Raw genomic sequence first — 72,089 nt, 5'->3', positions numbered from 1 at the left:
AAGCATGAAAAACAAACCAAATATGCTCAACACACACTCAAGCATAGGCTTCCTTAAGGGGCCAAAATATGCCCTTTTCAAGGACAACAAGGAGAGGGGGTGGCCCTCTCCTTCTTGGGACTTCAAAGGGTCATCTTCACCACTGAAATCCCCCAAGATTTCAGTGGTGAAGAGACCTCAACACCAAAATCCCGGAGCTAGCACAAAATGGCTCAAAATGAGGCCTTTTGAGGCCTAAGGGTGGTCAACACCCCTCAAACAACAAAACACTCTTAATAAACAATAAAGAGGGCTTAAAAATAGAACTTTTTTATGTTATACAATAATCACAAAAATAGTTCTAAGATAGGTATAAAATCAATGCAAAAAAAGGGGAAAAAAAAAGACTAGTTTCTCACCCTTGATGCCTTCTTCAACAAAGATGCTCCAATGGCCTCCTTGAGCTTGAATCCAAGACCAAAACTTCAAAACACACTCTTTAGAACCTCAGCTCCTAGAGGAAGGTGAAACACTAGGTGTTTGTGTGCAATAGTGAGACACAAAACACCTAGTGTGCAAAATGAGAGGGAAAGAGAGATAGGTGAGTGTATCTAACCCTAACCCTAGAAAACCAGAGCTCTCCTCTGTATTTTCCTCTCTCAAAAATGTCTAAAGCCTCTCCCTTTGCCTTAGAGAGAGTTCCTCTCTATATGCCTCTTGTAAAGCTTACAAGACAAGCTTTGCAAGAGGGAGATCCCTCCATACACGTGTATGGAGGGGAGCAAAATCAATACAGCTGTCCTAAAATATCTACAAAAGCAGATGAACAGCAATCGGCCGGCAAAAAATGCCATCTTGGCCAAACAAAGTGCCGACCGGCACAAAAAAGTGCTGACCGGCAACAAATAGTGCCGACCGGCAAACTAAATTGCCGGTGGCAGCAAAAACCAGCCGGTGGCATCTAGCCACTGCCGGTGATGGGTGGGGATGGTCTACAAGCCCCAACCTGCCTCTCAAAGGCAAGATGCAAGTGTTTGGTGCAAAACCAGACACTAAACGGTCGAGTTCGGGGATCCTGAGGCGGGGCGCGCGAGCCGAGACCTCCGGGAATTCCAAACGAACACAAACATGGATAATCACCGAGTGTTCAAACGGTGACGTCCAAGTCTTGAGGACGGTCAAAAATGGGGTGTCTACAGTATAACATTCCCAAATCTAGCATTCAACTCACATAAACTGAGGATCAACACTGCAACATCATCAAGAAAACGTTGACATTCCCATTTTTGAACTTCTGTTTGGTTCGCAATGAAGGGAGAAGGAAAAAAAGAGTGCTGCTATTAGCACCTACCAAAATTCTTTAGACCCCCAATTTCTTTGGACCCCAACCCTAAACCCTAAATTTTAATAATATTTTTTTGGACACCCCACTTATTACCAAATCTACCCATATTCATAATATTTTCACAATGAAATGCACACCCACCTAATTTTTCATCCTTCTCCTTCCCTGACTCACTCAATCTTCAGAGTTTGGAGCTTTGGTCCAGTATAGAATTCTTGGACCCCAACCCTCCATTACTCTCGTCGTCGTCTCGGCCGTCAACGGAGCATTCCGACGACTCTCATCTTCTTTGAATGCTCTCCGTATCGTCGAATCAGTAACCTCTCTCATTCTCTCATCATCATCTTTTTCGTTGCTTTTTGTATCTTCGTCATCATTGAGATCAATTGAAGATACTCCAATTTCTACAGGATTTGCATAACCGTTTGCAAGATGAGGAAAAACAGAATCATCGTCTGAATCGCCATCAGAATCATCGTCTGAATTACCATTAGAATTCTGAATGTAGCCCAAAATAATTTGTTCACCACTGTGTAGCCGAAAAAATGTATTTTGTTCAGAACTGTTTTGTCGAACAATAATGATCCTGTCAGCACTGTATGTCCAAACAAAATTTGTTCATCACTGTGTAACTTGAATCCATTCCAATTCACAACTTAAAATAACATGAATTAAATCCATTCAAAATACATAACTTAAATCCATTCCAATTCACTCTTTTCCATTCTAAGTTAGTTTAACAAAGAAAATTACATAACTAACTATCTGCATTAATGTTCGGAACCTATGTATTGAACGAAAGGATTATGTTCAGTACTGTATTATCGAACATAATTCTAATAGTCAGCAAACCAGCACCGAACAGCTCGAACGAAACAAGAACGATCGAAAACGACCGAGAATGTTAATACAAGATAGATAAACTTGTTAATGAAACGCTGGTCTCACTAGAATTGTTGTCCTCGTCCTCCATTGCTTTACACAATAAAACAAGTGATGAAGTATACGTTATACTTGAAGCAAAACTTTCAAGTTCAATAGCCTTGACGATGGTGATGAAGATGACACATTCCAGATTTAAGATGATTATAAAAAATAATAGATTTAGGGTTTATATTAGTTGGTTATGAAAAGTAATAGGTTTAGGGTTTACAAACATGGAATACGTATAGTTGGAGTTGGAGTTGGAGGTGGGGGTGGGGGTGGGTGTCCAATATTATAGAGTATTAATTCTTATTGATAGGTGAGTGTTCCATTTAATAATATCTTTTAATGTAATTTTACTTTAGGGTATAATTATAATTAAAAAAAAATTATAAAATGAGGGGTCCAAAGAATTTTGGCAGGTGCTATTAGCAGCACGCAATATTATATGTCCTTTATGGTTTCGTTTGGGATACACATTTGGACTAAAATAGCCCTATATGACAAAATTGGCTATTTTAGCCAAATATGACAAAATATCATATCCAATCCATAATCATTTCATTTTTTCTCTCACAAAAGTCAAAAAATTAAAAAAGTTTATCCAAAATGAGACTTTTTTGCCCCAGGCTAAAATAGTCAAAAAGTCAACTCACATCCCAAATGAAGCCTATGTTATAAAATCCTAATATCAGATATCTTAAACTAAAATCCCTTTACGATTACAGTAATAAGAACAAATTACAAATATATTTACTAAAATTTGTTTAAAATACGAATTAGCCTCTTTCGTTTTGAAAATTATAAATACATTCTCATTAGAATTTTTTATTTAACAGAATTAATAGAAAAAATAAAACTTCTAACTACTTTTCTATACAACAATAAAATTATATAAATTATTAATTAAAATATATTTCTAACATTATTAAAATTTGTTAATTGACTTGATAATTTATTATTAAACATGATAATTTGTTATGCAATTATAAACTTTAAGAGGTAGAATGTAATTTCAAAAATTATATAGGATAATTCATATTTTAAATTCAAGAGATGTATTTGTATTGTAATTTCATATAAACAAAAAATTCATACATATAGCCTATTTTATCAACTAGGTTAAAAGTCAATTTTATGACTTTTTGACTTTTTTTAGTCATATCACATCTCTAATTTTTTATACGTTTTTTAAAAAAAAGTCAAAAAAATTGACTTTTAATCTACTTTTCAAAAATAGGCCATAATGTTTTTTAGGTAATAAAAGATTCTTTTTTAGGTAATAAAAAAATTTATACATAATGATGTGACTCATTGTAAACTTTTCACTTCAAAATAAAACACCATTAAAGTGAAATTTATTTACAATAATATTATTGCCATAACATTCTTGTCAAGTTTTATATATAAATCGAATTTTTTATTTGTAATTTACTCTAATAATAATAGAAAAAATTATCACTCAATGGTAATTTCAAAAAAATTATTGCAAATTAATAAAAAAAAATTATAATTATAATTATAATTATTAATATTTATAGGCTAATAGTATTTTTTTTTTTAAACAGATCTGATCTATTTTTTGTAATTATTATTCAAATGCAAGCAACACGTGGGACTTGCTTGGTTTGCCTTGACCATGATGCACAGTAAATAATGGATTGGTTTGGAAAAATAATTAAAATTTAACTTTTTTATATTTTTTAAAAAATAAATGTGTAAAAAATATGAAAAATAATAACATAAAATAAAAGAATAATGCTTGGGAGCACTAATTAGTGCTCACGCTAATTAGGTGGCAGTGGGTCCCGCCATTAATGATGTGATGTTTTGGTCTTAGAGTTGTATTTTTTTTTTTTAATACATTAGTGGTATTAGTGGTGATATTTTTAGTGGGATGAATCATTGTTGAAAATAAAATGAGTTAAAAATTAAAAAATTATCTTTTAACCATCTTTTTAAAATATCCTAATATATAAATGTTATAATAATAGGGGTGTGTTGAATGCCCTCTTGCACGTGGCTCTCCTCGTGTATCTCGTTTCTTTGTTTCCGAATTGCTGAAAAGCTTCTCATCCACGGTGATTTTTTTTTTTTTTTTTTTTTTTTCACTCATTCGCACAAATTTAATTGGGTAAATTGTAGAAAAATGACAATAAGTTAAAAGAATTGTAATTTAATGGAAGAAAAAAAATAAGAGTGCTGCTATTAGTACTTACCAAAATTCTTTAGACCCTTCATTTCTTTAGACCCCAACCCTAAATCCTAAATTTTAATAATATTTTTTTGGACACCCCACTTATTACCAAATCTACTCATATTCATAATATTTTAACAATAAAATGCACACCTACCTAATTTTTTGTCCCTCTCCTTCCCTGACTCACTCAATCTTCAGAGTTTGGAGCTTTGGTCCAGTATAGAATTCTTGGACCCCAACCCTCCAACACTCTCGTCGCCGTCTCGATCGTCAACGGAGTATTCTGACGACTCTCATCTTCTCTAAACGCTCTCCGTATCGCGGAATCAGTAATCTCTCTCATTCTCTCATCATCTTCTTCTTCGTTGCTTTTTGTATCTTCGTCATCGCTGAGATCAATCGAAGATACTCCAATTTCTATGGAATTCGCATAACCGTTTGCAAGATGAGGAAAAACAGAATCATCATCTAAATCGCCATCAGAATTCTGAATGTTGCCAAAAATAATTTGTTCACCACTGTGTAGCCGAAAAAATGTATTTTGTTCAAAACTGTTTTGTCGAACAATAATGATCCTGTCAGTGTCAGCACTGTATGTCTGAACAAAATTTGTTCATCACTGTGTAACTTGAATCCATTCTAATTCACAACTTAAAATAATATGAATTAAATCCATTCAAAATACATAACTTAAATCTATTCCAATTCACTCTTTTCCATTCTAAGTTAGTTTAACAAAGAAAATTACATAATTGACTATCTGCATTAATGTTCGAAACCTATGCATTGAACGAAAGGATTATGTTCAGTACTGTATTACCGAACATAATTCCAACAGTCAGCAAACCAGTACCGAACAGCTCGAACGAAACAAGAACGACTGAAAACGACCGAGAATGTTAATACAAGACAGATAAAGTTATTAATGGAACGCCGATCTCACTAGAATTGTTGTCCTCGTCCTCCATTGCTCTACACAGTGAAATAAGTGATGAAGTATACGTTATACTTGAAGCAAAACTTTTAAGTTCAATAGCCTTGATGATGGTGATGAAGATGACACATTCAGGATTTAAGATAATTATGAAAAATAATAGATTTAGGGTTTATATTAGTTGGTTATGAAAAGTAATAGGTTTAGGGTTTACAAACATGGAATATATATAGTTGGAGTTAGGGGTGGGGGTGGGTGTCCAATATTATAGAGTATTAGTTCTTATTGATAGGTGGGTGTTCCATTTAATAATGTCTTTTAATGTAATTTTACTTTAGGGTATAATTATAAAAAAAAATTATAAAATTGAGGGTCCAAAGAATTTTAGCAGGTGCTAATAGCAGCACTCGGAAAAAAATGCTATAGTATATTTTTGGCTTTTTAGTAACTATAACATCACCTAAATACCCAATATACCCCTCCAAACAGCCAACCTATGTGTTACATTCGTGGGCTCAAGTATTGTGGAGAAATGGTTTGGAAATACTCTTCTGATCCTAGGGGACGCTCGTGATCCACTGATAATCACCTGAAAAAGGAATAAACACTCCGGTCGGGGTGTCGGAATTAGCACTCCGACGGACAAGTCAGTCTCCACACTCAAGAATGCTTGTATTCTAAGTTAAGCACAACAATTCTCACATACCTCTGTCTGGCTGATGTTCTTCTATTTATATCTTTTCTTTCATGGGCCTCGGGATTAGGTCCATTTCCAACTCCATATACGGCAAATTTTGTAGTAGACCGCTATTTACTCGGCCCCTTGCTTAATCGGCTATTTGGCCGAGTAAAGTTAGATTCGAGCTTGCGAGACGATGCCGAGTGCCACGAATCTCGACTCTCCCAGGTCCGACTATCCAGAATCTCTATGACTCCCAATACTCGGCCCCCACAATTGCCCCCCAAACACTCCACTAACGACAGTTGGTTGGAGTGTTTGGCTTCGAACTTGAAAAGTCAGAGCCGAAATTCGACGGCTGACCGTATTCCAACGCAAATGTCTGAACACACGCTTCTCGGTTATCATTTCAACTTCCCGCCTCTTAGTACACTTCTATTTATTGTGATTTAAAATTTCGACGTCTTTTCAAATGCATACACGCTTTAGACGCTCGTCGCTGGACTGCCTTCCGAATTACCTCTGCAACTTCCTTCTCTTCTCTATCTTTTTTGCCTCTTATAAGTTCTCTCCTTCTCCGCTTTGAATCTATTTCCTTGCTTTGTTTTTTAGCTTAGCATATTCCTATTGGCTGGGGAAAATAGCGAAACATTTAAAAGATCTCCTCTCATCGGATCGAATTTCTGGCTTCCGACGCCATTTATCCATTCCTGATGACGTCCGTCTGTTACTTGTGGCAGACGGCACCCTCGATATGGAGAGGGTTAATGAAACCACGATCGTCTTCCCTCTCTTATCAATCGCAGAGGGTGGAGTTCGTTTCCCCCTTCACCCATTTCTTAGGGCCGTGCTCTGCCATTGGGGCTTAATCCCTTCCCAACCCAATGTCAACTTCTTTAGGATCGTGATGGGGATTATCACACTAAACCATCGCCGTGGGCTTAGCCTTGGCATTCCCGCTATTCGGCATTGCTACGCCTTGGCCAAGTCTTCTAGTCGGCACGGGCGTTATTTCCTTAGGGCGAAAGACACCGACCATCAACTAGTGACCATGCTTTCCAGCTCTGGGAAGCGAGTCGACGATGTTATGGTCGTCATCCAAGGAAACTGGGAATTCGCCGAAGGCGAGGACCGCCTTGATCGTATTCCTAGGCGAAAGGGCGAACCAGGTGGCCGAGTATCTTCTTTTAATTATTTACTTTTTGTTATAATCTATGAAGCTTTATTTTCGAGACCTCACGGTTTTGCTTTTGCAGGAAACGATTTGAAGAAAGTCCTGACCTCAACCGACGACGTCGTCCTTTTGGAAATCCAAGCTGCGCTCAAGTATTTCGGCCAGTCGAGTCTGCAGAAACAAAGGAGGGCGGCCCACATTCTGCTCCGCTACAAGCCGACTTATACAACCTTTTTGGCGGCAAAAAACATTCCAATTCTGAAGGGTGAGAAGTTTCTTACCGCCCTTATCTTGACTGATTTCAAAAATTTAAGGCAAGTCGGTGTTGGGGGATAGGATTCGGAGCGACCGGAAGAAGCTGAGGTCGCCGAGTCAAACCAATCCGAAACCGAGGTCGACGAGGCTTTGAAGTTAGCATTTGAAGAAGCCGGCCTTAATTCGGTTGATCCTCCGTCCACTTCGGGTCGAGAGGACCTTCCTCTTGACGATATTTTTCACAGTTTGGAGGATCTTCCCGGCACGTACACAGAAGATATGGCTGGGTTGAGTCTCACTAAACTTGCCAAGAAGGCGAACGCAGATAGGATGGCCGCGCGGAGAAGGGCGGAGGCCATTCGGGCTGCCGAATCTCAGCCCTCACCTATTGGCGAGTCCCAATCCTCCTTGCCTATTATTGAGGAGGGAACGCCAAAAAACGGTAGTGTCGAGGCGGAACCTTTTGTGCAGGCAAGTGTAGAAGTTGAGCAAAGGGTGGAGAAGCGCACTGCCGAGGTCGAGGCCGGCTCAAAAGACAACCGCGCCAACAAACGAACTCGTTTGCAAGGATCGGATGTGATTGCACCTTTTGTTATTCAGCCGAAGATAAAGAATACGCCGATCTCCTCCGATGCTTCGGTAATCGAAGATCCAGCGGTCGCACTCGGTATGGCCACGTCCGTTTCACTGCCTACTGACAAGGCGGCTTTTCAGGCAGAGCTGGATCTGGTTGCAATTGCGTTGGCCGCGTAATCAGCTCTTTTTGTATATATCTTGACTGTCTTTTCACTTTACGCGAATATTGTTTTGGTCTAAACTTCTTGTTTTGCAGGCCGTCAGAAGGATAGCCAAGATGGGCCGTCGTCATCACGATGCCGTCAACCATATTGGCCGTTTACAAGCAAAGGTTGACAGCCAAAAGCGTAGGGCCGAGTTCGAGGTGGAGAGAGCCCGCAGTGCTGAAGAATTGAGATCGGTCGCCGAGAAGAGGGTAGATGCGAGCGACGACGCTTTTAAATTGGCCCAGGAGGCGATCTCTAAATTAGAGGCTGAGTTGGAAGAAATAAAGGCGGCGAAGGAAACAGCCGATCTGAAGGCTTCTAACGCATTCGATACCGGGAAAAAATCTGCTTTTGATGAATACGTAGACGAAGTCCCCAAATTTGAAAATCGGGGATTCAAACACGGCTGGCTCAAAGCCCTTGCTGCTGCCGATGTAACATTGGCTACGCTAATTCCATACGAGCAAGTGGATGTTGAGCCGCTGGAGTTTGACTCCGAGGACTAATTTGGGCGGCTCTTGTTTTTGTTTTAGGATTTGCGTGTATATTTTCAGCTTTTTATTTAGTAATTTTCAGCATTTTACAGCTTTTTGTTTAGTAATTTTCATATGTAAAATGGCTACAGTTTGTTCCCAATTTACTTAATGAAAATTCATTTTGTCCTTTGTTGTATTTAATGAATGGTATTGTTTTGTTGCTGTTTTAGATCAAACGTTCTGTATATTCGCCGACTATATGATTAGGCCATTTAAAAAGACAAAAGTTAGTATATGAAGTGGTTGTGGCACATATCAATCGGCATAGGGCCAAGATACTCAGCCGGTTAGATTAATAAATCTGTCCTTGCCTCAGCTAATGCATAAACTTCAAGGCATTCCCCTATAATTGTCGTTTAGATAATTAGGCCGTTTTAACAAGCCAAAAATTAGTGCATGAAGTGGCTGTGGCACATATCAATCGACATGGGGCCAAGATGCTCGGCCGGTTAGATTAATAAATCTGTCCTTGCCCCAGCCAGTGCATGGACTTCAAGGCATTCCCCCATAATTGCCGTTTAGATAATTAGGCCATTTTAACAAGCCAAAAATTAGTGCATGAAGTGGCTGTGGCACATATCAATTGACCTCCGTCGTTTGGAGACTGCCAAAAGCGTTAATGAAATTGCCTCGGGGTCGCTGCATACCTACGAATAAATGGGGTGAGTTCGCGCCAGTGGGTCCACTTATTCTTATTCAGATTCGATTTAGACTAGCTTGGGGCGAGGGCAAATGTCAAACAGACTGTTACTCAACAGCAGAGGAGAGGGACGAATGCTGGCTGAACTAGATACTGCGATGAATCGCAACAACGAGCCTACGCGTATGAGGGGAAGGACGTCCATGGAAAATGAAAAACGTCAACCTTCAAGCCGTCGAAGCAGATTACCCCGAAGAGAGAAGCATCAACGGGGAAGCTCCCCGCGACCACGACCTAGAAATGAGTCAGACGCGACGCCATAACCATTGAGTTTTGCAGTGTTCGTGGGGAATAAACCGATGACTGAGGCAGATTCCATCGTTAATGATCCGGGTGTAGCGGTTGAGTTCGCTCGACAGATCTTTTCACCGGAAGTCCAACAATCGATGGTTGGACGACGAGATTTCGAAGTGTTTCGAGAAGGTATTCATGGGGCGGTGAAAGGGGCTGTACACCGCCTACGAAGTCGGCATGCGTCTGTGCGCCGGGCGGCGGGAGATGGAGAAATGGGCGAACGGGTCCGCAGTTCGGAGGCTCATGCAGAGAAAGCTGAGGGCGAGCTTAGGGAGCTTAGGAAGGTTAAAGTCGCCGATCCACATGCGGCGGGTCAATCTAACTCGATTATGGACGAGAGGGTAACCTAACGGCTATTGAGTCATGCCATCGCCGACCGAGATACGGCAAGCATGTTTGCTGTAGCAAATGCGAGGGCCAAGGGTTATGAGTAGGGTTTCCATACTGGCCGGAAGGTTAGGATCGACAACGAAAGAGACACTTGCTGAGGAGGTCTGCCGATGCGAGAATCAGGCTTCAAACATGGTTGGATCGCGGCTCTTCAGGCCACAGAGGCTCTCCGAGCGAAGGGTGTCGATTCCAACTTATGTGGCCTGGATCATCGTGATCATTTGCCCTTTTCCGCCTTTGAAGTTGAAAAGAGCGATGATGAGGGAGGCGTTGAATAAAAATATTCGTTGTACATGTTCAAACGCAGATTGCGTCTAAAATTATGTGATTATTGGTTGGTCGAATAAAAAAGCATTTTATTTTCAATGTTTTGTTATAAGTTTTGTTCGGCGCACACGTGCTTGCATGTGTTTTATTATATAAATGTTTGAATAAACGTATTTCAGACGATTGAATGGACATTGTTCGGCCTGATTTAATAGACATCATTGTGTTACGCACGACTCGAAGGGTTCATCGGCCCAAAGACCTCATGAGCTGATGGGGCTCCAAATTCGGAGACTTGATTTGGCCAATCGTGATATCCGCAAAGGGCGCTCTGAATCTGAAAACTTAATCAGCCCAAAGACGTCATTCACCGATGGGGTTTCGAATCCGGAGACTTATTTGGCCAATCGTGATATCCACGAAGGGCGCTCCGAATCCGAAGGCTTAATCGGCCCAAAGACGTCCTTCGCCGATGGGGCTCCGAATCCGAAGACTTTATTTGGCCAATCGTGATATCCACGAAGGGCGCTCCGAATCCAGAGGCTTGATCGGCCCAAAGACGTCATTCGCCGATGGGGCTCCGAATCCGGAGACTTGATTTGACCAATCGTAATATCCACGAAGGGCACTCCGAATCCGGAGGCTTAATCGCCCCAAAGACGTCATTCACCGATGGGGCTCCGAATCCGGAGACTTGATTTGGCCAATCGTGATATCCACGAAGGGCGCTCCAAATCCGGAGGCTTAATCAGCCCAAAGACGTTATTCGCCGATGGAGCTCCGAATCCGGAGACTTTATTTGGCCAATCGTGATATCCACGAAGGGCGCTCCGAATCCGGAGGCTTAATCGGCGCAAAGACGTCATTCGCCGATGGGGCTCCGAATCTGGAGACTTGATTTGGCCAATCGTGATATCCACGAAGGGCACTCCAAATCCGGAGGCTTAATTGGCCCAAAGACGTCATTCGCCGATGGGGCTCCGAATCCGGAGACTTTATTTGGCTAATCGTGATATCTACGAAGGGCGCTCCGAATCCGGAGGCTTAATCAGCCCAAAGACGCCATTCGCCGATGGGGCTCTGAATCTGGAGACTTGATTTGGCCAATCGTGATATCCATGAAGACGTCATTCGCCAATGGGGTTTCAAATCCGGAGACTTTATTTGGCCAATCGTGATATCCATGAAGGGCGCTCCAAATCCGGAGGCTTTAATCAGAACATCTTTGAACTAGATTCTGTAGTAGGTGAATAAGAATCTTTATATTACAGAAAAAGAGATGTACATGGCGAACAATTCGGAACAAGCATCATGTCCCGCAAGTCGGGTTAATGATAAAATTTGCGTAAATGCGTGGAATTCCAAGGCCGTGGCAGACTCCTTCCTGACATGTCTTTGAGCCGATATGCCCCAACTCCGGTGATCGAATCAATCTGATAGGGGCCGTCCCAGTTAGGACCCAATTTTCCATCGGCCGGTTTCCTGTCAACTGGAAGCACCTTTTTCAGGACCAACTCTCCTGGTGTGTAGCGGCGCAGCTGAACCCGTTGATTATACGACTTTGCTAGCTGCTGCTGGTACCGTGTCATGGACGCAAGGGCTCGGTCTCTTCGTTCTTCGATTAGAGTCAAATCCAAAGCCAGCATCATGCCGTTTCGGCCCATATCAAAAACTTGCGACTTGAGAGTCGGGTGGGCGATTTCCAGGGGTAAGATTGCCTGGGTTCCAAAGCAAAGGGCAAACGACGTTTCTCCAGTTGACCTTCTCGGTGTAGTTCAATAAGCCCACAATACACTCGGCAATTCTTCGACCCATTTGCCTTTGGCTTTCTCTAACCTCTTCTTGATGCCGTCCAAGATGGATTTATTAGAGGCTTCGGCTTGGCCATTGCTTTGGGGGTAAGCCGGCATGGAAAAGTAAGGCTGGATACCATATTTGCTGCACAGCTCTCGGTACACGCCACAATCAAACTGGGTGCCGTTGTTTGAGATAAGAGCTTTGGGAACGCCGAATCGTGTTATGATGTTCCTCCACACAAATCGCTTAACGTCAGCATCTCGAATGTGTGTTAATGCTTCCGCTTCGACCCATTTCGTGAAGTAATTTGTTGCGACGATCAGATATCGTTTGTTCCCTGGGGCCCTCGGCAATGGTCCTATGATATCAAGCCCCCACTGGGCGAACGACCAGGGAATGCTGATAGAGTTCAACTCTTCAGCAGACAAATGGTTTAACAGGGAGAACTTCTGGCACTGTTCACACTTTTTTGCATAACACTCGGCGTCCGTTCTCATTGTCAGCCAATAATACCCCTGCGTAATAGCTCGATGGGCCAAAGAGCGTCCGCCAGAATGGGCACCACAACTACCTTCATGTATCTCAGTCAGAAGCTCCTCGACTTTGTCCGGGTGCACACATTCCAAATATGGGCCAGAAAGTGACTTTTTATAAAGCCTTCCTTGCGGATCTAAGTAGTATCGCATGGCTTTGTTTCGCAGCTTGTGCGCTTCTTTCTTGTCCTCTGGGAGTTGTTCAGAAGATAGAAATGCAACAATGGGACCCATCCAACTTGGTGCAGATTCTATAATGTTGATTTAGAATTCCTCCGAAGGGCCAATGCTTGGCTCTGGGATGAATCCTACTTCGATGGTTTGTTTAATCCCTGAGTTGATTGCGGAGGCTAGGCAAGCCAAGGCATCTGCATGGGTGTTCTGATCACGTGTTATCTGGTTTAACTCATGATGGTCAAATTTTGCCAACAAGGAATTGGCCGTTTTCATGTAGGCTGCCATACGGTCGTTTCTTGCTGCGTACTCCCCCTTTAGTTGATTGATCACCAGTTTTGAGTCGCAAAACACAAGCAGACGCCGAGCACCTAGAATATGCGCATTCCGCAAACTGGCTAGGAGGGCTTCGTATTCGGCTTCGTTATTTGATACTTCGAAGCCGAGCTTGACAGCTTGCTAAATTATTGCGCCGTCCGGAGTCATGATTACAACTCCAGCTCCACTGCCCCGTTGATTGGACGATCCATCACAATACAACTGCCAGATGTCCCAAACATAAATCCTCCAGTTTGGCTTCGGTCAAATTTATTCTGACTTGAAGTCAGCAACATCAGACTTGAAGTCGGCAAGGCCCCTAGTGAATTTGGCGATAAAGTCGGCAAGCACCTGTCCCTTGATTGAGGTTCTTGGTAGAAATTTAATATCGTACTGGCCAAGTTCCAGAGCCCACTTTGAAACACGTCCAGATGCTTCTGCACTGCGCAGTACTGATCGGAGGGGATAATCTGTTAGTACGCCAATGCTGTGCCCCTGGAAGTAATGCATGAGCTTCCTTGCCGCCATAACTAGGGCTAGGATGAGATTTTCCAGCGGAAGATACCGTGTTTCGGCGTCAACCATTGCCTTGCTCACATAATACACTGGCCGCTGTTCCCCCAGTTCTTCCTTTATCAATACGGCGCTGACGGCTCAATCAGAAACTGCCAGATACAAAATGAGCGGGTCGCCAGCAGATGGTGTTGTCAGGAGTGGTACTGAGTGGCTGTAGGTCTTCAAGCCGTTGAAAGCGGCTTCGCACTCGGCGGACCATTCAAAAGCCTTGCCCTGCCGTAGTGTATGAAAGAATTGTCGACAGCAATCTGTGGACCGGCTGATAAACCTACTGAGTGCGGCAGCCATCCCTATCAACTTTTGAACCTCCTTTACTGAACGAGGGGAGCCGAGCTCCAGGATTTCTGTGATTTGCCTTGGGTTGGCTTCGATTCCTCTGTGGTTGACAATGTAGCCCAAGAATTTGGCAGAGCCGATACCAAATGCACATTTGGAAACGTTCAACTTCATTCCATATTTGCGTAGGATGCCGAATGTCTCTTCCAGATCGGCTATATGATTCTGCTCTTCTTTGGACTTGACTACCATATCATCAATATACACTTCCATAATTTTGCCGAGTTTCTTCTTGAACATGGTGGTAACCAGTCTCTGGTAGGTTGCCCCTGCATTCTTCATCCCAAAAGGCATTACCTTATAGCAATAGGTTCCTCTTGGGGTGAGGAATGCAGTTTTCTCTTGGTCCTCCGGATGCATAGCGATTTGATGATAACCTCTGTAGGCATCAAGAAAGCTCATATGTTGATGGTGCGTCGTAGCATCTACAAGTTGGTCAATCTTAGGAAGAGGAAAACAATCCTTTGGGCAGGCTTTGTTTAGGTCCGTGAAATCGACGCATACTCGCTAAGTTCCATTTTTCTTCTTCACCACCATTGTGTTAGAGAGCCATGTAGGGTAGGTCACCTCCCTAATTGCCCCAGCGTCAAGCAGCCTGTCAACCTCCTCGACAACGGCGGCAGTGTGCTCTGCGGCTAACCGCCGGCTTTTCTGAATGATCGGCTTGCACTTAGGATCGACATTCAAATGGTGCTGTGAAACTGACGGATCTATACCCGGCATCTCGTACGGAGTCCACGCAAAGACATCGAGGTTGCTGAGCAGGAAAGATATTAGCTGCTGTCTGGCGGCCTGACTCAAAGAGGCGCCGACCATGAAGAACTTGTCTGGGCTTCCATCGATTTCAACTCGTTCCAAGCCTTCCGTGGCCTTTTCATTTGGGAGCCACCCAACATCATCGAGGCTTTCTCGATCCGGTATCTCAATGGAATTCACCTGTAGTTCTTTTGGCGTTTTCTCAGCAAGGAAATAACATGCCTATGCCGATTTCTAGGAGCCACAGATTTGTTCAATACCGCGTTCTGTCGGGAAGCGGAGTAGCTGATGATAGGTGCTTGGCACGGCTCGCATAGTATGCAACCAGGATCGCCCTATAATGAGATTATACGGCGATGACAGCTTGACGACCAAGAATCCTACATCCACTGTTCGGGAACCTGCTCGAATGGGAAGTCCGATTTTCCCCAACGGGTACTCTGGATTGGCATTGAAGCTGAATAGTAGATAAGGGGCCAGAGAGAGATCCGATTATGAGAAGCTAAGTTTGGTGAATGTCTTGTAGTACATAATCTCCGATGTGCTCCCCGGATCAATGAGTACGCGCTCAATTGTGAATCGGTTTACGCGTAACTCAATTACCAAGGGATCAATGTGGGGTAGTGTTACTCCGGCCAAATCCGAATCATCAAAAGTGATAACCTCGGCTTCATGGGGCCGTTTAGTTGGAGTGAGTTGCTCTTGAGGGTTAGACTTCGACTGAATCGCGTGCACCGCCGATGACATTGGCAGGCTGTATATCATGTGGATCAAGCGGAGCGAATATGAATCCTGTCTCAGGGCTATTGCTTTGGTTGGGTTGCCTTTTCGGATGTACTGTTGTAGCCAGCCATCTTGCACCAATTTACCATCGTACGAGGTGAATGACGGTGCTTTGAATTTCTTGAATAGCACTGCCTTTGCAATCCGTCGTACAAAAGGATTGTGTTGATCTTCATCCGAACTGTTTCTTCTTTGCTTACGCCTTGTATGGGGACTCTCTTCAGAAGAACTGGAAATTTCGGATCGTCCCTTCTTCTTGAGCTCCGAGGATAATGGGTCGGAGTTGTTATTAGTATCTTGTTGTCGGGCTCGAGATCGTCGACCAGCTGCCCTCACGGGTCGTTCCGGGCCTTGGTATGCAGCTTGTTTGGAGTTCGCCACCTCCAAGGCCAAATCCTGACGGAGACGTTCGTTCTCTGTGATCATGTTCTCCAATCTTTGTTCATTTTGCTTTGCTTGTTTCATGATCGCTTGCATTGCTTCATGCTCTGAAGTCGAGGGTGAGGCGAAGTTCGGAGCGCGTCTTATGGGGATGGTCTCCGGTCCGAGCATGTTTGATGGAGTAAGGTCGCCTCTCTGCGTGGTTTCATAAGTGACTATCGGAGGGTCTTCCGTTATGCCCGCCATGGATGTGTTTGAGTATTCCCACAGACAGCGCCAATTGTGGAAAAGTGGTTTGGAAATACTCTTCTGATCCTGGGGGACACTCGTGATTCGTTGATAGTCACCTGAAAAATGAATAAACACTCTGGTCGGGGGTGCCGGAATTAGCACTCCGACGGACAAGTCAGTCTCCACACTCAAGAATGCTTGTATTCTAAGTTAAGCACAACAATTCTCACATACCTCTTTCTGGCTGATGTTCTTCTATTTATATTTTTTTCTTTCATGGGCCTTGGGATTAGGTCCATTTCCAATTCCATATACGGCAAATTTTGTAGTAGACTGCTCTTTACTCAGCCCCTTGCTTAATCGGCTATTTGGCCAAGTAAAGTTGGATTCGAGCTTGCGAGACGATGCCGAGTGCCATGAATCTCGACTCTCCCAGGTCCGACTATCCGGAATCTCTATGACTCTTGATACTCGGTCCCTACAAGTATAATTAATTTTGACATGGGACCAATCAATCTACAAAATAAATTACAGTATTAAATGATTCAAACTATCTAAACTTAAAATTTATTGGTGTTTTTCTTATTAATAATTAAAATTATAAAATTTATTTCCTCCCATCACCCCTAGATAATTTCTTGAATATTATTTACACAGTTTGGTAAAATTGTGAGCGCACTCCTAGCCTACTGATTCCATAATCTATACTATATATATAAACAAATGTATTAATACTAAATTCTTATGGATTCTCTCTCCTACGCGTCACTTTTCAAGTCTCCCCTCCCACTTTTCCTAACTTTTAATCATTTGTCAATTATTTAAATCTCAAAAGCCAAAAGGATTATATATATTTAAATAAAATGATAAATATTTAAATATGAATAACAAAGAGGTAGAGATAAAAATATAAAATAAATAGATAATTATTCAAATTTCAACTACAAAATAATATAAAGAGTCAAATAAAAGATAAAAAAAATAAATACATAAAAATATTGCGAGTCAATTAATTACAAAAATAAAAAGTTAACTATTTATATATGAACAATTAAAAAAAAAATAAATAAAAAATTATTATGAGTCAAATGATTTTTGAAATAAAAGGTAATTATGTATATATGAATAACAAATAAATATAGATGAAAAAATATACAAAAATAAAAATATAACTATTTAATGAAAATTCAAATAAAAGATAACAAAATATTTAAATAAAAAAAAAGAATAAGATTGGGATATAAATATCCCAAAAAGATGATAATTTTTTTTAATGATCTATATTTATCTTTTGTTAGTTTGTTATAAAATTTCTATATATTTCAACTTTATCTTTTTAAAGTTTATCTTTAAGTGGAATTTAATATTTTATCTTTTAAAATCATCAATTACTTATCCATACAAATTTTAAACATGATAGAATTCCATATATATCTTTTTGTTTAAACATAATCTTTTAAATATAAAAACAAGTTCCTGCAAAAGAAACCATGAACAGAAAATTTGAGGGAAAACAATCAACATTGAGAGCCATTTCTGATCCCTTTTCGGTGCTTAAAAATCTTTAATATTTGCTTTACATTTGAAATGTTTACATGCATGAGTTTTTGCATTTGTAAGAAAATGAGTTCATATAAATGGATATTATTATTATTTTTAAATTTTTTTTTGGTTACAATCTGTATTTTTCCTTATTTCTTTCTTTTTGTTAATAATGTGTCATTTAATTGAGATTTTATTCTTTTTTTATATTTATAAAAACACTGCTATTATCAATTTGTAACTCTCTCACTTATTGATTATTTGTGTTTAATTTTTTTTTTGGTGTAAATGTTAGATTGAAAATGAAGAACACATCAAAATTTATTGGATATGGGTTATACTTTAAATGTATTCATCAGTTGATTTTTTATTGTTGATTATCCTATTAAAATAATTCATGATTAAATTTATTTTTAGTAACTCATTTCCTTTGAGAACTAAACCACAAATTTCTTCTTTGTTGAAATTATTTATTTATTTATCTAGATTTAGAGTTTGAGCAAATGGAAAATATCTCATATTTAAAATGTTAATTTTTTTGAATAATTTAAATATTTATATTCTTTATGTTTGTCAATTCAAGTATAATGTATTTTCAAACATTTTTTTTAAATTTTTTTTATAATCATTCCAAAACTATTTGTGTTTAATGAATCAATATAACGAAAAAACAAATAGCATGTAAATTTTTTTACCACTAACTAAATATAATGGGAATTAAAATTAATTTTATTTTAATTTATTATATTATATGAGATGATTAATGTAATATCCACTATTGATAATGATGTGAAGTAAGATTTATATACACAAACTAAATAAAAATATTAAGAAATATAAATAAATAACAAAATTTTTTATTAATTATTGAATTTCTAAAGTCCTGTGCATCGCACGGGACCACTGGTTTGTACATATACAGAAGCTCGCTCACACGAAGAAGGTTAGAATTCAAAGCCGCCCCACTCTCTCTCTCTCTCTCTCTCTCTCTCTCATACAATCAGTGAGTCAATCTGTTTGTGTTGTTTAGGTAACTCTGCGACTCAAAATCATAGCAGCCAATGGCGTTTTCTTCTTCGATGGCTCCTTCGTTGCGTGGCCTCTCGACCAATGCATCCTCACGCGATTCCTATGCAACCCAGAAGATCTACCCATCATCTCTCTCTCTCCCCCAATGCTCTCCCATCTCCAAGTGAAGTTTTTTCTTCTTTTCCTTCTTTTTTTTCGCTTCCCTAATTTGCTTCTTGTTTGGCTTTCGAGAAAAATGGAGGAAAATTGGAAGAAACTAGATATCTTTTCACGTGATTATTGTTTTCTTGTGATTACTGTGCCAATTTCACTTGATTGGAGTCTGTTTTTATCTGTTTTATGTGATTCCAACAGTGGAAAAAATTGATATTAAACCAAAGGGAACTAACTCACTCTCTTACGCTTCTATAATTTGCTGCTTGTGAATCTATGAATCTAATATTTTTGTTCCTTCTCCTTTCCATGTAAATAGAATCTGTGTACGTATCGTGTTCAATAACAACAAAATAGGTTTAGAATGAAACAAGGAATGCTAGTTGATTCTGCCATGGCTATGCAATCTATGCTATCACGTTCTCTTGATATATAAATTAAACAATATAATTTACCATATGCTACCTAAATATCAGTTGATTAGAAGAAAATTGTTATATGTAAGGTTGATATGCACTATTGAATGAGTTAGCCTTTGTGAGGCATTGGCCAACATGTATGTTCTTCCTTTTTTTTCCTTTTAGGAAGTAGGAAGGGGTCCATTTAAGGCCAAATTTACTTGCCAAACTCTCAATGTCCTGCATGTCATCAACAGGGATCAAAATGCAACAAGAATTTTAAATTTTAAATCTAAATCACCATAAGTCCATTATATTAATAGGGAAAGAACTTATGTTACATGGACTCTTCTATTTTCCCTACACTACCCGTGTCTACTGGATATGACAAGGGTAAGGGTGTGAGATATTTGTCTGACACATGTACCCAATTTAATCTTCAACTTTTTGCAATGTTTGAAGAATAAGAAACACGTAGTCTCTAACATAGATGAGAGATAGAACTTCTAGATTCTCCGTAAATTCTATTTAATTTCAAGTACATTTCTACATAATTTATCAAAGAGTATTATGTAATATGTAACATATATAACTGTCCATAAAGAGTCCTTGTACTTATATCCTATGTTGGATACATATCCCAATATCTTAACACTTAAGTTAATGAAGGTTTGACGCTTGGACACACACCTGTACCCGATAATTCTATCCAAGTCCATGTAGCACATAGGTCACAACTTTACAATACCTAAAACACCATTCCTAACAACCATAACCACCAACATGTAGCTCATAAATATGGTTTAAAAAGAATACCCTATTATTGATGTTCTACAATAAGGTAGGTATTGTATGTAGCTGGTAGGTTGGGGTGATCTTTTGCACTTAACCATGTCAAGAAGTATGGCATTTTTTTTCTTCTTTTTTCTTTCAGATTACTAGTAAGGTTATGGAAATGTATTGTAACATGTTTTTTTGGATAGTTTCATATAACTATTGTTTTGCTTGTTTCTTTGTATATAACATAATTCACAAATTTGTCAAAAGAAAAAAAAAATCATTATCATTCTGTGGTGGGCTGCATTGTGATAATGTTTGAATGTTACATCCTGACCTCAATATACCATCAGTGTTTGATTCTGTGTTTGGGTGGGTGTGTACCCTTATTTATTCGCATACATATTCCTAGAATCTGTTTTACATATCAATTTTTTTTTCCAATATTTCTTCAAGGGACTTCTTTCCTGCCTTTTTTTTTTCCTTAAATAAATTTGTAATGCTATGCTGTAAATTGCAATCCAGAGTCATGTGAATCTCCAGTCAAGGTTTTCTGTCATAGATTTAACTCACATGCACTTTTTCTGTTGATTGAAATTGCTGATGTAGGCTTTTGTTTCTTGTTTCAGAATGGATTTTATTTGTCAATGGAGTCAAAGGAAGTTGTCAACCTTTCCTATTTGTGCTTCAGTTGCAGGTTCATTATATGCCATTACTTTCAAATTATGTTTTGAAAATTGAACTCGTGTTATGATGTTATGAAGTTTTACTTTGCAATAGGTCTAATATATACCTTCCGTCACATTTATTGGCAGATGCTATGCAACAAACTTCTTTTGAAAAAGTTGAGTTTCCCAAGGGCGACACTTGGTCTATTCATAAATTTGGTGGTACCTGTGTGGGAAGCTCCGAAAGAATTCGGAATGTTGCGCACATAATTATCAATGATGATTCAGAGAGAAAGTTAGTTGTTGTGTCTGCAATGTCAAAGGTGACCAATATGATGTATGATCTTGTCTGCAAGGCGCAATCACGGGATGATTCTTACATAGCTGCATTGGATGCTGTTCTAGAAAGGCACAAGTTAACAGCCCGGGATCTACTTGAGGGGGATGACCTTGCTAGTTTCTTATTGCAGTTGCATGATGACATCAATAACCTTAAAGCAATGCTTCGTGCAATATATATAGGTATCAGAACAAATTTTTTCTTGTTGTCTTTTGCCCAATATGTAATTAGAAAGATCTGTTATGTCACCTGATAGGTTCAAACTCTTGCTGTGATACCCCCACTTAGCAGGCAAGTGCCCGAATGATGGCCAAACTTGAGGTCGCTGTTAAATCACATGCTTGTCCCTTGTATGCCATGCAACCCCAATTCTCACATATACATGATATTATCTTAGTCCTACCTGCCTTCCCAAATTGATTTTCCTTTTTTTTTTTTTTTGCATTTTTTTTCCTTTTCTTTTCCCTCAATCAAAAAGCAATTGGCACATGGATGATGGGGATTTGAATCCATCAGTTGAATGACTAATGTGTTGCACTGCCATTGTGCAATGTCATGGGTGAAGTATATTTCTATGAGAGTTACAAATTGTGCAGCTTGACATTTATAGTAGTGTTTGAAGGTGATTATAATGATTGCAACATTACTTGGTTTGCTATCAGTAAGCAATGTTCTTTAATTTATCTGTAATATGAGCTATTTTTAGTTGACTGCTGTTGAATTTATTTCATGATGTTTTTAAGGCTCCATTTGTTTTGATGTAGAATAATTTACTCTAAAAATAATTTACATTCTTCTATTTTTAAGTGTTTGGCTGCATCTCTAAAAACATATATTTGGAACATTATGTTTTGCACTTCATCATTTGTTCCACCCTCCCACCCACTTTATCTACATCTTGTTCAATTCAGACCATTTTTCCGTGGGCCCATGACACGCCATCCCTCCCCGTCCCCCCCCCCCCCCCCCCCCCCCTTCTCCCACCCCCACCCACACACAAATTTTAGAGTACAGCCAAAGCTTTCAATTTGGAAGTCGGAAAGTAACTTACTGGTTCGGAATCTGTAAGTTACATTTCAGCCGCTTGATGCAAATAGTTTATAGAAAAAAAAATGTTTTCCCAACTTATTATGCAAACAAACATAGGAAAATGAGGAAAATATGTTTCACAAAAATATTTTACGGCAAAACAAATGGAGCCTAAGAGTCTTGTGATATTTTGCAAACTATTACATTGATGGGTGAATGTGTCACCCGCATTGGGTAATTCTATTTACATACCATAGAAAATCTCAGTACACACCATTTCAGTGGTTCAAATATCAACTTTCGAACAAAAGTCAAACGTTTGGGCATAAACTTTTAAACAAAAACTAGTTGTTTGGACATAAATTGTTGAATGAAATGTATATTTGAACAATTTATTTTTGTTCGTAAGTTTATATTTGAACATTTTTCTTTTGTTTGGAAGTTTGTATCTGAACGACACAAATGATGTGTATCAAGATTTTCTATGGTGTGCGAATAAAATTTTCCATAATTTTTGCTTCCTGCTATTACCTTTGGTTCTCTGTGCCCAAAAAGACTTTTTTTACATATTATATTGATTTACATGCTTAATGTACTGCAGCCGGACATGCAACAGAATCGTTTACAGATTTTGTTGTAGGACATGGAGAGTTATGGTCTGCTCAGATGTTGGCATCTCTTGTCAGAAAAGTGGTGCTGTGCTTATTTGCACTTTATTTTGAAAGAATATCTAGAAGTTGTGATTTTGAGATTTTCTGAATTAGTTTTTTCTTTTTATTTGATTTTTCTCTGCTGCAGAGTGGGATGGATTGTAATTGGATGGACACGAGGGAGGTCCTTATTGTAAATCCTAGTGGTTCTAATCAAGTTGATCCAGATTACTTGGAATCTGAAAAAAGACTTGAGAAATGGTTTTTGCAAAATCCATCTAAGACTGTTATTGCAACTGGTTTCATAGCTAGTACACCTCAAAATATTCCTACAACTTTGAAAAGAGATGGAAGTGACTTCTCTGCAGCTATAATGGGGGCTTTGTTCAGGGCACGCCAAGTCACAATCTGGACAGATGTTGATGGTGTTTACAGTGCTGATCCCAGAAAAGGTTTGTGCAGTTTGTGCATTTGAATCACCACTTATGAAAAATCTCTGGAAGATTGTTGCTTGTAAAATTAATCATTTATTCTGATGATGGAAGTAAATTTCTGGACTGGTACTTCTACTAACAATGTTAATTTTGTGTTTGATTATGGACTTGGGTACGAGTATTAGGTGCGGGTTTGTATCCAAGTGTTAGACCTTCATAAACTTAGATATTAGGATCTTGCGATTCATATTCAAAGATATGGGTATGGGGACGCGTCATATATACATATATATTAAAAAATATATAATATTCTCGGATGAGATGTTGTAAATTATGTAGAAGTATACCAGAAATTAAATAGGATTCAAGAAAAATATGAAATTTCTATCTATAATTAATGTGAGAGGCTAAAAATATTGCTTTACTAACAAATGTGAGTTTCTTCTTCTTTATATATTGTAACAAATTAAAGGATCTGAGTGACTAAATTGGGTACGGGTGTCGGACACATATCCCACGCCCTTACCCTTGTCATATCTGATAGACACAGGTATTTTGGGCGAAATAAAAGAGTCCATGTAACACACTGATTGGAATGACTAATGAACATTTCTTTTTGCAGTTAGTGAGGCTGTGGTATTGAAGACGTTGTCTTATCAAGAGGCCTGGGAAATGGTGAACTTTAATCTCATTTTATACCTGTTAAAGTTGCTGACACTTGCTATTTAGCGTTCTTAACAAGAAAAATTTACATGCTTGTGCAGTCATATTTTGGGGCAAATGTTTTACATCCCCGAACCATCATTCCAGTGATGCAATATGACATTCCAATCATTATTAGAAATATCTTCAATCTTTCAGCACCTGGAACGATGATCTGCCAGCCTTCCGTTAATGAGTTCGAAGATGGGCAGAGGCTGGAATCTTATGTCAAAGGGTTTGCAACTATAGACAATTTGGCCCTTGTAAATGTTGAGGGGTGAGCTTGTATTGCAATGATATTTCTGTTCATCCTATTTGTAGTTGTATGCATTCTCTTTAATTTCCTTTTCCCATTTAAGCTGCACCTTGCACATTCTTTTTGCAGAACTGGAATGGTTGGTGTTCCTGGTACAGCTAGTGCCATTTTTGGTGCAGTGAAAGATGTAGGAGCCAACGTTATCATGATATCCCAGGTATCTTCATCTTCTTATATCTGTTAAATATTTTTCCATATTGTAAAATTCATGTAGTTAGTGATTGGGTCTAATGCAGGCTAGCAGTGAGCATTCTATCTGCTTTGCTGTTCCTAAGAAAGAAGTAAAAGCTGTTGCTGAGGTTTTACAGTCTAGATTTCATCAAGCTCTGGATGCTAAGCGTCTTTCTCAGGTGGTTTGATAGAATTCTAGAAGCTGATGTTATTTATCAATACTTTGTGAACGCTTTTTGGTTCCCTGGCTTTTCTATAGAGTTGTTTTCCAAACTAGTAATATGTAGTATAAGGGTTATCCTTTCTCTATATTGCACAAGATTTTAAAGGATTGTGATTGACAGTATAGTCGTCAAGGTGGACAATATTAGACAGACACACCGTTGTAGCTTTTGTGTTAGTTCGCTTCTTCGGTGACTGAAGAAGTGATTGCCTAGGATAGTCCTTCCTCCCGTCCCTCGAAGGCAAAAAAGAAGGAAAAAAGGAGGGTTTTGGTGATGGCTGCAGACATGAAGCTTCCGGATTTTAGTAGAGCATTTGATTCAGTGTATAAATCATTCATACGCCTACCCCAAGTAATTGGGTCTAATGCTTAGTTGTGACAGTTAACAAAGGAAACTTTTCAGTAATCATTTCAATGCAGCAGAAATGATGTGATTGAGGACACTGTCACCTATATATATTAGCGTGATTAAGGTGGACACTGGAATTATGAGTGAAGTATTAGGGGTTCAGAATGAAGAAAGCATTATGAATTGGTAAAACTAATTAAAGAAAAGGAGGAAGAAGAGAATGAGACATATCTTCTTACTAGAAGAAGAGAACTGTCACAATTCTTGATCTAGTTTGTTGAATCTCAAAATATGGGATGTATGGTGGTTTCCCACCATGATCTAATACTGAGGGTGGTTATGAAAACCACCTTCTATTCATTTCTTCTTCTAAATTAGAAGTTACGGTGGTAGCTAATAATCACGAGTAGCTACCTGAGAAGAACATGAATCCTAATATGAATATGCGAATAAAGGCTAGGGCGTTCCCCGTAAGCAACGACTTGTGCCTGCCTTTGGGTGTTCCAAAAAATGGGTAAGGGGCGCTACATCATCTCTCGAGTGCAGTGAAAAATAGGCAAGGTCCCATGCTCTTTCCTGAACAAGTGTGGGTAAAGAAGTTAACTCAGGATTGTAGGTTTAGATTAGCAGCTTGGAATATTGAAATATTAATTTGTAAATTTTTGGAATTAGTAAATACTCTGATTAGAAAGAAAGTTACTGTAACATGTTTACAAGAAACTAAGTAGGTAGGTGAAAAAGCAAAGGAAATAGAAAAAACTGTGCATAAAATTTACTGTGCTAGAAAAGATGAGACATAGAAATGGTTTAAGAATAATTGTGGCTAACATCTTGATGGTAATGTGTTAGAATAGCATATTATTAGTTGGGTTATTTATCTATTATAATTATTCTATGCCTTGGGGCTTCCTTGTAATTATTATTAATTTTCATTAATATAAAAGGGGGATGATATCACAATCATTCCCTAATCTTGGTATTCTCTAAAATTATCATGGTATCAGAGCCACAACCCTAAATCCATACACCACACAGCCACCACAAAGCCTCCACAGATATGCCACCGTCCTAGGTCAGTCGGCTACTGTCGAAGGGATTTTTGGCCTAGCTGCTAACTGCTGGCAGCCCTAGTCCCTTCTATCACCATCGTAGACAGGCCATTTGGCCTAGGTCGAACCCTTCGTCACTGCTGACAGGCCTTCTAGCCTAGGTCGAACCCTTCGTCATTGCCAACAGGCCTTTTGGCCTAAGTTGAACCCTTAGGCAGTCGGCGAGGCAAGACGACAGTGATCGAGGTCATCTCTGGATTCCTTTGACATTCCTCTGTTGTGCGTCTCTATGTTTGGTTGAACTGCTGTTGTCGTTGACTTTGTAATGAGGTAGTGACCTAAAAGTATTTGTTCCTGTTCTGTTTCTTTTCTTCTTAAATTTTTTTTTTTTTGATGTGTTTAATTCGTTAATATTCTTAGTGGTCATTGTGCTTACTATTCCTCCACCATCTTCCGAGTTTGTGATTGACACTGGTTTTGTTGAGGATTTGGTAATACAGTATCCATGGTAGATTCCACTAGTGTGTCCACTACTTCGCAGACATTTAGGAGTGAGAGTTCCATTCTACCTGTTACTATGACTGATAACCCCAACCCTACTCTTAAAATCACCACCTCTCCATTTAATGGTCAGAATTATCTAGCGTGGTCGTAGAGTTTGACTATTTTTTTGAAGAGCAGAGGGAAGATGGGATATGTTGATGGCAAAATACAGGCACCCAACACCACTGACCCTGGTTATGACCAATGAGAGATTACCAAAACTTTGATTATGGGTTGACTTATTCATTTGATGGTACCTGACATTGGTGAGGGCTACTTGTCTATGGAGATTGCCCAGGATATTTGGGATGTTGTGACTTCCACCTATTCCCGCAAAGGGAATTTCTCACAGGCATCTGAGATGCGCCGCTCTATTGAGAGCTTTGTTCAAGGGGAGCATACTGTTCTTCAGTATTTCACCTTCCTTATCAATGGCTGGAAATGCTTTGATCACCTATAGGACTATAAAAGCTTGTTTGCACTGCTGATTCAGATGGGTACATGAAGTTCATTGTACAGGAAAGGGTTTTCAAGTTTCTGGCAAGTCTTAATGTGGAGTATAATCCTGTTTGGAGTCGGGTTCTGGGTATGGATACTCTTCTTTCACTTTCGGAGGCATTCGACTATGTACAAAATAGGTAGTCAACTATAAACGACTAAATGAAAATTTAGAATTTGATGGATATTTTATTCCAAGAAAAGATGTTTTGATTAACTTAACCAAAGGATCAACAATCTTTAGCAAATTCGATTGTAAGAGTGGATTTTGGCAAATTCAATTGACTGAAGAGTCAAAAAAATTGACAATTTTCAGTATACCTAGAGGACATTACCACTGGAATGTTATGTCTTTTAGTTTAAATATAGCACCACAGGTATTTCAACGGTGGATAGATACAATGTTTAAAGATCTTAAGAATTGTTGTGTAGTATATATTGATGATATACTTATCTTCTCTAAAACTTGAGAGGAGCATAAGAAACATTTAAAATTACTCTGTGAAAAATTTCAAAAACATGGAATTGGTGTCACCCAAAAAGATTGAACTAGAAAAAGAATCAATTGAATTTTTGAGAATAATTATAGACCAGAAAGGCTTAAAATTACAAAAGCATATTTTGTTTAAAGTATGAGATTTTCCTGATACTCTTGAAAATATAACACAATTACAGAGTTTATTAGGTATTTTAAATGATGGACGAAATTTCATCAAAAATCTTTCAAAAATAGAAATTCCTTGGTTAACCAAATTAAGAAAAAATGTTATGTTTGAATGGACATCAGATGATGTTGCTTTAATAAAACAAATTAAAGAAAATGTCAAAACTTTACCAAACGTTTATCTTCCTAAACCAGGTGATAAATTAATTTTAGAAACAAATGCCTCAAAGTTATGTTTGGGATGTATGCCTAAAGCAATACCAAGTAAATTATGGCATGATAAAGAGATACCTTTATTTGAAAATGGGATTAGACCAAGAAAAATTCTAGTACCCATAAAATTACAAAAAGAACAACTAATTTGTGGATATAATTCTGGAACATTTAAACCCAATGAATAGAAATATATTATTTTTGAAAAAGAATTACTTGCAATAATATTGGCAATAAAAAGTTTTCATATTTATTTAGCCCCAGAAAATTTTATTGTACGTACTGATAATAAGGCAGTAAGAGATTTCTTGATCAATAAAAAACCTATTGAGCAAGGAAGAAGATTAGCCTGGTATAATAAAATTTATGAATATACTTTTGAAGTAGAACATCTTACAGGTACTAACAATTTTCTTGCAGATTTTCTTAGTAGGAATTGTTTTAGAAAATTAAATTACTAAATAAGTAATTTTAATTTTTTGCAGAAGACCTCTAGACCAAGAGGAAAAAATGAGCAAGGGTAAACAACCAAGACAAGAAAAAGTTTATGTTGTGTTTGCAGGAAGACATCCTGAAATTTACATAGAATGAAATGATTGCAATAAGCAACTTCGCGCATTTCCAGAGCAAGTGATAAAGCCTATGATAGCATGACCAAAGCTAAAAAGGCTTTTTACAGTGCACCAGTGATGCTTGTTTATCAAAATAATTTGTCAAATGAGAACTAATCCAGTTCCAACTAATATTCAGACATCTAAACTAGATGAATCTGAAATAAAAGATTTTTTCAACCTTGGTCTATCCAGAGAAATTTATACAGAACTCAATGGAGTTTGGAAAACTCACATTGTAAACAACAAAGTGAAATTTCAAAAACATATGGGAGTTTTGGCCAACAAATTAGCTTGAGCAAATAGCTAAGTTAAAAGATTTACAAAACCTTTGTTTCAATATCCTTAAACAAATGAATTGGAATTAAGATTTTAATTTCGAAAAAATCAACGGCTGTGTTTGGAAAGGTGTTCCAACACATTTCCACCCACTAATTTGAGTGTGGTGTTTGTTTTGAGTTTTTAAATTATAATTCCACTCACTTTTGAAAACTCTTTTCCAGGCGGGAAAATTTGGCTAACCCAGTCGTCCTCTCGGACGTCCCTCCAGACATCCGGCCGGTTGACCGGAACAGTGTTCGGGTTTTTTTTTTTGGCACCTGTTAATTTTATATTGTAAATAAAAAATATTTTCGGAATTTTTTTAATTTTTATATGAGCTTTTGAATAGAATTTTGGGTTGTGTGTTTGGTTATGAGTTGTAAGTTTTTGAATCAAAAAACTTTCTGATTTCAAAAACTCAAAACGTCCTCCAAAACTCAATTCAAAACTCATAACCAAATAAATTTTCACACTCAAATCATAATTTCATAACTCACAAACTCAAAATACAACTCTATTCTCAAATCATATTTAGAAAACTTTACCAAACGCTACCAACAATTTTTTTCAGCTATTAGATCTCGTATTAAATGAGTTTTCTAATCTAGTTTTTGAACAAATAAAAGAATGTCTTTTTGAAAAAGCAAGAACTTTGCTTCCAAAAGAAAATTTTCTTTTAATAAAAAATCAAGTTAAGGATCATCGTGATAAGATTAGACAAATCTTAGAACGAGTCTACGATAAATTAAATTTTAAAGATGGAATTCCCAAAATAACCATCATGGCAAATCATGACATGTGGTTTTCTGAAGATATAGATTGGGAAATAATTAATCAAGTTATTTTGCAAATTTTAGATCCAATCCAGTGGATAGAATATCCAATGATCATAGTGTAGTAAAAGGCTTCCGATGGAGTAAATACTTTATTTTTTGGATCTCTAGCACAATTGATTGGCGAGATTGAAAACATTTTTTTCCAACCATATCAAATTTGGTATATCAAAGAAACTGAAGATTTCGAATTTGAAGATGATTATTTTGGATGAAGATCGCAGGAGGGAGCGATTAGAAAATATTCAAAAACTTCATTTGATAGAATATTGGATAGACAGTCTAATAATTGTTTCACAGGTAGCTTCTAATATCCATGGGTCAACAAAATTGCCATTCATGGTTACAGATGGTAGAATACTATTTGTAATTCATTTTCCCATAACATATCAAAGGTCTCCTACACAAATTAATGAGACTCTTGACATATTATTAAATCTCAAAAAGAGAAATAATTTGGATCTTCCGTTGGAACTAGCCATGACCACGGATGATCTGGAACAATTTCAGAATGAGCGATACAACCAGGATCGTGATTCCCCTCTATTAGAGACTGATGAAGAATATAACAATCTCGTAAACAGGATGGAAGCATAGTGGACCTCACTATCACATGCAGTTGTCTCATGATCGACTCCAACCTTATCCAGGACATGTGGAGCAACCTGCATTATTAGGCAGAAAGTGGTCAGGCAAATCTTTTCGGCCAACGCTACAAAACAGAAAAGATTAGCCAAATCTTATCTGTTTCAGTCTATTCCTTTGAAAACCGAGGACGGTAGACAGTCATGTATATTTGTATATAATTGTAGCTTAGTTGGAGTTTGGCAGAACCTCCATAACTCTGTTATCAGAATCTTATGATTCGAGATTCGATTCACAATTTTTGCAAAATCGATAGTAATCTATAGGTGAATCTATTTTGGAAGTGAATCTTTATTGAATCACATGATTCACAACTGATTCACGATTTGATTCACTTTTTACGATTCATGCAATTTTTGAAATTATTGTGTCCGACACATTTTTCATTCTTTTCTTCATCTTTTTAGTGAAAATGACATAACACAACTTCTAATAGCGTTTAGTACCAAAATAACCAATATATACACATGATTTGTTGTTATTTTAGTATTCATGGATTTTTTAATAGAATCCAAACAGATTTAGTCAGGCCCAACATATTTTTAACCTTTCTTATCATTTTTTTCCCTTTAAAAATTATAATATATCTTCTAAAGATGTTTAAGATTAAAGTTATACTATGAATTATCTATTGCTATTTTATTAAATTGAATATTACATATGTGAGGTTAGTTATACCTTTTAAAATGTTTTAGGTTTTAAAATAAAAGATTCTAAATAATTATTTCTTATAATTTGCTCACTCTTACTTAGAAAAGTATATATGCTTATTGTCCAAATATCAATATCGTTGTTAATTATTATTACTTTGGAAATTAATAGTTTGTCTATTTGGTTATTATTTTTATTAAGAATGGTTGATATGAAATATGTACAAAAGAAAAAAGTAAGATGATTTTACAGAGGAACCTTTATTAACTTCTTACCTATTAAATTACGTGATTATCATTGAAAATAATATTTTCATTGATTTAAGTTTAAATATTTCATATTCATAAGATATATTAAACATCTAAATATGTAGATATATGTTAAGTAATTTAGAAAAAGTAACCGAATCTTTATGATTCACGATTCGATTCAATTAACAATTTAGTACGAGGCTATTTTGATTCACGATACGAATTCCAATTTGACAACTATGCTCCATAAATATGTCTAGGTGTCATGTATAATTGTCAAGTAGTATTTATAAGCCTTAAGTCTAGGCTAGTAAACTTTTGGAGTACATACTTTTGGAAAACTTTGCAAATTTGGACGTATGTATTTGATAGTCTAACCAATTAGGTATGTATTAAATTTAGACTAGACTTTTTGGTTTTATTTGTTTATGGAGTTGTATTCTATAAATTGGCTTTCAAGCCAACATAATACAACATTGTAAATTCTCTCCATCTTCGTTGCCTAAACTTCGCCTTTCCTTGTTCTGTTTCTGTTGCTGTTGCTTAACTCGATGAAAATAGTAGAATAGAAATAGTAGAAAGCTCCTTTTCTTTTGGCCAAACAGTTCGGGATCAATTGGCTCTTCTATCTTTCTTTTTCCCTTATTTATTTATGATGAAACATCTTGATCTATTGTTTCTTCAAATGAGGATGATCGACTATCATTATCATTATCATTAGTTGACATATTAATATCATAATTAAAGTGTTGTAAAATGGCTTCATGTTCTAGATAAGTTTCTCTTATATCTAGTAGCCTATTTCTTTCATCAATACCTAAATTTCGGTCTTTATATAATTTTCTCCAATAATCCAATATTTTAACAATATTTTCATATTCAGTTCTATTATAAGTATTGGTGAGAAGTACCAGAATATCTTCTGTACCATAAAATAGCCTAGGAATGGAGTTATCTTCTGGACTATTCATTCCATTATTGTTTATAAATGATATAGTTTCTAATTGAGTTACTAAATTGTTTATTTGGGTTTTTGCTTCTTTGTTTAAGTCAATAGTTATTCTAGAACCTAAATTGTCTATTTTAGATGCTATAGACTCAACTTTGGTTTTGAGATAATTTTGATTTATTTTTTGATTTTTATCTAATTTAGAAAACCAAAAACACATAATATCGGTAATATTATTTAAACTAGAACACACGCTATTTATATTTGCAGCCTCTTTAGTAATATGCAATCTATGGTCATATTTATTATTAACATTATTTTTTGTATTTCCAAAGCATATTATATCTTCGGGGTTAATTGCCATTATAGATTGTTGTTGGTACCTAAGACCCTCCTAGTGTATTTATCTGGTGCTTAAAACCTCTCTTTATGATCTTGAAGACTTCAAAATGCCTAATTATGGCCAATAATGAGCATATGGGGCTTTGACATACACTAAGCATATAGGTTTACAACAACTATAAATGAAACAAATAATTATGAAGATATAAAATACAAATGATACACAATTTAAGATTAAACTTGACGAATAATATTTTCTGATTTTTTTATTTTTATTTTAATATCATTAAGCACACCATACACACATATATATCAAAATTTACACATAGATAGAAATACTTACATAAGTTGATCTTGCTTTCAAGAGCTCTTCACCAAGTTCTGATACCAATTACAAAAATCAAAAGAAAAAGAGCTTTCTACTATTTCTATTCTACTATTTTTATCGAGTTAAGCAATAGAAACAGAAATGGAAATGCGAAGTTTAGGCAACGCAGATGGAGAGAATTTACATTGTTGTATTATGTTGGCTTGAAAGCCAATTTATAGAATACAACTCCATAAACAAACAAAACCAAAAAGTCTAGTCTAAATTTAATACATACCTAATTGGTTGGACTATCAAATACATACGTTCAACTTTGCAAAGCTTTCTAAAAGTCTATACTCCAAAAGTTTCCTAGCCTAGACTTAGGCTTGTAAATATAATTTGACAATTATATATGACACCTAGACATATTTATGGAGGTTCTGACAAATTCCAACTAAGCCACAATTATATACAAATATACATGACTGTCTACCCTCAGTTTTCAAAGGGATAGACTGAAACAGAAAAGATTTGGCTGATCTTTTCTGTTTTGTAGTGTTGGCTGAAAAAATTTGTCTGACCACTTTCCGCCTAATAACATAGGTTGCTTCATTTGTCCTGGATAAGGTTGGAGTCGATCATGAGACAACTGCATGTGATAGTGGGGTCCACTATGCTTCCATCCTGTTTACGAGATTGTAATATTCTTCATCAGTCTTTGATGGAGGGGAATCAGGATCTTGGCTGTATCGCTTATTCTGAAATTGTTCTACATCATCCGCGGTCATGGCTAGTTTCAACAGAAGATCCAAATTATTTCTCATTTTGAGATTTAATAACATGTCAAGAGTCTCATTAATTTGTGTAGGAGACCTTTGATGTATTATGGAAAAATGAGTTACAAATAGTATTCTACCATCTGTGACCATGAATGATAATTTTGCTAAGCCATGGAAATTAGAAGCTGCATGTGGAAAAATTATTAGACTGTCTATCTAATATTTTGTCAAAAGAAGTTTTTGAACATTTTTCAATCGCTCCTTCCTACGATCTTCATCCAAATAATCATCTTCAAATTCGAAATCTTTAGTTTCTTTGAGATACCAAATTTGATATGGTTGGAAAAAGTGTTCTCGTTCTCGCCAACCAATTGTGCTATAGATCCAAAAAGTAAAATAATCCAATATTTCAACAATATTTTCATATTCAGTCCTATTATAGGTATTGGTTTGAAGTACCAGAATATCTTCTGTACCATAAAATAGCCTAGGAATAGAGTTATCTTCTGGACTATTCATTCCATCATTGTTTATGAAGGATATAGTTTCTAATTGAGTTATCAAATTGTTTATTTGGATTTTTGCTTCTTTGTTTAAGTCAATAGTTATTATAGAACCTAAATTGTCTATTTTAGATTCTATAGACTCAACTTTGGTTTCTAGATAATTCTGATTTGTGTTTTGATTTTTATTTAATTTAAAAAACCAAGAACACATAATATCGGTAATATTATTTAAATTAGAACACATACTATTTATATTTGTAGCCTCTTTAGTAATATGCAAACTATAGTCATATTTATTATTAACATTATTTTTGTATTTCCAAAACATATTGTATCTTCAGGGTTAATTGCCATTATAGATTGTTGTTGGTACCTAAGATCCTTCTAGTGTATTTATTTGGTGCCTAAAACCTCTCTTTATGATCTTAAAGACTTAAAAATGCCTAATTATGGCCAATAGTCAAAAGATCTTAACGAGTATATGGGCTTTGACATACACTAAACATATAGGTTTTACAACAACTATAAATAAAACAAATAATTATGAAGATATAAAATACAAAAGATACACAATTTAAGATTAAACTTGACGAATAATATTTTATGATTTTCTTTTTAAATATCATTAAAATTTATATATAGATAGAAATACTTACATAACTTGATCTTGCTTTCAAAAGCTCTTCACTAAGCTCTGATACCTTGTCTTGTCTTGTCATGTCGAATGGACTAATGAACTATATTAATGGCTACCTTATTATCACAATACAATTTCATGGGTTCTTTGTTATACAATCTGAAGACCTTTAGTAAAATCTGAAGCCATATAAGCTTGCATATACCATGAGCCATGTTCTTGCACTCTACCTCAGCACTAAATCTGTCCACTATGGGTTGCTTCATACTTATCCATGTAACTAAATTTCTCCTTACAATAGTACAATATCTGGAAGTAGACTTCCTATCATCAACTGTACCTGCCCGATCTACATTAGTAAAAACCTCCAACCACTACAATCTCAGATGACTATGGTTAGAGAACAAGATCCCTTTTCTTGGAGCCTACTTAAAGTGCATAAGAATCCGATGAACATGTAGATGTACCGTACGAGGATCATGTATAAACTGATTGACTACCCTAGTGTATGTCCAATATCCGATTGAGTATGAGATAGGTACATCAGTCTCCCAAAACAAAATCTCTGGTACCTACCCTTATCAACTAGATCGCTAACACTACAATTGAGTTAGTGATTTGCATCAATAGAAGAATTTGGTGGTCTACACCCAACATGCCTGTTTCCTTAAGAAGATCAGAATGTACTTTCTTTTATTAATAAAATGCCCTAGTTCGATCTTGCAAGTTCAATTCCAAGAAAGTATCTCAATAAACCTAGATCTTTGATTTCACATTCCTTGACTAGGTGTACTGTAAGCTGAGACTTCTTCTGCATCATTTCGTGTTACCACTGTTATTCTAATACACAAGAGGGTAATTTTATCCTGATCTTGTTTAATGAATGTGGTATGATCTACATTGTCTTGCTTATACCCAAACCTCAGAACTCCACTCCTCCCACCTGCCTTGTAACCCAAGTACAAGTTTTACTTGCCTACCCCCAAACCTGCCCCTATGGTTGAAGTGCCTGAACCTATCTCATTAGGGTCAGGGTGGGGCAGGGACCATGGTATGGGATTTTTTGCCATTCCTTTGCAGGTTCTTGCTGTCCACATTGCTTGACTGATAGTTGTGGGAGGGGGATCACAAAATTGAAGTAGATGAAGAGGGGGAGGAGGCCGTACTAGCAGTCAAATTTCAACCTAAGTCAGGAAATGGTTATACCAAAAAACCAGATCACTGACCTGCTGGATGTTAAAATGAGTATCACACGACTGTATCCTGTTCCATTCATTTTAGACCTACGGATTGTAGTTAAGATAATAAAGCCTTAGAGCAGCTTTTTCCCTGGAGGCCTCTAATTTTTACAAATGAGGTGAAAATAAAGAGTTTTTGCCTTTCTGGGTGTGGCCCTTATAAATCACCAGAGGTTAGGAATTTAGAAGGTATATATGCCGATTGTATGCCTTTGGTGTAATATAATACCTCTAAAAAGATAATGATGTACATGTACATCTACCAACATTATTTGATTTGTTGAGGTTTGAACCATCTATTGCTTTAATATATTTGTTTTAAATTTTATTTGTTTGAATGGGCCTTTTGATGGGCTTCAGCATACAATTCTGCTTGTGGTCCTGTCAGATGCCGATATCATATAATCATGAATTCAGTTTCAAGCTTATCCACCCTTATGTGACACCTCTGTATTATATTAACATAGGCCAAGTTTGTTAGCTGACTGCTATCCACATATCCCTGGACCCCAAATCTCAAACATTTAGTTCTTATTTTACTTCTGTGGTACTTGAGGACACGGACATCATCTTGTATTCATGCCTAGTCTAATTAGATTTCTATATATCCACTTTGGTTCCTATCTTAAATAATTTCAGCTCTTCTCAGGTTGCGGTCATCTCAAACTGTAGCATTTTGGCAGCAGTAGGCCAGAAAATGGCAAGTACTCCTGGAGTCAGTGCTACACTTTTCAATGCGCTTGCAAAGGTTGGTAAAGTTATTAAATTAGTATTATACTCTGCTAAATTTTCATGTGCAGTGCTATTGTCATCCCCTTTCAGCTTCATGCATTCTACATTGTGACTGCCTAGATTCCTGGAAATTCAAAGTTCATGAGAAGTGGAGTGCAGTGAGAAAAAGTTGGTGTGTCAATAGGGCACTCCAGAATTATTCTTCCTGAACATTCAATAAGTAGACATTTTGCCTCCGGAATTACACCTGATTACTGGCATGTGTACATTATGATAGATACTTAACTGCAAAATAAATTTTATCTGTCCTTTTCCCTGTGGTGGAGCCCAATTTCTAGGTTATATGCATGCTTCTCATAAATTTCATGAAAAAGTTAATGAATAGTTACTATACTGCAGGCTAATATTAATGTCCGTGCTATAGCCCAAGGTTGCTCAGAGTACAATATCACTGTGGTTGTCAAACAAGAAGACTGTGTGAAGGCCCTAAGAGCTGTCCACTCAAGATTTTATTTCTCTAAAACCACGATAGCAGTGGGTATTGTTGGATCTGGATTGATTGGTGGCACCTTGCTTGACCAGCTCAGGGATCAGGTACATTCTATTTTCTTTATCAGTCAATTAGTATCATATCTATGATGGATTGTAGTTTATTGATTAAGTTTGAGTCTAGACAGTACAAGTCGATTCATGATAATTGATAGATTAAGGTTCAATGGTTAAATACTAGAATTGCAACTGTCCGCTTTTCTTTTATGAAGAGCATGAAGTTCACATATTGAATCCTCTTGTGTTTATGAATTTGGACAACATGGTCTTAAAATGAAGCTCTTAAATTCCATCATCTTTGTTGCGTACTTGTATTTTATTTTTTTGGGTGAATTACCGTATCGTACCTTATTTTCAAAATACATTAAAGAGGTTTAAGAATACATAACTTTGATCTCAACCCAACTCAACAGAGCCTTGTTTCCTTTTTTGATATCCGGGAGCACCTTCAGGGTAGGGTCCTTTGGACCAACCCCATAGGATAAAACCTGGGATGTACCCCAACGCCCCCACAAGTGTACATTAGGTGAAGTTGAGGTGGCTCGAATTGGGACTTGCTGCTTTATTGGTATAAGTCTCACCGCTGAGCTACTCGCCGTTAGACAATTCAATGAAGCCTTTGTGACGACCCCATTCCACGCCAAACTATAGTCATTTCATACCAAAGCATAAAAGTGCATCCTATTCAAGGAATTATGTTTCTAAACTATGTTTCAAGGATTCATTAAGCATGCTTCAAAACATTTTAGGTAGAAAAGGAAACTAAACCAAACTAAGCCTTAAGTTCCATCAAATGAGATCAGCTACATGAATCTTTTTTCTCCACTTGACTCCTATCAACTTCCATTTAGTTAGTCAAATTTAGGAGATTCATATCTTTATTTACTACACTATCTCACGTCAATCTAGGTCTGCCCCTGGCCCTGCCCCTAACACTTCCATCTGTCATCACTGTATCATATCTCTTCACTACCGCCTCTGTTTATATGACCAAACATCTCAATCTATTCTTTCTCAACTTATCTTCTATCGGTACTACTCCTACCCATTCATAAATATACTCATTCCTAACTCTGTCTTTTCTAGTCTTGCCACATATCCACTGTAGCATCCTCATCTCAGTAATACTCATCTTATCTACATCATGCTTCTTAATTGCCCAACATTCTATTCCATACAATATCGCTGGCCTAACAGTCGTTCTATAGAACTTTTCTTTTAGTTTAGTGGGTACGTGCTTATCACATAGTACCCCAGACGCGCTTCTCTACTTAAACCATCTCGCCTTAATTTTATGGACCACATCCGCTCCAATCTCCCAAGCCGTTTTGATAATTGATCCTAAATAACGAAAATGTTCACTGTTAGATAGTTCTTGGTTCTCAATCTTCACTTATCCTCTGCTTCCATTATTACTATTACTAAAATTATACTTTATGTACTCTGTCTTAGTTTTGCTTATCCTAAATCTTTTAAATTCTAGTGCTTGTCTCTCTAGTTTCATCTACTAACGCGATATCATTTGCAAAAAGCATATACCATGACACATCATCTTGAATATTTCTTATCAACTCATCTATAGCTAAAGCAAAAAGGTAATTGAGATTGATCCTTGGTGTAACCGCACAGTAATTGACAATTCACTAGTCTTTCCAGCAGATGATCTAATAGTGGTCACCACACTTTCATACATGTCGCTAATCACATTAATGTAACTTTTTGTCACCATTTTCTTCTCTAGCACCCCCCATATTATATCCCGAGGCACTTTATCATATGCTTTCTCAAGATCGATAAAAACTATATTAATGTCTCTTTTCTTTTCTCTATAATTTTCTATTACTCTCCTCAAAAGATAGATCGTTTCTATTGTTGACCTACCAGACATAAATCCAAATTGATTCTCTGACACCTTTGTTATATCTCGCAATCGATGTTCCATCACTCTCTCCCACACTTTTATTATATGACACATGAGCTTGATTCCTCTATTGTTGTTGCAATTTTAGATATTTCCTTTATTCTTATAGATTGGCACTAAAATACTCTTCCTCCGCTCCTCTGGCATTTTTCTAGTCAACAAAATCTTCCTAAATAACTTAGTGAAGCAAGCAACCCCTTTCTTATCCAAACATTTCTAAGCTTCAATAGGGATATCATTGGAATCTTCTTAAGTGTAATCTCCACTTCAAAGTTTCTAATCCTTCGATAGAACGCATAATCTTGGTTTCCTTATTAGTGGCTACTTCCTCCCCTTTCGACCTTCTTCCATGTTCTTTATTTAACAATTTTTCAAAATAGTTATTCCATCTCTCCTTTATCTCTTCATCTTTCACCAACACCTTAGAGTCCTCACTCTTGATGCATTTAACTTGATTAAAATCTCTTGTTTTCCTCTCTTATCTTAACAGGTTTGTGTATTCTCTTCTCTCCCTCCTTATTATCTAATCTAGTGTATAGGTCATCATAGGCTTTCAACTTAGCGACCTCATTATTAGCCAATCTATAGCCCTTAAGGTTTTCCTTAGTTATTCTTTTGCCACTCTTTAAAGCACTAGTTTTTCGTCTTTACTACCGCTTGAACCTCCTCCTTCCACCACCAAGTTTCCTTAGAGTTGGGTCCCTTTCCTTTTGACTCTCCAAGGACTTCCCTTGAGATTCTTCTCATATAATTAGCCTTTGAGTTCCACACAGTGTTAACATCATCTTCCAAGTCTCAAGTACTTTTTTTACCTATTTTATTCTTAAATATTTCTAGTTTACCCCCTTTTAGGTCCTCCCATCTCGTCCTACGACGCCCACTATCCTTCCTAACTTGGTATTGCCCTTTAAAGTATAGATTTAGTACCAAAATCCTGTGTTGAGACGCCAGGCTCTCTCCAGGAATCACCTTATAGTCGTTGTATTTTAGATGCTTCACTTTTCTTACTAGAAAGTAATCTATTTGGCTCCTAATTGACCCACTCTTAAATGTTATCAAATGATTCTCCTCTTCTTATACATAGTATATTGACCACCACCAGGTTAGAGGCCAATGCAAAATTTAAAGTACTCTCTCCTACCTCATTTCTATTATCAAAATCATACCCACCATGCACCCTCTCATAACCTAGTTTAATAAAAAATGCACATGTCATGCAATAACACGAAGCTGTTAGAGAGCCTTGTTCCACAAACATGTTTGAAATATGTTTTCACCTTTTAGTTGGCTAATATTTGGAGAATATTAATAGAGGATGAAATGTCAAGAAATGCAATGTTGGCTCAATTTTACTTACAATCATACTCAGTAAGGTGAAGGAGGATGTCATAATTAGGACAACTTGTTTGATAGAGCTGTTCCACTTCTATATCGGTTGGTTCGTTCTTGGATTGTTTCGATAGCATCAGTGGCATGTTCTTCTATGGCATCCATCTCTTGGAGTTTTGACTTCTCTAGAAACTTCAATGATAGGGAGGTTGTTGACTTGGTATCTTTGTTGGTATTGCTTGATAGGGTTCTCTTTCTTCCTCTCGTGACACTAGGGTCTGGAATATTATTTCTTAGGGGTCTTTTCCTGTAAATCTTTATTTGATAAGCTTATTGATAATCCCTCTGTTCCTGTGTTTTCTCTTTAAAAAAAAAATTTGGAAACTGGTGGTGCCTTGTGGTCTTTAGCTCAAAGGGGTGTCAAAACTAAGGATGTTTTCCAAAGAAGAAGCCTAATCACTCTCTTTGCCCTCAATGGTGTGTGATGTGCAAGAGGAATTCAGAGGCGGCAGATCATTTATTCCTTCATTGCCCGATAGCTTTTGAATTATGGTAGCACCTTTTTGGCTTATGTGATAATCAGTGGGTTGCTCCGCAGGATTGCATTCAAATGCTTCTTGTTAGGTTCAAAGGGTTTGGAAACACCAAAAGTGCTAAAACATTGTGGTCAAGTATTGCTTTTGCTATTTTTTGGACTATATGGTTGGAGAGAAATGCAAGAATCTTTGATGGAAAGGAATGGAATGTAGAGGTTTTGTGGGATAGGGTGGGGTATTTGGCTTCGTTTTGGGCATTTGTGTCCCCTCCTTTTAAAGGAGTTCCTTTGTTCTTGATCTCTAGGAATTGGGCTGCTGTTTGCCATTCCTAATGCTAGGAGTTTTGTGCTTTTGTTTTGCTCTATCTCCTTCTTTGTATGAGGACTTCTTGTCCTCTTTCATTTTTCTTATTTTTAATAAAATTTTTAGTTGATGCTCAAAAAAAAAAAAAATGTAATAATTAGGAGCAAACCCCATAAGACAACAATGCTTGATTCGTTTAGTTAGATTCCTGGAGGATTGTTATGTTAGCATATTATATTAGCCGAAAGTGTTAGCATATTATATTAGCAGAAAGTTACACTAGGGTCTGTAATCATTTTATGCCCTCAGGGATCATCTTGTAATTGTCTTTCTTGTAAACCCTAATCTTCATATTTAAATAGGGGGTGATATTCTATCATACCCTAAGCTGGTTACCCAAGCTTCATGGTATCAGAGCTACACCTCTAGGGTTAGGGTTCAAAACGTACCTAGTTGGATCATCTGCTGGGTCGATCTTCAGTCACCGTCGTCACTCCGCTTCGTCTTCATCAGCCGTTGGATCATCTGCTTCGTCTTCGTCTTCGTCTCAGCTCCTCAGCTCGTCGATCTCCTCTAGCCGTTCGTCGCTCGTCTTCATCGCTCTCGTCGTCCTCAGCTCGTCGCTCATCTTCGTCACTCGTCGTCCTCAGCTCCTCTGTCGCCTTCATCAATCGTCAATCTCTGATATACTCTCACTCTCGTCCACTGTTTGGTATGATATAGCCTCTCTTTTGTATCACACCCTAGTATATATAAATATATATATATCCTGATATAGCCTGGTATATATAAATATATATATCACACCGTACCAATACATGTATACATAAATAAATCAATATATACATATATATATATATATATATATATATATATATAAAGCAAAAAACAAAAAACAAAAAAATGGTTTCTTAATTTTGTTATGTCTTTATAGTGGTCATTGTGCCTGTTATCTCACTACCACCTTCTGGGTTTGTGATTGCCACTAGTTTTGTTGCGGGTTCGGTAGTATTGTATCCATGACAGATTCTACCAGTGTGTCCCCTTCTTCTCAAACACCAAAGAGTGAGAGTCCCATTCTACCTACTACCATGACTGAGAACCCCAACCCTAGTCTGAAAATCACCACCTCTCTATTTAATGGTCAGAACTACCTAGCATGGTCTCAAAGTTTGACTATGTTTTTGAAGAGCAGAGGGAAGATGGGGTATGTTGATGGCAGGATACAGGCACCTAGTACCACTGACTCAGGTTATGACCAATGGGAGATTACCGACTCTTTGATTATGAGTTGGCTTATCCATTCAATGGTTCCAGAACTTAGTGAGGGCTACTTGTCTATGGAGACTGCCCAGGACGTTTGGGAGGCTGTGGCTGTTACCTATTCCCGCAAAGGGAATTTTTCACAGGCATTTGAGTTGCGCCGCTCTATTGAGAGCTCACTTCAGGGGGAGCAGACTGTTTTTCAGTACTTCACTTTCCTCACCAACAGCTGGAAACGCCTTGACCACCTGGAAGACTATAAGCCCGTTTGCCCTACTGATTCTGTCGGCTACAAGAAGTTCATCGCACGGGAACGGGTCTTTAAATTTTTGGCCGGCCTAAATGTGGAGTACGATCCAGTTAGGGGTCGAGTTCTGAGTATGGACACTCTTCCTTCACTTTAGGAGGCATTTGCCTATGTACAGAATGAGGAGAGTCGCCGGTCTGCTATGATGTCCCCTGCCTCTACTTACCGTTCCGCATTACTGTCTACTCCTCGAGATGGCCTCAGCCTGCTTCCTCCGTCTGCTGCTAAGGAGTCTGTATTCTGTGATTATTGCAAGAAGTCGCGGCATACTCGTGGGACGTGTTGGAAGCTTCATGGGACTCCATCCGGGGGTCGAGGTGATCGGTCTGGTTCTCGAGGAGGTCGGTCAGGCCAATCTAGAGGACGTGGTTCCTATTCCCGGGCTCATCAGTCTAGTGCCGTTGATACCCTTGATTCTAATTCTACTTCTGTTACCCAAGCTTTTGATACTGAGCTGGAGGATGCTTTGCGCTAATTGTTGGACCGCAGATCTTCTACTGCTCTCAGTACCGCTTCCTCGTCCTTTGCCCGCTCAGGTAACTTAACATCTTCTCCTTGTGCTTTCCTGTGTCATAAATCTTTGCCTTGGATTATTGATTCTGGTGCCTCAGATCATATGTCTGGCTCCTCTGATATTTTCTCTGTCTATAAGCCCTCTTCAGGTCAGGACAAAGTTAGGATTGCCAATGGTACTGTTTCTTCCATTTCTGGAAAAGGTTTAGTCCAAGTCACTCCTACCATACATCTATCTTCTGTTCTCCATGTTCCCAAGTTCTCTGTTAATCTGTTATCCTTAAGTCGTCTTACCCAGGATTTGAATTGTAGTGTGACTTTTTTTCCTGATCATTGTCTTTTTCAGGACCTTGTCACGGGGAGGACGATTGGCAGTGGTAGTGCAGAAAATGGTCTCTACTTCCTAGATCAACCGGACAAACTTGCTTATTCTTCCACCACGTCTTCTACTACCCCCGCTGATTTATGGCTGTGGCATCGGCGTCTTGGGCATCCCTCATTTCATTTATTTAAGCATTTATTTCCTTCTAGTTTCGCAAATCATCATGTGTCTGACTTTCTTTGTGAGTCTTGTCAACTTGGAAAACAACATAGAGCTTCTTTTGCTCCCAGTTTGAATAAAAGCTTCGTTCCTTTTTCAGTAATACAGTCTGATGTTTGGGGTCCCTCTCGTGTTCTGTCTGTGAAAGGTCATCACTGGTTTGTTACATTTGTTGATGATTTTTCTCGTGCTACTTGGGTGTATCTCATGAAAGATAAGAGTGAGGTTTTCTTTGTGTTTCGCACTTTTCATAAGATGATTTGTACTCAGTTTGGGGCCACTATCAAAATATTTCGTTCTGATAATGGCGGGGAATACATAGATTCTGGGTTAGGACAATATTTCTCTACTCATGGCATTATCCATCAGACCTCTTGCACCAATACCCCTCAACAAAATGGGGTGGCCGAACGCAAGAATCGGCATCTTCTTGACATGGCTCGGTGCATGTGTTTTTTTATGAATGTGCCTCGGCCCTATTGGGGCGACGCTGTTTTCACCGCTGCCCATCTTATTAATCGTCTCCCTACCCAGGTCTTGGACAAACAGGCTTCGCTTCGCGTCCTCCTCGGTTCTCCGTCCTTGTTTTCTATTCCTCCCAAAATATTTGGTTGTGTCTGTTTTGTCCATAATCACTCTCCCTCTCGTGGTAAGTTGGACCCTCGCGCCCTCAAGTGTGTTTTCCTTGGTTACTCTCCTACTCAAAAGGGGTATAAATGTTACCACCCTTCTTCTCGTAAGTGGTTTGTATCCATGGATGTAACTTTCTTTGAGTCCCAGTCCTATTTCTTGTCCTCTCCGGTGTCACCATCCTCATTTCTGGGGAAGCCTTGGTGTGAAGTGAGTCCTGTGCCTCCTATGGTGGAACCAGTTATTTTTGCACCACCCTCTACTACTGTGCTTCCTATGGTGGAACCAGTTGTTCTTGCAACCCCCTCTTCTACTGGGACTATAGAACCCACTGTCACCAAGAATAAGGACGGGCATGTTTATGTCCGGGACATAGACAGAAAACAAGTTAACTGGATACACGGGACCGTTTTTGCTACTCCACTGCCATCTCCTGTTTCTGATGAGAGTCTAGGTAACTTTGAATCTCTTGAGTCCATTGATCTTGATGTTCCTATTGCCAAGAGGAAGGGTGTGAGATTTTGTACTCGACATCCTATCTCACAGTTTGTATCATACTCTCATTTGTCATCCTCATATAGAGCGTTTGTGTCCAATATTTCCTCTGTTAGCATTCCTAACCATTTTCAGGATGCTCTTGCTACCTCTGAGTGGAAACTAGCCATGATTGAGGAAATGAAAGCACTTAGGAAGAATGGCACTTGGGAATTGACTGAGTTACCTACGGGCAAACGACCTGCGGGATGTAAATGGGTATATACTGTAAAACACAAAGCAGATGGGTCTATTGAGCGTTACCAGGCAAGACTTGTGGCAAAAGGGTTTACTCAGACATATGGCATTGATTATCAGGAGACCTTCGCACCCGTGGCTAAAATGAATTTAGTCAGAGTACTTCTCTCTCTAGCAGCTAATCTAGATTGGCCGCTTTATCAGTTTGATGTCAAGAATGCTTTTCTCCATGGTGACCTCGAAGAAGAAGTATATATGGACATTCCTCCGGGTTTTGAGGATCATCAAACAGAAGGCAAAGTATGCAAACTTCGGAAGTCATTATATGGTCTCAAACAGTCTCCAAGGGCTTGGTTTGAGAGATTCACTCAGGCTATGTTTAAATATGGCTTCAAACAAAGTCAGGGAGATCACACATTGTTTGTGAAACATTCCTCACGCGGTAAGACTACAACACTTATTATTTATGTAGATGACATAGTTCTTACAGGCAATGATAGTGGGGAAATACCTCTGTTGAAGAAATATTTAGCTAAAGAGTTTGAAATCAAAGACTTGGGAAGCTTGAAGTATTTTCTGGGAATTGAAGTTGCTCGCTCTAAGGATGGGATATATTACCTCACAGAGAAAATATGTGCTGGACCTGTTGAAGGAAACTGGGATGCTTGGCTGCAAGGCATGTGCCACCCCACTGGAACCCAATCAGAAATTGGGAGATGATGAAGGAGGAGAAGTTGTGGATAGGGGGAGCTATCAACGATTAGTGGGTAAGCTCATTTACCTATCTCACTCCCGTCCTGATATTGCTGTTGCTGTCAGTGTAGTTAGTCAGTTTATGCATGCTCTTCATCAGATTCACATTGAGGCTGTCATGAGAATCTTGAGGTATTTGAAGTCTGCTCCTGGTAAGGGTCTGTATTTTTCAAAGTATGATCATCTTCGTGTAGAAGCCTATACAGATGCTGACTGGGCTGGGTCAGTAACTGATAGGAGATCAACTTCAGGGTATTGCACATTTGTTGGCGGCAACCTAGTTACTTGGAGGAGTAAGAAACAGAATGTGGTTGCCAGGTCAAGTGCAGAAGCTGAGTTTAGAGCTATGGCACAAGGTGTGTGTGAACTTTTATGGATCAAGTTATTGTTGAGTGATCTAGGTATTGATCAAACGGACTCCATGCGGTTATACTGTGATAATAAGGCCGCCATCAACATCGCTTACAATCCAGTTGAACATGACAGGACAAAACATGTTGAGATTGATCGCCACTTCATTAAGGAGAAACTCACTAGTGGTACCATTTGTATTCCTTTTGTCTAGTCTGGTGAACAACTTGCTGACATTCTCACCAAGGGGGTTGGGAATAAACCATTTCATGACATATTAGGCAAGCTGGGCATGAGAGATATCTTCGCACCAGCTTGAGGGGGAGTGTTAGCATATTATATTAGCCGAAAGTGTTAGCATATTATATTAGCCGAAAGTTACACTAGGGTCTGTAATCATTTTATGCCCTCAGGGATCATCTTGTAATTGTCTTTCTTGTAAACCCTAATCTTCATATATAAATAGGGGGGTAATATTCTATCATACCCTAAGCTGGTTACCCAAGCTTCATGTTATTCAGAGATTTACACTACTTAGTTGAGTAGGGCTAATCATATAGTGAAGGTAGAAGATGATTGTAACTTTAAGCTCTATAATTATAAACTAATTCCAACTCTCTCTCTCAACTCATAAACTCAATGTTTCATTATGACTTATATTGTTATACTGATTGAAGCTAATGCGTTCATTTTTGTTAACTTTTACTTGTAATATAAATTTTAATTTATTCATTGTAACTTGCACAAGAGAAACTTTAACTATGATATTCATTTAAGTCATTTAAGAAAGATTTTACTGGTCACGATGTAGGATTGCTATTGATATTTTCTATGCATTAGATTCAATGGTATAGACTGTGACAAGGTTGTGATGCAGTCTCGAATAGAACTCACCTCCATACAGTAGCTTGTGAAGTGGGATGCCCTCATGCTTATTCATTGCACATCTCTTTTGTACCTAGGCAATGCGGGATTTCACTTCATACTCTCCCTCATGCCTAGGGTGCAAGCAAGGTTTTAAAAAGCGGCCGCAACCGTTACGTAACGCCGTTACGTAACGGTTTTGGCGGTTACCGCCACCCGTTACGGCCGCTTTTGCAGTGTGATTGAGATTCACAGGTGTGTCGGCCGTAGCGGCTGCCATAGCGGTCGTAACGGTGCCGTAATGGCCTGTTACGCACCGTTACATAACGGTTTCAAACTGTTTCTTTCGAAAAAACACACAAAAAAAAGCTGAAAATAGGGGAAGAGGGATAGGGAAAAGAGGGAAGATAAAGAGAGAAAATGGAGGAGCAAGAGATAGAGAGAGAGAAGAGGAAAGATGAAAAACATGTTATTAATTTGTTGAAATTGTAAGACCTATGCTATTTTATTTAGCTGCTATCACTAAACCATTTTGTTTGTGTGTGTCTATCTATATATTGTTTAATAATAATAATAATAATAATAATAATAATAATAAGTGTGGTCATTATCTATTTAGCTTGGTTAAAATATGTATATATATATATATTTAGGCTCTTATTTATTCTCTTACTTTTGTCATTGTTTATCTTATATATAATAGTTAGTGATTGATATTTTGTATAATATAAAGTTATTAATTATTAAAATAAAATGTAAAAAACTCAGTTTATAATGATTTAAAAATATTAAATATATTGGATCATACTTAAAAATTTACAAAAATTGATCAATATTTATTTTTAACCCAATACTTAAAAATTATTAAAATAAAATGTGAAAAACTCAGTTTATAATGATTTAAAAATATGAAATATATTGGATCATACTTAAAAATTTACAAAAATTGATCAATATTTATTTTTAACCCAATAAATATGATCATGGAAAAAAAATATGCGTATCGGTAAGTTTTTTTCAAATTGTGCGAAAAATAAAAAAATTCACGGTTCCGGTTACCGCAACCGTTACACTACGGCCTTTACACCCCGCAACTGCAACCGCGTCACCGCCACCGTTACGGCGACCGCAACCGCTTTTCAGAACCTTGGGTGCAAGGCTTGAGACATGCACCCTACCCTTCCCTGTGGTACGTCCAACTCTTATACCACCATGTGCTACTATCTTGAGCAACTTTACAAGCTAGCTTGTCGAGTGAGGGTGCCCTCAAATACATATATATATATATATCACATATCCTTTTTGTATCAAGGTAATGTGGGACTTCGCTTCACATAGGTAACATCAGATTCTCTAAATCAAACACCACAAAATGGGAGCTATGGTGTAGCAACAAAACATTCTAGCCTCATAAATCGACACTATGCTCATCCATACATTCACAATGCCAGGTCAATCACTAAACTTTTTACAAACATCAGATGTGTCTGTTTTTTGGTAAGTAACAAAAAAAATTATTCAAAAAAACTATTGAGGGAATGCCACCCAAGTACAAAAAGGACCAAGAAAACAAAAGATCATTATACACCACTAGTATGAAAAGGCTTTATGAAATCCACAAATTGGTCAAGAGAAGGGTTAGCAACACCCTATGAAGCATGGGTACTTCGAAAAACATGCTATACCCATACCGGATACTTACTGGCATATGGTACTTTGTATGGTACTTCTGCATACGTACCGGATACACGAAACATGTATCGAAGTTTTTTCTTTTTATTTTGGTGTACCCAGACGTATCTAGTATATACCCAAGCCGTGTCGTACTGTACCGTACCGTACCGTACCGTACCTCAGTTGAAACAATATTTTCTTCTACTACAGAGATAAAACTCCTTTCACTGGACTTCTTTTTTATTTTTTGTTTTATGCTGAGCATGATTTTAAAATTAAACTATGGTTTGGAAGTTATTTAATATATTGACATTTAGTTTAGTTTTGATTTATACATTTACTTTTAGCATTAAATGTTAATTATAGGTTGGACCTTAACAAATTAAACCATTTAATTAATTTTTGCATTGCTCTAAATTAAAAATAAATATTTTTTTACAAGTGTATTAAGCCGTACCCGTACCCTAATTTTTTTTGAATTTTACTGTATCAATATACCCGTATCGTACCAGTACCAGTACTCGTATCTGTACCCATACCCGTGTTTCATAGGCGACACCTGACTCTCAACTATACATAGAACTTACGAAGTATACTTTTTAACCTATACAAAGGACTTTTTTCTACCGTCAAAAGACCTCTGATTCCTTTCTCCCCAAACAATCTACATAATACATAAGGGAATCAATCTCCACACCTTCTTGCTCTTGTTTGCGATCCTAGCACCAAGCCAACAATGCAAAAGATCCTCAACTCCAATGGGGACTAAGAAAGAACCGAGGACCAAAGCTCTTGAGCCATTTGACAACGAATTAAAAGATGGCTCACTGAATCACCCTCCCTTTTACACATATAACACCAATTCACCAAAATATGTCTTCTTTTGATTAAGTTGTCAATAGTAAGAATCTTTCCTTGGAGCTGTGCACTAAGCAAGAAAAGCAACCTTATGATGGACCCCACAATTCTAAATGGATCTCCACAGCAAATAAGAGATATGCCTTTCTCACCAAGCTTCATAAAAAGATCTAACCTGAATAATCTCAATTTAGAAAGATTCTATCTCAAAGAGTCATCTTTTGTCTCAAGGTGGACCGTCTATATAGCTTCTTCCAAAGCCTCATCAACTCGGCTATCTCCTAATCCTTAGTCTCCCTTCAAAGCAAAATTTTAATCTGCGAAAACAATTTGCAATTGAAGCACTCTGATATGTTGCAATCCCAACACCACTGGAAAAGCATCTTGGAGTCTTTCTATGCCAAACCAAAAACCTCACCCTCCTCCCATCCCCCACCATCATGGTAGAATTGCCTAGAAACTTGTCCCACCCTTAGTTGCACAAAGCGGGGGTGGGGGCGATTCAGAGGAGCAAAGGTATGTAGGCTAGAAACTCCTATGGGAGTGTGTATATATATTTTATATATTAAATATATAAATATATTCTAACAATTATTTTTTTTGCTTAGTTATAATATTTATGTTAAAATATGAACACATATTAGAGATTGATATCAATTACGAATTATCTTTGTTAAGTACAAATAAATATTATGTAAATAGAAATTACTAAAATAAGTTTGAGTTTTTATTTATACTTATTTTTTATTTTGTATGTGAGATTTATATGTTTGAGAGATTCTATCTCAATTAGAAGCGAGTTTTTTTTCCTCGACGGGAGCAAGTTTCTTACAAGTTTCGCTCAAAATCACGTTTTTGAGTGAGAAATGTCATCGAAGTAGGAGTTCTTGCTACCAAAGTCCCAACATTTCCCAATACCTTTCGAAGGCCTACCTAAGACACATAATTATCAAGAGACGTCCAATCGCCCTAACTCCTCTCATATTTTGAAGTCACCACCTTTCACTACTTCTCTTAACTACAAGAAAACCTCCATAACCACTTACCTAATAATGCCTGATTAACGATTTCAAGCTTCCTAATACCTAGGCCCCCTCATTGATAGGAGCACAAATTGTGTCCTAATCCCCCAAATGGTTACTTAAACTCCTTCCGTAGGCCACACCAAAGAATTGTTAGAATAGGAAATATGTGATTGTATTTTCTTCTTGTTTATTCCCTTGATTGGTGTAATGGGTTGACCCATATATTATGCCTTATGGCACTCCTATAATTACTCAGTATTATTAATATAGAAGGGAATGAAATCTATCTCATTCCCTAACTCTTTCTCTTATTTAAACCTACATGGTATCAGAGCCAGTGGGAGAAACCTAAGCACGGTCACCTTCTTCCACCGCAGGACTGCCCAGGCCACCCAGACCCTTGCCTGGGACAGTCGACCCCCACCCAGGCCAACCGAAGGAAGTTTCTGGCCATTCGGCCCTTGCCCAGTTAAGAAGAAGGTCAATCGGCTCTTTCCCAGGCCAGCCAAAGCTTCCTCTGTCCTCTTCTAGGCCTATCGGCAGTCCTAGCTTGTCATCCTAGGTCTGTTGGCAAACTTGGAGGCCTTTTCTGTCTCTCTCTAGGCCATTCGGTAGCCTCTGGTTGGTCGACGGGGCCTTCATTGCCTTTGTTGACTACTGCCTTATCAGTCTGAGTGCTTTTCTTTTTCGTCTTTCATTCTTCTCTGTTTTTCTTCTCTTTTAAACAAAAGGAAAAACAAAAAAGGGGCAGTAAGAGAGAGGGGGGGGGGGGAAACCCTTAATTCTTTATGCTTTTATAGGTGTAGTGGTGTCTTTTCTTCTAATATTATCTTTCGGGTTTGTGATTGGCATTGTGCTTGAGAGTTAAATAGTAGAGTATCCATGACAAATTCCCTTAGTGAGTCCACTACTTCTCAGCCACCTAAGGGCGAGAGTACCATTATTCCTACTACTATGACTGATAACCTTAACCATGGCCTTAAGATCACCACCTCTCTATTCAATAGTTAGAATTATCTAGCCGGGTCGCAGAGTTTGACTATTTTTTTGAAAAGCGAAGGAAAGATGGGGTATGTTGATAGACGGATACAGACACCTAGTACCACGGATCCTAGTTTTGACCAATGGGAGATCACCAACTCCCTAATCATGGGTTGGTTGATCCATTTTATGGTACCTGAGATTGGAGAGGGCTACCTGTCTATGGACATTGCCTAGGATATTTGGGAGGCTATAGTTACTACTTGCTCCTGGAAGGGGAACTTCTTACAGGCTTTTGAGTTACGTCGCTCCATTGAAAGGTTAGTACAAGGTGAGATGACTATCCTCTAGTATTTTACCTTCCTTAGCAATGGGTGGAAGCGGCTTGATCACCTCCAGGATTACAAGCCTGTCTGTCCCACTGATTCTGCTGGTTACCGGAAGTTTGTGATGCAAGAACGGGTTTTCAAGTTCTTGGAAGGCCTAAATGTGGAGTATGATCCGGTTCGGAGTAGAGTACTTGGCATGGATGTGCTTCCTTCTCTCCAGGAAGCCTTTGCTTTTGTGTAGAATGAGGAGAGTCGCCGCTTTGCGATGCTTCTTTTTGCTACTACTGATCGCTCGGCCTTGGTTTCTGCCCCTTCTCGCGCTGGCGACCATGTGACTCGTGATTCTCGTCCTTCCTCTGAGAAGGATAATCTTTTCTGTGACTACTGTTGTAGACCTCGCCACACCCGAGAGACTTGTTGGAAGCTGCATGGGACTCCTTCTGGTGGCCGCAGAGGTCGTCCTGGTGCTCGAGGGGGGCGGTCTAGTCTGTCTAGAGGCCGAGGGGCCAATGCTCGGGCCCATCTTTCAGACGCGGTGTTGCCATCATCTTCCTTTCCAGTTGTCTCACCTGCTGCTGATGTTTCGGGATTATCTGTCTCGGATTTTGAGATTGCTCTTTGCCACTTGCTAGACCATCGAGCCTCCACTTTTGCTCTAGGTGCACCTCCTTTTTCCTTTGCCAATTCAGGTAACTTAGCTTTCTCTCCATGTGCATTGCTATCTCATACGACTGTACCATGGATTATTGATTCTGGTGCTTCTGACCATATGTCTGGCTCCTCTAATTTATTCTCATAACCCCTTCTTATGTCAAGAAATAGTGCATATTGCAGATGGTACTATTTTGTCTGTGCTAGGAAAAGGTTTAATTTATGTCACCTCTTTCCTTTCTTTGTCCTCTGTATTCCATGTTCCCAATTTTAGTGTTAATCTTTTATCTTTGAGTTGTCTTAGGCCTCGTTTGGGAACAAGCTAATTTAGTAACTTTTTGGCTATTTGGCTAAAATATGAGCTAAAAAAAACTAGTATGTTTGAGATGACTTTTTGGCTTTTTACGAAAAGATGTGCAAAAAGTAGAGAGAAAAGAGAATCTTTGACTTTTTGGTATGGGTTGTTGGCTCTTTGCTAATTTAAAAACTTTTTGGCTTTTTGACTAAAAAGAAGGGTTCCCAAACGAGGCCTTACTCGTGATTTAAATTGTAGCGTGACGTTTTTTTTCCTGATCGTTGTCTTTTTCAGGATCTTATCACGAAGAAAAGGATTGCTAATGGTAGAGAGGAACATGGTCTTTACATTCTGGATTAGACATACCAGTGTTTTTTAAGGCGAAAAGCGAACCGAGGCGACAAGGTCTCCTAATGCTTAAGCGCGAGGCGATAAGGCAAGGCGAGGCGAGGGCTTCATCGAATTGAGGCGACCAGAAATGATATTTTTTTAAAATAAATGGTTTAGACAAAAATATAAATATTTTCAAGAACCATCATGCAGTTATCATTCCAAATGCTAAATATCCATAAACAAAAGAAAATATCCAACAAAGACAAATACAATCCACCCATCCAAAAGTTCTAAAAATCATATTCAACATCAAGCAAATGAACTTCTTCTTCATTATCATTGGCTTCAGCATATCCCTCAGCATCTTCTTCCTCTCCCCCATCTGAAATTGACTCTTCCTCATCAATAAGTTGCAATCTAGGTCTAGATTTTGAAGTTGAACAACCCCTTTCAATTGCCCTTGTTGATCTAGTTCTTTGGCTACTTTCCTCAACTCCAGCAGTTCTAGCAACAACAACCCATGTCAAAGTATCATCCTCAAAGACAAGTTCCTCCTCCATCCTCCCAACCAACCACTCGTTACTTTCATCAATATCCGTCAAAGCAATGGGATCAATAGTGTCACGGGAATTGTATCGACATCTCAATGCTCTATTATACTTGACAAATACCAAATCATTCAGACGTTTTTGAGCTAACCTATTTCTCTTTTTGGTGTGAATCTGCAAAAATTCAAACCAAATAAAAATATTAAAATTTTTATCTAGGTATTAATAAATTTATTGGTATTCATATTCACTATAGTTAAAAATAGGTATTCACATGTTCAAACACACTCCAATTCTGCTCACGTCCAGATGAGCCACAAGTTAGACTAAGAATTTTGATGACGAATGTTTGCAAATTTGGCCTTTCAGAACCATATGCACTCCACCAATCAGCTGTTGATTATAACTAACCAAAATTACCTAAGTATAAAATATAGATCACTTGGTGCCCTTGTAGTTCTTTGTCTAATGGCCAAAGCCATCCCAAAGAGACCTTCAGCTTTCTTATAGGTAGTCAACTCTGCGCAAACTTTATCTTATGTCTCATTGTTTGGGACCAACCTTTGTATGCATTTATACAGGCCTGACATGACTTCCTTATCTTTCTCAATATTCGGATTTGCGTAAAAATACTCTGGGTTTAAATAATACCCAGCTGCATGCAAAGGCCTATGCAATTGAACATTCCATCTATTGTCAATTATTTCAAAAAACTCCTTGTATTTCTCTTCATTTCCATTAAATGATTTTGCAATGGCTTCTTTAGCCCTATCCATTGCCTCATAAATATATCCCATGGGAGGCTTTCTCTCACCATCAACCAATCGCAGTACACGAACAAGAGGACTTGATATTTTGAGAGCATAAAGAACAGTGTTCCAAAAAGAAGGCATTAATATGACTTGTGCTGTCTTTTTACCCTGTGGTTCCTTCGCCCATTTGCTTGTGGTCCATTCCTCTGAAGTGAACATCTTCTTCAAGTTAGTTTGTTGTTGATGAATCCTTGATAAAGTTAGAAAAGCAGTTGCAAATCGAGTTTTTTTTTGCTAGCTTGATCAAATCCTTGCACTGGGTAAATTGCCTCATCATATTCAACAAACTAGAGCAGTTCACAATATAACCATGCACCGCAATTGCCTTTTCAAATGTCTTGTTGAAGTTGGGAATTTTGAAAACGTCCTCCAACATCAAGTCCAAGCAATGAGCTGCACATGGTGTCCAATACAATTGTGGCCGCTTTGCCTCCAAAAACTTCCCTATTACAAGTTTAAAAAAAAAAAAAAGAACGAGTTTTTAATATGAGAATTGCATATTCATATTGTAAGTACTAAGTAAATGTATACTACTAAGTTACTAACCTGCCAACACATTTGCTGAGGCACTATCTGTAACAACTTGAACCACGTTGGCTTCACCAATACGCTCTACAAAGTTGTCAAGCAATTCAAACATCTTATTTGCGTCTTTGGATAAGCTAGAAGCATCAACAGATTCAATAAACATTGATCCTCTTGGGCAATTAACCAAAAAATTAATTAATGCCCTGTTTCTTTTGTCCTTCCACCCATTGGCCATTAAAGAGCATCCATATGATACTCAATCTTTTTTATGATCCTCCATGGTCTTATTTGTGTGGTCTACCTTTTTCTGCAAATAAGGAACCCGCACCTCGTGGTAGCTTGGTGGTTTCATGCCAGGACCATATTGCCCAAAAGCTTCAACCATTGGCCCAAAACTATTGTAGTTCACAACATTGAAAGGTATACCCGTATCATACATCCACCTCGAAAACCAAACAAGAGCCCGATCTCTCAACACCTTCTTGCTAGGATCATTATCATCAATTCTTGTTTGCTTTCCCTTGGCTTTACGATTTTACACCGCAACTTCCGGATCAGGGTTGAAGTACACATCCATGGGTCCCTTTTGCTTTGGTTGTTTGGAAGCAACAGATTTGGAGGAGTTACTTCCTTGTTCTCGATAGGTAGAACCTTGAGTAGAAACAGGCCTTTTACCATGTTGATTTATCTCAAGAATTTCATCATCATCATCTTCATCATTATCCATCTCATCAAAATAAGGAACCATTCTCAATTGCACCTTTGATTGACTTTTTTGAGACATATAGTCTTTAATCTCATTTTTGACATGAGATGGACATTTTTTACAAGCAACAACATTTTTATAACCACCAGCAAGATGTTGCTTGACTCGGTAAACACCGCCATTCATTTCTTTGTCGCAAAAGTTACAAATGAACTTTGAAAGGTATTGGGGATTTACCATCCGTGCATATTCCCATGCCGGACCTTTTTTGCTTTCACTCGACTTCGACATCTAATTCTATCCAACAAGCAATTCAATGTTTCAGCATAAAGATATTAAAGAACATATTTTTAGCAGCAAAATAATTGAAATTTTTCAGCAAAATTAATTGAAAATTTTTCAGCAAAATTACTTGAAATTTTTCAGCAAAATTAATTGAAAAATTTTCAACAAAATAATTAAAATTTCAGCAAAATAATTGAAAATTTTCAGCAAAATTACTTGAAATTTTTTCAGCAAAATAATTAAAATTTCATCAAAATAATTAAATTTTTTCAACAAAATTACTTGATATTTTTTCAACAAAATAATTAAAATTTCAGCAAAATTAATTGAAATTTTTTCATCAAAATAATTAAAATTTCAGCAAAATAATTGAAAATTCTCAATAAAATTAATTGAAAAATTTTCACCAAAATAATTACGCAATTAACATAGCAAAATAATTGTAAAATAACACAGAAAAATAATTAAACAAATTAATTGAAAAAAAATTCTGATGGAAAAAAAATAACACAGAAAAATAATTAAACAAATTAAAATAACTAGGAAAAAAAAGGGGGGGTGGGCGACAGTGTTCTAGGAGATGAAGTAAAAAATGAAGAAAGGAAGGACAGTGTTGAAGAAAGGAAGAAGATGAAGAATCAGCGGCAGAAGGAGAGGACGAAGGGAAGAAAGGAGAAAGGAAGAAGAAGAAGAAAGGAAGAAGAAGAGCACCTCTGTTAGTCGATTGGAACGATGTCCGAAGAAGGAAGAAGAAGACCCAAGTGAAGTCGACTTCGGGTATGCCTGTCAATGTCGACTGGAATGAAGTCGACTTAGGGTTTTCGACTTCTTATTTAGTAGAAAGCAATTATAAAGTGCAACGCATGTCCATAAATTGCACAATAGTCATCCAAATGAAGGGCCCAGATGACTTGAACTGAAATCAGGTAAAAATCTGGTGAAACGTTGCTTTGTTTCGCCTCTCGCTACATCACCCAAGCCTCGCTTTAGGCGCTTCTCCTTCGCCTCACTGTGCATGAAGCGTTACAGCCTCGCCTCTCCTCGCCTCGCCTCGCCTAGCGCTTAGGCGCGCCTCTGATAACACTGAGACAGACAAGCTGGCTCATTTATCTATTCAGTTACCATCCACCAAGGAAGACAGTTGGCTGTGGCACAATCGCTTAGGACATCCCTCTTTCTTATTACTTAAACATTTATTTCCTTCTGTTTTTGAAAAAAATAATGTGTTAGATTTTTCAATATGAGTCTTGTCAACTTGAAAAACAACATAGAGCCTCTTTTGCTCCTTCTATTAATAAAAGTTTAGTTCTATTTTTTTTTTATTCATTTTGATGTGTGGGGTCCATCCCATTTTGTGTCTTTAACTGGTCAGAAATGGTTTGTTACCTTCATAGATGATTGTTCCAGGGCCACTTGGGTCTATTTGATGAAAGATAAAAGTGAGGTCTTTTCTGTGTTTCAAAACATCCATAAAATGGTTTGTACTCAGTTTGGGGCGGTTGTCAAAATTTTACGTTCTAATAAGGGGGAGGGGGGGGGAATATATTGACTCTGGTCTTGCTTTTTACTTCGCCACTCATGGCAACATTATTTACCAGCCTTTATGCACTAATACCCCTCAACAAAATGGTGTTGCAAAACGCAAAAATTTCCATCTCCTTGATGTCGCCTGTTGTCTATCCTTTGAGATGCGGGTTCCTCGATCCTATTGGGGGGAAGCGGTTCTCACTACCGCTTATTTGATTAATCGTCTTCCTATACAAGTCCTTCACAAGCAAACACCTCTTCAAGTTTTGTTTGAGTCTACCCCTTCTAAGTTCTCCATTCCTCCTAAGACTTTTGGTTGTGTTTGCTTTGTCCATAATCATTCACCCACTCATGGTAAATTGGATCCTAGGTCTCTGAAGTGTGTTTTCCTGGGTTATTCTGCCACCAAAAAGGGTTATAAGTGTTATCATCCTCCCACTCGCAAGTGGTTTGTCTCCATGGATATCACTTTCTTTGAGTCTTAGCCTTATTTTCCGACCCTCCCGGTATCATAGTCATCCCTCAGGGGAGCCTTGGTGTAAAGAGATTCCTGTTCCACTTCCGCAAAGGGTTGAACAGTTAGAGGATGATGAGCCAGTAGTTGTTGAGGAAAAGGAAGCAGGCAAAGTTTATATCAGGAACAAGGACATACAACAAGTCACCTGGATGCAAGAGACTACTTTTCTTCCTTTACTGCCGACTACTTTTCTTCCTTTACTGCCAACTTCTTCTCCGGATGAGTGTCCAGAGTCACCCACCTCTCCTGAGAGTCAAGGCAATTCTGATTCTAGTGCTTCTCTTCCTGTTTTTTCAGATTTTGACGTTCCCATTGCTAATAGGAAGGGAGTTAGGTCATGTACTCAACATCTTATTAATAATCCTGTCTCTTATTTTCATCTATCTCCTTCATATAAAGCTTTTCTGTCTAAAGCATCTTTTGTGAGTCTACCTACCAATTTTTAAGATGCTTTATCTATTCCTGAATGGAAACATGCCATGATGGAAGATATGAGAGCTCTCAGCAAGAGTGGCACTTGGGAGTTAGTGAAGTTACCTAGAGGCAAAAATCCAGTTGGGTGTAAGTGGGTGTACACGGTAAAACGCAAAGCAGATGGTTCCATAGAACGATACAAAGCAAGACCGGTTGCTATGGGCTTCACTCAGACTTATGGGGTGGATTACTAAGAGACATTTGCATCGGTTGTTAAGATGAATTTTGTGAGAATCTTACTCTCTCTTACTGCAAATTTGGATTGGCCACTTCATCAGTTTGATGTGAAGAATGCCTTCCTTCATGGAGGCCTAGCAGAAGAGGTCTATATGGATATTCCTCCTGATTTTACGGATGCTAAGTCCAACGGTAAAGTATGCAGGCTTTGAAAGTCACTTTATGGGCTAAAGCAATCTCCCAGGGCTTGGTTTGAAAGGTTTGCTCAAGCTATGCTGAAATATGGGTTCAAGCAAAGTCAAGCTGATCATACTTTGTTTGTGAAACACTCCTCATATGGTAAGACCATAGCTCTTATTGTCTGTGTTGATGATATTGTTTTGACAGGAAATGATGTTGAGGTGATTCCTCGTTTGAAAAAATAGTGAGCCAAAGAGTTTGAAATCAAAGACTTAGGCTATTTGAAGTATTTTTGGGCATTGAAGTAGCTCGGTCAAAGGATGGCATCTTCATATGCCAGAGGAAGTATGTACTTGATTTGCTAAAGGAAACTGGAATGCTTAGAGGTAGACCATGTGATGCACCTCTAGAATTGGGCTAGAAACTGAGTGAGGATCAAGAGGGAGATCCAGTGGACAGGGGGAGATACCAGAGACTAGTGGGCAAGCTCATATACTTACCTCACTCCTGTCCAGACATTGCCATTGCCGTGAACATAGTGAGCTATTTTATGCATGCTTCTAGAACTTCCCACTTGTAGGCAGTTATGAGAATCCTGAGATACCTGAAGTCTTCTCCTAGAAAGGGTCTCTATTTCTCAAAACATGGTCGTCTCAGTGTAGAGGCATTTCCTGATGCAGATTGGGCTGGATCAGTGACTGACAGACGATTAACTTCCAAATACTGCACATTTGTGGGTGGCAACCTAGTCACATGGTGAAATAAGAAACAGAATATGGTGGCTAGATCTAATGCTGAGAGGGTGTATGTGAGTTACTATGGATTAAACTATTGTTGGAAGACTTGGGAATCCATCAAATTGACGCTATGAGACTATACTGTGACAACAAGGCCGCAATCAACATAGCTCATATCCCAGTTCAACATGATAGAACTAAGCATGTGGAGATTGATAGGCACTTCATTAAGGAAAAACTCACTAATGGCATCATATATATACCATTTGTGAAGACTGGAGACTAACTAGCCGATGTTCTCACCAAGGGGCTGGGGAGCAAACCATTTCATGGCATTCTCAACTAGCTGGGCATGAGAGATATCTTTGCACCAGCTTGAGGGGGAGTGTTAGAATAGGAAACGAGTTAGAATAGGAAATATGTGATTGTATTTTCTTCTTCTTATTCCCTTGATTGGTGTTATGGGTTGAACCATATATTATGCCTTATGACACTCATGTAATTACTCAGTATTATTAATATAAAAGGGAATGAAATCTACCTCATTCCCTAACTATTTCTCTTCTTTAAACCTACAAGAACATCCCTCATGAGATTCTCCAATCTCTGTGCAATAGATGCTAGAATAACAAATAAGGGCATATAATAAGTAGACAAGCTAAAAAGAGTACTTTTGATAATGAGCTTGACCTCTTAGATAGATATTGTCTCTTCCACCCTACCAACCTATTTTGGAACCTCTGAATCATCGGATCCCAAATAGCCCTATTATCCCAGATAGCTTTAGCTTTGAAGGAAGCACCTAGAGGCAAAACCAAATGAGAAGGAATAGGCCGAACCAACTCTACATCCAAAACATCAAATAAGGATTTCACATTAGAAAGCTCAATTTAACTTTAAGGCCTGAGACTGCCTCAAAAACATAATAGAAAATACCTCTAGAATAACTGTGTTACATTTTCCCCACAAAAAATGATAGTATCATCTGCATACAAGTGACACACAACTAACTTCAAACAATTCTCTTATCCACCCTAAATTCCTCCAGAAAGCTACCTCCCACCACTTTTTTGATCATACGGCTCAATGTCTACATAACTAGAATGAACAAAATGGATAGGGTCTCCATTATTTGAATCCCTAGTTGTTGAAAAAAAAAAAGCTTGACATTATAGTGGGCTTGTTTGGTGCAGCTTGTCTCAAGCTAAAAGTTGAAAATCAAAAAGCAGAAGCCAAAAGCACCTCTCCCCTAGCTTTTAGATAATCAATTTTTTTTTTAATTTATTTAGAGTGATGCTAGGGAACCCAAATATCTATCAATTTTTCCACCAAACCTCACATGAGTGTGAGACCCATACACATGTGGGTTTGTGTGGGTCCCACACCCATGTGAGAGGTTTGGTAGAAAATTTGATAGATTATTTGGGGTTCATAACATTTTCCATTTATTTAAGCTATTTCTACCTAATAAGCTGTAAGTATAAGTTGCACCAAATATTCTGGTACAGACTCCTAGAATAAATTAGGTTATAAGTAGCTCAGATAAGTTGCAACAAACTGCCCAAGAGTTCTATTTAGTTTTTCCATCTATAGGTCAGTGTTATCAGAGGCGTGAGTAAGCGCTCGCCTAAGTGCTAAGCGAGGCGAGGCGAGGCGAGGCGAGGCGAGGCAACGATGTAGCGCTTCAGACTCACTGAGGCGAGGCAAAATGGTGAGGCGAAGTTGAAGCGCATGAGGCGAGGCTTAGGCGACGAAGCGAGTGGCGATTCGAAGCGACGCTTCATTAATTTCGGTCTTATTTCAGTTCGACAGATCTGGGTCCTTCATTTGGATGACTTTTGTGCTAATTGTGGACATGCGATGCACTTTATGATTGCTTTCTTCTTCATATGTTGACTTCCTCTCAGTCGAAACCCTAAGTTGACTTCCTCTCAGTTGACATTTGCTTCGAACGACTGACTGACTGACTACCTGCGGCTGCTTCTTCCTTCTTCGGACAAAGGTGAGTACCTTCCTTTTTTCTTCCTTTCTTCTTCTTCTTCCTTTCTTCTCCTCCTACTGCTGCGTCTTCGTCTTCGTCTTCTTTTCTTCTTCCTTTCGTCTCTTCTTCCTTTCTTCATCTTTTTTTTTTCACTCTGATTTGAAAAATTATACCCTGTAGGCAGACCTTTTATTTTTTATTTTTATTTTTAATTAATTAATTAATTTATTTTAAAAATTTTTTTTTTTACTCTGTTGCTTTGAAAAATTATACTCTGTATACTCTCTTCTTCCTTCCTTTCTCTCTCTCTCTCTCTCTCTCTCTCTCTCTCTCTCTCTCTCCTGGTTCTGTTAATTATTTTGTTAACTCTACTTTGTTAATTTTTTTCTCTCCTTGTCTTCTTTCTTTTTTTTTTAATTATTTTTTTGTGTTATTTTACAATTATTTTTCTGTGTTAATTATATAATTATTTTGCTGAAAAAATTTCAATTAATTTTGCTGAAAAATTTCAATTATTTACTGAAATTTTTTCAATTATTTTGTTGAATAATTTCAATTATTTAATGAAAAAATTTCAATTAATTTTGCTGTAAATTTTTAATTATTTTGCTAAAAAATTTCAATTATTTAATGAAAAAATTTCAATTAATTTTTTTTAATTATTTTGCTGAAAAATTTCAATTATTTAATGAAAAAATTTCAATTGCTTGGTTGGTTAGAATTAATGAAAAAATTTCAATTATTTAGAACCTTTGGATTGTTGAATTGTATTTGTCTTTGTCGGATATTTTCTGTTGTTTATGGATATTTAGTATTTGGAATGATAAATTCATGATGGTTCTTGAAAATATTTATATTTTTGTCTATACTATTTATTTAAAAAAAATATCGTTTGTGGTCGCCTCGATTCGATGAAGCCCTCGCCTCGCCTCCACGCCTTGCGCTTAGGCGTTAGGAGACCTTGTCGCCTCGGTTCGCTTTTCGCCTTAAAAAACACTGCTATAGGTACATGAGCCCACACCCACTATGTGGCATTGCCATATCGCCGCTTCATCACTGTCGGGAGACTTCTCCTAGAAGACTCACATGCCACTTGTCAATCTCCCATAAGGAAACTTATGGGCTCAGTTACTTTTGCAGGCCCCCGCTATGCTTGCCCTTGTCAACATGCTCATTTGAGCTAGCACTATACTTAGATGTGGCACCGTGTTCTCTTGTTTTTTTGGCTTGCTGAGTGCCTTGTTGAGTGAGGCTTCAACCTTGAAGATCCATGACACAACACCTGCATTGTGCTACCTAGACTAATAGAAAGGCCTAGGTACCTTGCTTGGGACCAATGGAGGATTTATGGATTGAAGGCTAGAGTTTAAGGTTGTCTGGACGCTTGCTAACCTCCCCTCAAGAATAAGGGGTGCTCGGATCAATCTTAGAGAGAAGAGGGCCTTTGTCCAGGAGATGCCATACCGTGATGGCTGTATGATACTTTACCTTTGAGCCACTATGCCATCGGCCAACAAGATGTATCATACTCACCAACTATCTGCATGTGATACGTGTCCCAATGTTGTATATTTGATCGAGTTTTTCTCCATTTGCCTAGCCAAGGGAGTACACCACTTGTCTTCATCTGAGCTGGCTCCCACTAATTTGCCACCATATATAAAGGAAACATCCATGCATGCAACGGCACACTTAACATCCTCTTGCTCCTCCCCGGATTATAGCTCTCCACTGCAATTCTCTCCCTCTCTCTCTCTCTCTCTCTCTCAAGCCCGCCTTGGTTCTCTCCTCTCTCACCTTTGGTGGTCTCTAGCCATCTTTCTGCCTGCCATATTCCCTACTCACCTCCAACTATCCACACCATCAAACATATGACGTACAAGTACAATTATAAAGCAGTAAGGACAGACAAGAAGTTATGAGCCAATGAATGGGCTTTAAAAAGTTACAGGTTCATACTTACATGTAAATGAGAAGGAAAACATAAACACACCCGACCAAGCATACGCTCAGTTTTCAAAAGCATACTTACACATCCATACATTTTCTGTTATATTTGTCATATTATGAGAGAGAGGAAGAAGTACCTGAAACTATTTTTCTTGGAAACAAATTTTTTTTTTTTTGAAATGACAATTTGCAAAAAGAAGAAAATAGCTGAAAAGAGAAAAAGAAAAGAAAATTATAAGAAGAAATGGATGTAATGATTGGAATCTGAGTTGGAAATTGAATGCAGAGATGTAAAATGAAGTTGAGAAGGGAGTTCATAGCTTGATTGAAGGAAATCGAATGTAGATTATGGGTTCAAGTCTTGGGACAACCACTTTGTGCACTGTGCCAAAGGTTAGGTATATATTCAATCTTTCCCCTTCCAGCCACACATTAATGTGTACTAATTGGGCGTCGTCGTTGTTAGAGCCAAGCAAATTGGAGAGTTTCTGATCTGAAGACGTAGGCTAATCTATAATGTTGGCCTCCAAATTCATGTAGGATGAAATTGGCCAAGCAGAGTTCTACTAATTTTAAAACTTAAATCAGGTAGGACTGGATGAAATTGTTTAAAGTAAAAAACAAAAAAAAAAATCTGAGGAAGTATTTTGGAAAGGATAGTACTATACAAACAGAATTTCTATACAAAAATTGTATACAGAATGATGTGACTCATTTATAGCCATTCATTGGAAATCAAAAAGCTCACTGCTATGAGTCATAATTGCATAAATGCCATTGCTATATCAATTTGTATGACCTTTTTGTATGAAAATTGGGAAATCAAAAGTAAGAAACACTTGGGGGACCTAAAGTACATTTGTGTAATATTATTGATCATTCATGTCCTTGGATCCTAGGACCCTGGTAGCCGTTGGTCGAACTGTTCAACAAGCATGCACTTCGTATGTCTCCTAGTACATGTTGGATTACATAGCTTAATAAACTTATTTTAATCATATTACCAGATTTTTATCAATATGGAATTGTAATTAAAAAAAAGCAGGAAATAGAATTTTAATATACAATTACTAATCAAAACAAATATTTAAATAGACGACAAATTGACATATTTTCTTCAGGATGACTCTCTTCCCTAGTGAAGCCATTGCAAATTGATATTGAAGGCCTATATTCTTTTTAACTCTAGTCTTCAAAGCCACAAAGATTGTGTTGTCCAAGTGAAAAGCAACTAAGGTATTTTGAAACTACTGAGCTAAAATGGGTCTAAAAATTTTGAATGCATTTGAGTCTAGGTTTTGTGAACTTACTCAACAAACGGATACTTCAGGAGTGATGGAATTGTTAACCATAAGGTAGTTTTGGAGTGAGAAGCCAAGGGCTAACACATTTTGAGTGAAAAGCATTCTGGAAAGCTTTGATATTAAGTTCAGAAAGCTAAGGCTAACATATTTTTTATGCTGACCGTGATACATAAATTCTTTTTGGCAGGCAGCGGTCCTCAAGGAACAGTTTAACATCGACTTGCGTGTTATGGGTATCACTGGCTCAAAGAGAATGCTTCTGAGTGACACGTAAGTTTTACGTTTGAAGGATTTTTATGCTGGGGTTTTTTCCTAGTAGAATGGGTGCGACACAAGTATGGTTCCTTGGTTTTCTAGTTGGGGTGATATGTGTGTGTGTGTACCAATTTTGCACTGAACCAAAAATGGTATGAAGTAGAATGAAAAATGAATCTATGCTCAGATCATGACGGTTGTAACTCATTTTGGGATTGATGTCAATGAGATGAAGTCTTTACTGATTTGTTTTTGGTTTGTGATTACATAACAAATGATGAAGGGAAATCACATCGAACAAATAAACTGCTGTTGCTATTCTTTGATTTTTGAGTTTTTTTTTTTTTTTTTGGTGCTGTTTTTCTTTTTTGTGTGTGTGCGTGTGTGTGGCTGTGAGTGTTCCTTAGGCTCCAACCCACATAATTAAAGATTAAAACTTGATGCCTGAAAGTACTTGGAAGCTGAGCATGTGTGTTCACTTCCTTACATCAGTGGTGGACCTCCGGTTGGCAGGCATTTTTCTTTTGCTAATGATCTTGTACCCAACATTCTGGATAAAAAAGGTGATGCATGAGCGTTGGAGGAATGGGGTAGATTCTTCCTCCAAATTGATAGGGAAACTGGCAAGGCTTACCCTGTTTAGGCATAAGACAACCAAGATCAATTGATTTACAAATCATCCCCTTGTTATTTACAAGATTGGAGAATGCTACGAAGTTTAAAGGCAATCGGTGGGTGGTACTTTTGTTGGTTGGTGCACTGACCACCTCCTCACAAATTGGTCTAAACTGCAGAGGTGTAATGTAGAGGACATAGCTGTCCCACTGCTGGAGACGATATTGAATCCACTGTAAATACTTTTAGGGATGCAACACTTCCACTTGTACCTAGTACTTAAAATGTGGAGGAGGTTTGATTCATTTGTACCTAGTACCTAGAATGTGGAGGAGATTTGTCAAACCAGAAATTTGGGAAGATTTTTTCAGAGCTCATTTCCAAGAATAAGTTGACATGAACATTCACTTTATCGAGATTCTTCTATTCGCTAATATGGGGCGTCAAGTTTGTGATTCACATTATATGTTGTGAATGATTGATAATTATTGTTACTTGTTTTAGTTAGGGAGTTATATATAATTATCATGATTTCAGTTTACCCTTCTTTTTTGTGCAAATTCAATATTGTTTTGGTTGGCAGTTTTAACTTGCGTTTGTGTTGGAAGGAACGTAGGTTTTATTTTTCATTAAAATTTTCTTTTTCCTTGGTTTCTGACTAGAAGTAACATCCTTTGTGGGGCCGGACCCTCGAGCATTCTAGTTGAAAATTGGGTTAATGTGCCATTAGGCCTACATGGCTGGTGGTCAGGTTTTTCTTTTCATGTCAACCTATTAATTGGCTTAAGCTTATGTTTTTGCATTAAGAGTAGTTTTCTTTCATGCCTTACATGTTCTCATCTCACCAAATATATGTGAAGAATGTGAGATATCCAAGTAGTCTAATTGAAATGCATGTTCTTCATGGTCTTCAATTGCACCAAAAGGAGAGCTTGATAGAACCTCTTTTGGTCACAAAGCTAATGTATTTCCTGTCAGCCTCTTCTGTTGTAACCACTACCTACTGCTTCATGGCTAGTGTTAAATAGTCTGTCTTAGGTCTTTTGATGATCTTTCTCTTATATCTTTCTCATGCTGCCATTGCCCCTTTTTCTTTATATGCTGGAGCTTTTCAGTTGATGGGTCGTAATCTAATTGAGCTGACAAGTAGCCTCTCAAGAATTCTTACACTAAAGAAGAAAAGAATTCTCTGCCAAGGATTATGACCCCTAAACATTTTCATCTCTGGTTATAGGGGTATTGACTTATCTAGATGGAGAGATCTTCAAAAGGTGGAGGGAGAAGTGGCTGACCTGGAGAAATTTGTTCACAATGTGCATGGAAATCATTTTTTTCCAAATACTGTTTTGGTAGATTGTACGGCAGACTCTGGTGTCGTAAGCCGTTACTATGAATGGTTGCAAAGAGGAATTCACGTAATTACCCCAAATAAGAAGGCAAATTCAGGATCACTTGAGCAGGTAACATTATACTTGTATGATTTAGTGTACCCTTGTTATGATTTTACGAGTGAAATGGTTGTTAGTTTAGATCATTATTGGCTTTAGTTCAATAAATTTGCTACAATATGATGCATATTTGTGTGATCCACCAATGATGTATTCTCATTTACTAATAATCAATACTTGAAGAAAATCTATTTGCATCTTTTTTTCCGTTTCATTTTCTGAAAAACTCGTTTAGGGGCTTTCATGACTGGATTTTGTCCAAATCCCAGTATTTGAAGTTGAGAGCTCTTCAACGGCAATCCTATACACATTACTTCTATGAAGCTACTGTTGGAGCTGGGCTTCCAATCATTAGCACTTTACAAGGTCTCCTTGAAACTGGGGACAAGATATTGCGGATTGAAGGCATTTTCAGGTTGGTCATACTGGTTTTCTCAACTAATAAAAACAAAAAGTTACTGATATGATTGATGACTGTGGCTCACCAAGTATCTAAGATGTTTTTGCTCATGTGGATAGTATACAATAATTTTCTGTCAACTTGTCTTCACTCTAAGCTTTGTTGACGCAGTGGGACTCTGAGTTACATTTTCAACAACTTTATAGGAACACGAGCTTTCAGTGAGGTGGTGGCTGAGGCAAAAGAGGCAGGTTTTACTGAACCAGATCCAAGGGATGATTTTTCTGGAACAGATGTGGCCAGAAAGGTAATAAGTGCTAACTTCCTCTGATAGAAGTTTATAGCAGTCCATGAGTGCCTCTGTTGCTGCAAATTTCAGAGAGCTCTTTTGTGAGTAAAGATCTCTTTAATTTCCTTCTGGTAGTGACCTGGATATAAAACTAATTGTGTCCAAAAAAAAAAACTACTGTTGCGAGCTAGCTAATCTGAATAAAATGAATTCACTACTGAAGGGGAGAAAAAAAACTCAGATCATGTGCCCATCTGTTTATTGTTGTTCGGGTCCAAATAAATTTGCGAACGAGTATGCCAGCTCACCTGTAGTTGATTTAGTGACTGCCCAACGTGTTTTTACAAAATCATCAGGACCGATGGGGAATAGGCAGAGCAGCATTCTACAAGCTGATTATTCATGATACTACTATGTAGAGATGACAATGGGGCGAATTTGTTTTGGGTGTATTGTTCCCCGCCCCTCCCCCCATTTCGGGTGGGGGTTTTCCCTGCATTCACCTTGTGGCCGGACCTTTTTTCATAAATAAATTAAAATCAATCTAAATAAAATAAAATGTTATATATCAAATTTTAAATTTACAAATCATTACCATGCATATACCACAATCAAAATCTTTTTTGTAAAAAATAGGTGTGGCTTATGTATATATTTGAAAAAAATAAAAATAAAATACCAAATGTTTTTAATATACCCAGGGGAGTTAACACCTGCCCTGCTTTCAACCCCAAACTATCTGTGGGTGTGAAAACCCCCTCTCCCCCAAACATTCATTCAGTGGGTGGAGGAAAACCCATTCAATTAGGGGCGGGTGAGTGCCTATTGGCAGACCAAAATAGTCATCCCTAACTGCATGCCTAGGTTTGACCACCAACAAAGGGTCAGTCATCTCATTATGGCTGCAATCTTGTGTCATTACTTTAATGTAAACCTAGTGAGATAAGTTCATGCTCATATAGGAGTTTCCATGTTTCAGGTGATAATTCTTGCCAGAGAGTCTGGTCTAATGCTAGAACTTCCAAATATCCCTATTGAAAGCCTGGTGCCAGAACCATTAAGGGTAAGACTGTTTGTTTTTAATGGTACAATAGTTCGTTTGAAAAATAGTTTTTCTTTGATTTGACTTTCTGATGATCTGTTCAGGGTAGTGCATCAGCTGAGGAATTCCTCCAGCAACTGCCACAATATGACCAAGACATGGCTAACAAACGTCAGGATGCAGAGGAAGCAGGGGAAGTGAGTATTCTAAGACAATGTTACTATGGGGGTGTTTGGAAAGTTAGTTTTTAGGTTTTTTTTTTTTTGTTTTTTTTTTTCACTAAAAGACAAATTAGTTACAAAACCAAAAAAAACAAATCCAAACAAAATATCACATCAAACCCCATAATCATTTCATTTTTTCTCTCACAAACATCACATCTAACCATAAAAAAACTCAACTATCTTCCCAAACATAATTTTTTTTCTCCCATAATATCTGACAACTAAAAAAACTTACAAAAAAACCTACTTCCCAAGCACCCACTATATTGTTCCAGTTAGCAAAAGGAGTCACATTCTAATTTACTAATTGACCCAATCAACTCCCCTCTATTTGATCCTCTTCCAAAGTAGAAGAAGAAAAGGAAAAAATAGAGAGCAAAAATCCAGTCCTCCCTCTTCTGGAAGTGTTAAACAAAAGAACCCTCTGATCAAGATATTTTCAGAAGTAAAAAAGCTTCCAACTAACATCCTTACCAGTGCGCGCTCACAAAAGAAAAAAAAAAAAGAAGAAGCAGAAGAAGAAGAAGAAGAAAAAGTAAACGGAGGTTTGTGTCTGCATGCATGTGTCTGTCTTGGAGTGGTTATCCCTAATCATATGGGATGGTTGGTGGTCCTGCCCTATATTGTCCCATATTCTTCAAAGTATTATTTGAGCATAATGGAACAATTTAATTCTCTTGGGATAGCATAAAAGCAAGGGCGAAGAAACCAATCAAGAAGCTTTTATATTTATATAGGATAAACTATGATGATGCTTAAATTGTTAACTACGCACAAGTTGTGAGGGTTTTACAGTAGTTCAAACGTGCTTCCAATATATAAATTTAAAAAACCTCAAGACGAGAAATAAGAATAAATAATTTAAGAAATTGAAAGGAATATGGCTCTGCCCATTTAGTTAACAGTTTCAGTTTAACATCGACACTGAGTTGTTTCACTACATGCAAATTGTGTTTTTGTTTCTCCCCCCCACCCCAATTTCCTCTGTTATTTTATTTTATTTTTGTATTTCTATCTTCTCATGAACTTGTGATATTTGAAGGTCTTGAGATATGTTGGGGTAGTGGATGTGGTTAATCAAAAAGGGACTGTGGAATTGGGAAGATACAAGAAAGATCACCCTTTCTCACAGCTTTCAGGGTCTGACAACATCATTGCCTTCACCACTGAAAGGTACAAAAAGCAGCCTCTGGTAGTCCGCGGGCCAGGTGCCGGGGCTCAAGTCACAGCTGGTGGAATCTTCAGTGACATTTTGCGGCTTGCCTCGTATCTTGGCGCCCCATCTTAATAACAATGCTCTCTAGACATAAACAAAGCGGATTCTTTCTTCTCCTTCCAGGCCAGGTTTTATGTTGTCAGTCCAAGCTTGTGGGTTAGGGTGCTTCAGCTGTCATGTAATTTTAATATGTGCGGACAAAATTTTAGAAAAATTTTATTTTTATTATTTTAGAATTAGTAGTTGATTAGGAATATTTTAGTTTGAGTAATAGAATATTCTACAATTATTAGGTTTCTTAAATTGTGTTGATTTTCTGTGTTTATGCATTTATTGTTCTACAAGAATTAATTATTATTTTTAGTTGTTTTACTTGGTTAACAAAAATTAATAATTTCCTTTTTTCACATTCTTGATTAGCAAATTAGTTTATTTGAAAGTTTACTACTGGAATACTCTAGCATAAATACCTATGTAAGTCTTGGGGTGCATTAGATTTTGGTGAATTAATAATAAATTATGTTGAGTTTTTCTCTATATTAAGTTTTTTCGTGGCTCTTGTTACTTGCGTTCATTCCATACACATTTCCCTACGTTAGCTTGTCTTTGTATTATTACTGTCTACTTGGTATTAACTTGTTAAGCATATGTAGAGATGTTAGTGTCAACACAAGAATTGCATTTTTAACAACTTCATTTTACATGTTAAATAATTTGTTAAAACTTGTCACACTTGCCTCTCTTTGGAGAGAGATTTTCCATGGCTCCTGTGCCATAGGAAGGAGGCTACTCTCCCTTGGAGAGACCTGATGACCTCCAACCTGTTAGTCCAAGCTTGTTTATTGGCTATGTAGTTTTGTATAACCCTTGAGTACCATAGATCTATATTTGGAGCTTTTGGTTTTTTGACCTCCAACCTGTTAGTCTAAGCTTATTTGTTGGTTATGTAACCCTTGAGCACCATAGATCCATATTTGGAGTCAAAGTTTTGGGTTTTTGACTTTTCTCTTTTGGTTGCTTTACAATCTTCCCTGGAGTTCCTATTTCATCTAGTGAATGGGTTTATACCAGATCTCTCAATATTTATCTGTGTGGGCTTAACAGTGAGAGGTAAGGTCTACATCTCGAGGTCTCCATTTAGACTTAATCAATTGGTCACCGCTCTTCATTTCTCATTCCAGATTCTTCTTGTGATTAGCAACGTCTGGTAATGGCCATTGATAGAGAGGTTGGAGTGGT

General features: G+C 37.8%; 1 protein-coding gene across 4 annotated transcripts; it reads left to right on the top strand.

The window, feature by feature from the left end:
- The first annotated feature begins 18,835 nt into the window (after nucleotides 1-18,835).
- LOC114285423 (bifunctional aspartokinase/homoserine dehydrogenase, chloroplastic) lies at nucleotides 18,836-71,259 on the top strand. Of its 4 annotated transcripts, none has more exons than XR_014364432.1 (18): nucleotides 18,836-19,078; nucleotides 20,873-20,940; nucleotides 21,059-21,433; nucleotides 22,882-22,973; nucleotides 23,079-23,382; nucleotides 23,987-24,039; nucleotides 24,129-24,343; nucleotides 24,452-24,539; nucleotides 24,619-24,732; nucleotides 36,815-36,913; nucleotides 37,297-37,491; nucleotides 65,549-65,631; nucleotides 67,466-67,691; nucleotides 67,949-68,094; nucleotides 68,251-68,469; nucleotides 69,348-69,431; nucleotides 69,515-69,607; nucleotides 70,677-71,259. XR_014364432.1 is itself a non-coding variant. In XM_082920580.1 (18 exons), exons 1-18 carry the CDS (start codon nucleotides 18,948-18,950, stop codon nucleotides 70,920-70,922), a joined length of 2,748 nt encoding a protein of 915 aa, XP_082776706.1. In that variant the 5' UTR covers nucleotides 18,837-18,947; the 3' UTR covers nucleotides 70,923-71,259. The 4 variants fall into 4 exon arrangements, 3 of the variants coding, with proteins under 3 accessions (XP_082776706.1, XP_082776708.1, XP_082776709.1); XM_082920580.1 differs by having other exon boundaries at nucleotides 18,837-19,078; nucleotides 68,251-68,386; XM_082920582.1 differs by having other exon boundaries at nucleotides 18,837-19,078; nucleotides 21,059-21,434; nucleotides 22,886-22,973; nucleotides 68,251-68,386.
- Nucleotides 71,260-72,089: the final 830 nt, after the last annotated feature.

This window comes from Camellia sinensis, chromosome 3 (genome assembly GCF_055761805.1).
Source record: "Camellia sinensis isolate YWXY chromosome 3, ASM5576180v1, whole genome shotgun sequence".
NCBI lineage: Eukaryota > Viridiplantae > Streptophyta > Magnoliopsida > Ericales > Theaceae > Camellia > Camellia sinensis.
This window is presented reverse-complemented; position numbering and strand designations above follow the sequence as displayed.

What these genes read in the sequence shown, in the direction of transcription:
- LOC114285423 (XM_082920580.1), top strand. Translation starts at nt 18,948, where the DNA reads ATGGCGTTTTCTTCTTCGATGGCTCCTTCGTTGCGTGGCCTCTCGACC. An exon ending in TATTTGTGCTTCAGTTGCAG is followed by an intron (nt 20,941 to 21,058) that starts GTTCATTATATG and finishes ATTTATTGGCAG; the next exon opens with ATGCTATGCAACAAACTTCT. An exon ending in TGGTGCCAGAACCATTAAGG is followed by an intron (nt 69,432 to 69,514) that starts GTAAGACTGTTT and finishes TGATCTGTTCAG; the next exon opens with GGTAGTGCATCAGCTGAGGA.